Here is a 72089-nt window from a genome sequence, read left to right as displayed (position 1 = left end):
ATTCGCTGTGTGAAGTCTGTTCTCTTTGTAAAGACTGCCAAATGCTCTCACAAATATTTGCAGCCTTCAGCTTCAGCAGAGTGACTTCTAATCGCCAATTCAAAACCCGCTCCAGATGACATCCACAGTACAATCTTAACTCGCATACAAAAGCGATTATTTCAAATGTAGCACCTGTTCCTCTGTTTGCTGAGCCACCTGCATCGTGAGGGGCACTTGAACACCTAATGCATTACATGGATGGCATCACCATCTGCCGGGAAATAAACCTGATATAATTTGATTAGGCCTAGTTCAGGTGTGGCTCTGAGTAAATCAGCACAGGCGCTGACAGCTGGTGGAGACACTGTGGTCAAGCCTGCTTGTTTTCATTGTGTTCAGAGGCTAAGTGAGGCATCAATCTTTTTGATGAATATGAAACAGAGGGGATGTGAGGGGATTACTAAGAAATCACTGGAAACGCAGTTTTGTTCCTCAAAAAGCCCGAGCCGAGTTCTACACCGACGCAAACCTTTAACTCCGTGTAGAATCTGTCGACCCACTGGCTGTATGTCTTTCTCTGTCTGTAGCCGAATAAAGGGAGTGACAGTTTGGTTTGAGAATGAAATCAGTTATTGTAGCCGTCGACAGTTGAGCTTATTCTGCATAATGGTCTCGAAATAGTTCACCCTGAGTAATTTCAGCGGAGACAGAGAGCCTGGCAGGTCTACTCAATAAGCACTCAGTCTACAGTGTGGTGACACATCTTCCACAGTGAAAATAGGCCATTAATGAAACCACTCGCACACAGACAGAGAGTCGAGTGATTCACACATTGCTGATAAATGTAATTGTAGGGAAGAATTCAATGGGGGCCTCTAAAATATGGGATTTCGACAAAGGCCTTTAACACCAGGAGGCGTATTACACTTGGCATGTTAACACCCACCCGCTTCTCTTTGACTGTGTCTTTCTTTTCACTGCAGCGCTGTGTGTTCTCGGTGCCAATAAGCCATTAGATCAAATCTGATTCCCAGAAAAAAAACAAAACAAAACTATGCTTGAAATGCGCAGAATGTTAAGTGCTAGTCTCATGCCATTCTGTAATTTTTGATCAGTGAGAGATTAATTATTAATTAGTGTGAACATATCTCACTGTTCCAGCTTTCGCTGAAAGAATAAACCACAGAGAAGGAAGCATCTATATCAGTCAAAACAACAAAGATCGCAAAGAGGAAACTTCGTTTTGTCTTTCTGTCTTCATCCTACCATGTTCCCCTCTGTCTCCCCAAATCTCAAGTGATTGTTAAAGAAATTGAGTCCACAGTGGTCCACATGTTTACACTGGGAAAAAGGCAAAATGTCTCACAGCGATGGTCAAACCCGTATGCACCAAATCACAAAAATCCCTCACAAACCCCACCTAAATAGGCATTCAACAGGAATTCAGCACTGGTTTCTAGTTGTGAGGATTGCCAACAAGTTGATTGATTGTCATGAAAGTGTGATAAATCTCCAATGCTTTGCTGCTCTTCATCTGTCTTTCTTTCTCTCTGTGGCTTAGTTGGCCACTAAATGGGATTGGCAGTACTTGCAGTATTTCCATTAAATAAATATACCTGATTATAGAGGATACCTGTACATACACACAGGGGTGTACCAAAAAGAAAACTCTGGGTAGCACTTTACAGTGTCACTCCACAGAATGAATCTTTTCCGTGATCACATCACTTTGAAGGTGGTTTAAGGTGAGGGTCGCCTCGGGGTGACCCATCTTTCTTCTTTACACCTCTTTTCTCTCTCCCAAACGTTTTCACACACACACGCACACATACACACGCACAAATCTGTCAAATCCCTAAGGTGGCTGCTGGCGTGGGGTGTAAAGACACTGACACATTGCTGACAGCAACAGGATGATACATTTGTCAGTGCAGATGTAAACTAATGTCCCGCACTGCCACACCATCAGTCTCGTCTTTGAGAAAAGGCACTGCGGTTTGTGTTTTTGATCCTGTACAGATGGCTCCATAAGTCACTTTTAATGTTAGCCAGAAGTGTGACAACATAAAGACGCGGCCCGTCCTTGAACTGTTCTCAGAATGAAAGCAAATGTAAATTTATTTTCAAAGAGGTTGTACATTTATGTTGTCTCATTTGTTACTACTGTCTGACAATATGTTTTCTTTTTAACAAAGGTTGCTAAACGTACCCGCGGTGTGTTTTTTTGACTTGTTTTATGGAGACTGTGATGAAATACTGACTCATATTTTGTCAGTTGATTTTGAGCTCCTGCTGGTAAAAAGGTGATTTTCAAGGCAAAGTGACAAAACACATCACTGTTTATGTGAATATATAATAAATTTCCAGTTGAAGCGCAATGCTTTGTCATTATTACTCCAAATTGTAAATGCCCGACAAAAGCAACACTGAATTCAATGTATCGCACAACTTTGTGTTCCTGTCCTCACTCTGCCATTTACTCATTTGGAATAATCAAGAGGAAATTGATAACATACTAAATGTTGTCTTTTGCCCTATAGAAAGTCAATGATGTGTAAATATAAGCCTGTTGATTGATTAATGGAACTGAAGACAAATCAAATGCCAGGTATGTTACTTCTTGGTCTGTGCATCACTTTCAATGCAGTTTACTTCTGTGTGATATTTTTAATATCAGATATTTGCCTGTTCTTTAACTGACATCTTCTAATACAGTTTTAGTTCTTGTGAAACACTGTCAAGGACCTTTTGGGAATTCTTGGGGTAAGCGTTATCGCCGTGTCTATTTCAATATGTGTGTTATTGCGGTGACTTTTGATTTCTGCCTAGCAGGCAGTATTCGGAGTCATCATTCAAAACCCCAGTATCATTAATTTCTATGACTGACCTTCAAGGATTGCAGATAATACCGTTTCTATTGCAATAAAAAAAGAACACATCACCTAAATCATCTAACTTGCAATGTGACAGGTTTGACCCAATAAAATGACAATAGATGAGGGATGGTAATGTAATTGTGTCCTTTGAAGTATGCTCAGTCCGTTATCTACACTCAACCTGGAATATTCGTAGTAGTATTTACCGCAATTTACGACAAACCCGCAGAGGGGAGACGGCACATGATGGCATATCTCTTTAACCTCTGAGAGGTTTTGTGTTGTCTATCACTTCCCAAGGCTTTAATAAATGATTGATGATCCCACCATCAATATTTATTGATCATCAAGGGGAGGTGATGAGGCTCCCATGTGAAGGCTGATAAAAATTTAATCCTCCAATCAAAAACTGTTCTGAGTCCTATCCTCCCTTTGATCGAAAAAGAGAAGTGTCCCATTATCTTCTACTGAAGCATGCGACGCTTCACAGTACACAGATATTCTCTTGCACAAATTCTCAACGGAAAATGCCGAATTTTGCTCAGACACCACTGTGTCCAGAATATAAACCGTTCAAATCTCTTTTTGGTTGATGTTCTGGTAAAATTCTGGGAAATGATGAGAAAACGCGAAGCTTAACACTGGCAAATTTCTGGATGTTGGAGTGGAAGGTATTATTTGAATTATTGCCTTGATGTTTTTCGTGACACCAGGGATCTTAATCATTTTCTAGACATGAATCTAAATGAGAAATTTAGCCTCTTGTTCTGGGAACGCAGCCATGAAAACATTTTGTAGATTAGGAAATTAGGAAGGGAAGTTTGTGCAGAATAGAGCTGTGGGGAACAGTTTCAATCTCTATTTCCCTATCTGACGTCTTATCTAGCAGATAGGGAAATCAACTTTGAATGCCTCCAACATGTAGCCGTATTAACTAAATTACAGCTAACCAAATTATTCAGTTGTTAATTTATGTGATATGGTGTAGCTTCTCTGCAATTTGCACAATTTGCACAGCACATTTTGACTCTGCCGTCACGAAGCGCAGCAGTGTTTCAGCGCACTTGAAATTTAAATTGACTTATTAAAAGTATGTAAATGAAAGTATCCTACAAAATCTTTAGTAGGCGATTCAACAACTACTCACCAATGCAAAGTAATGCGGAGCATTCTTCACTCATTTTCCGATGGACCTTGACTTTGCATGTGAAAAATACGGCAGTAACACACACACACAGAAAAAGTGCACGAAACCCATCCCGCCACCTACAGATGCATTTTGGATTGAATTTGCATATGCCCTTGAGAATGCCTCCGTGCCCTCTTAATATTCTTCTCACCATTAACGGTGTTATTGCATGCACAAACTCTCTCCCTTCCCTCCGTGTTCTCATCCCGCCGTTCCCCTCCTCCTTGTGTTTCTGGCAATAACTCGGTTCTGCATGAACTAGCTGTTTTTTTCCCTGGGAGAGTAATCAGCTGTGTTCAGATGTGTGCGTGTTTGCGCCGCGCGCGCTCGCGCGTGTGTGTGTGTGTGTTTGTCTCATTGTATGTATTATGTCTACATGTGAACACTTGTTATTCCCATCTCTAATTACTTGTTTCTGCTGTAGTGGTGGCCTTGTTGGTGATACTTTCTAATCTGATTAGCTGGAGCACAGCCCGCTATACTTTAGCAATGAGCTGACATCAACTCCCACACTTACTTATTAGTCCAGCCGGGTTAAAAGTGTCTGACAAATGCAGACAGTAAGCAGACTGAGAGACAGTAAGTAATATCGGGGCGAGGCGGGGGAGGCAGTCATAAATGAGCCACCCCTGCTTCTCTGAGCATTGGGTGAAGTTGCGCTCCGTCCTCCTGCTTCTGCGGGTCTTCGCTCTTCCCTTCACCCAGAACAGCCAAGCCAGCACTTCCAGACCGGGACTCCAAAAGCAGGACACAAGTTTACCCCACAAACAAGCTCTCTCTCTCGCCATCCATCCGTCTTTTTCTTTCCCCACTAAGTCTGACCTCTGGGAACATGCAGAATAAGAATCGAGTCCTCACTTAGAGGAAAGTGCACCTCTGCACATTTCTATAATTGCTTAAACCAAGGTGCAAACAGAAATTGACGGCCTGTGATGGTTCTTTTTAAACTTTATACCCGTTGATTCTATTGGAAACTTTTTTGAACTGGGCTGCTCAGTGGTATAGCAGTTCACTCTCTTTCCTCATAACGAGAATGTTCATTTTTGGCCATTTTACGTGGAGTTTGCATGTTCTTTTTGTATGTGGTGGGTTTTCTTTAAATACTCTGATTTCCTGGAACAGTTAGAAATAGTGTGTCTGAGATTTACCTGTAGTTTTGAGTGTTGATCGGGTGGTTGCCTTCAATCCTTTGGCATTGAGTCTTTCAGGGGGTTGTTTGGAATTCCAAGGGGCGCCAGATGCAATCATTTGGCATCTTGTTTTGGTGTGGAAAGAGCAATTTGACCTTCCTCTGCTTGGTTCTCAGCTTCTCCGACAGCAGCTGCGTTAACCCTCTCGGTGATGACATCCAACTTGCGTCTCAAACTGGCCACAACCCCAATCCAAATGTCCATCTTTCGATTGACTTCGCCAGAACGGTCAGTGTCGGCTTTTGCCTGTTCATTTGTAAAGACCGTCATCCGTTGGACGTCTTTTATGGTGGTGGTCTTCTTACTTCTCCAGAAGCCCAGGCCGCAGCACAGGCCGATCAGCAGCAGGCCTGTCATCATAAATCCAAAAATTTACACTTCTTCAATGTCCTCCATGGACAGGGGCACCAGGCACATGACCCCCCTCCACTTGCCCTGGGCGTCGATCGCATACCCAGCATGCCGGCTGCCGTCCGAGCAGGAAGGATCCCCGCTCCTTTGCTCTTTGCTGAAATGATCGTATCAATTGTGTTGAGAGACCAGCTGATCAATTCAGTTTAGCAGCAAGCAGAGACAATAGGGAAGGAGAAGCAAAGTAGAGAGCAATAGGAAAAACGTCCGCCTCCTCCGAGAGCCAAGCAAGAAAATTTTTTAAAAATGGACCAAAAATATGTTGTCATTTGACCTTATCTTGCTTTAAGGATCAGATAACGATATGCAATGAAACATTGAAACTTACGCTGTCCTGCTCTGGAGAGGCATATACAGATCCTGAAGTATGGAAACCCCTACTCTTCACCTGCAGGGACTTAATTGAAACTCATTATTTCTGACAAAATGTGTGTGTATAACAGCTAAAGGGTGTACATGGTTCAAGCATCTGTTCAATCAACTGCACAATCAAGTCTTCACCCTTGGATCATCAACTCCAAAGCTATTTTTAACTCATCAGTAACACAGCTGCTTCAAGACTGCAGTATGCCACAGTTGTCCAAATCTAGATCAACATGGCCATTGTGCCTCATTTGTGACGCTGTGTATCAGATGTTATATAAAAGTGCCCAAGTTGTTTGTTCCTCTTCCCTACTTTCCACAAAATGTATGTAAAATCTTTGAAATGATGTGGTTAAATCTTCTGAGACCACTCACTGGTCTGCTGTGGGCTTTGCTCTTTACACACACTCAAGAGAAACACACCAAAAAAAAGCAGATTAATTTTATCAACTTTTGCCATTTGAATCTCCTCCCTGTCCTCTTTTACCTCCTCTTCCTCCTCCTCCTCCTCCTCCTCCTCGTCTCCCTCCTCTTCCAAATTGGCCTACTTGTCACTCTCTGTTTGTCTCAGTCTGCGGCTCCCTCGTCTCTTCCTCTTGACACACAGTTGACACCGGATGGGTTGAGACAGACAGACGAGTGATGAGATGAAAGTCAGATGTGATGAAAGCTGATTGAGCCAACAGCAAACTCATTTACGGACTGGTCCCTGGACTCCTGGGAGCATGCCTTTTTCATCAATACCTGCTGATCTAAAACAAGTTATGAAATTCTTAACCAGATATACTGATCTGTAGAAGATAACTTACTAATTGGTGGTAGAATTTGCATGGTGAAAACACAGGCGTCGCGCATAGTCTGATGAATTCATGGAGCTTTTTAGAGAATTATGAGAGGCAGTGTTTACTTTGGATGCTTTGGTTGCAATTTTCTGAGGCTTTTAGAGGAAAATAAAGAATGATATTACAGTCAAACCCTTCATATGGTTGTCACAGCGCTGACGGGCTACTGTCACTTCAGATAAGACTCAGACACCTTTGTAGGGTTGTAAAATGAATGAGCTGTGTCATATCTTTGAACTCCTGACATTATATCGATGCACTGATTTTCTTGGAGAACAAAATGACAAGAACAATTGAACCGCCAGGTAGTGTAAAATCTCCTCCATCCTGGCTTATATCCTCACAGTAGTGTGACAGGATGTGCTGAGTTGTGCGTTTTTTTTTTCCCATTTAATTGGGAAGGTGAATATTTCCATCAACTAAAAGTTTCTCTACAGTCTGGCAAATTAGCATTGCTTATCTGAGATGTATGATTTGGACTGACAGAGTTCTCATTTCAGCAGAACGAGATTGAAAGGCATTTACTGATAACTTCTGACTGCCACAACCCAAATGTCATTTCTGTTTATTACAAGTTAGCTGAAACTTTTTGGTCTGATTCCAAATATTTGGTCTGAGCTCTGTGATAATGGATTGGAAATCGGATTTGCGAACAGGTGTAAGCACCGTCCAAACGTGTAAAATGTGGCTGTTGGGAAAGCTTTAGGCTCTGTTTGAGCCCTTTTTTATCATCCCATTTGGAAAACATTGCTCTCTGCTTATCTGCTATTAGTAAAATACAGTGTTGCTTCTTGATATGCTCATATCACAATTACCACGGTCCTTGTCACTCTATATTGGGGTCTGCATTAAAGAGCAAGAAACCCTGTTTGAACTTTAAAATGAAGGAGCACAGTTCAAAAAGTATTTTGAAAGAAAGACTAAGATGGACAGAAATTTTTGAGAAGACAAGTTATGGGAATGAGTCTGGTGTGCAAATAAAATGAACATGTTTATTTAAATAATGTATTGAAAGCTTCAGAGAGCCGCTGTGGAGTTACTAATGGAGCAAATTGCACTTGAGAGCCGCATCCTGCAGGTTTTTATTCCATTCTGGGGCACAGCTGTGGAGATTTCCAGAACAACATGTCATTTGAGGTGTTTGAACATCTGATTTTGATTATTGGCTTTCAAAAGGGACTACAGAGATGATTATGTTTTGGATTTACCTGCAGTTTTCAGTTTCAGATGGGGAACTCCTCATGTTATACACCCAAGCTTTCAGCATAGTGCCACCACTACCTGATGGCCCAGGTGGGTGAAAGGATGGATGGATTAGTTGCTTTTTCCTGCTGTGTGGATCACATTTCATCATGTTTTTGGTAGTTGTAGAATCGTGTTGAAGTATTTTGTGCTTGTTGTGTTCAAACATAAAGCTGACCAAAGAAAGTTTTGTCAAATAATATTACCTTTACTGTATCTCAACACTGATTTTAACTATTTCGAATGGAACGATGAGCGATCTCGCGATATTGATCAATAGATATACACATTCCTGGCATCAGAGTCAGTGTAAGAAATATAGATAAAAACTGCTTGACCATATTTGCAATGAAGTTGATCAAGTGTTTCACATTATCATCCTTTGGGCCGTTATCGCTCCTTATTTTCTTATGTGCTTCCTCAGCCTTTTTAGAGTGTGCTGGAGTGTTTCACTGCGGTAGAGAGAGGGAGGGAGAGAGAGACAGAGAGAGAGAGCTTCTGCCAGATGGAAAGACACACAGAGGCAGACAAAGTAGTGAGAGTGGGAGTTTCTGCACCACTGAGTGGTTTCAGTGAGCAAAGAGATGATGTGTGTGTAACATGTTTGTTCTTTAGAGCAGAAAGAAATTTGGGACAGTGTGCGATTGTGTGTTACGTGTGTGTTTATCTCAAAGAGCGAGAGCGAGTCAGAAATGAACAAAAGAGAGAGCACGAGTTCTTTTCATGTCATGCTGAAAATTTAACACCTGTTTCTTTTTCTGTTCTCTGGTGTCCCGGCCTTTATATAGTCTCTTTGCCTCGCTGTTTGCCTGTTTACCGGCGTCTTTGCCTTGATGTCACATCCCAGCTCAGGCAAATCCAGAGGTAGAGCAGCCAGTCAGTCCTCCTCATCGCTTCCAGCCTCACTGAAGTCCAGACGGATATGCTGAGGCGATCGGGGTTTTGCTGCCTGTTCCTAAAGGCTCTATAGTTCTCTTTCTGCTGAGGAGGAATGCTATGTAAAAAAGACATTTTCTCAAGGCATAACAGACATTCTTAGTGGCTCAGTATTTCTACATTACTTACTGTTGGCTGTTTTTTTTTTTTTTTTTTTTTTTTTTTTACTTTACGTTTCTGTTTTGGCCTGTTTGGAGATTTTTTTTCCCCACTGTCTTCTTAGAAGCAACTTGGACATTTGGTGTGCACAGTCAAAGACTTTTAGCGTCCTTCTTCCTTCCAACGTACAACTCAAAACTTAAATTTTGCCCAGAGATGAAAGCCTCATTTTATAAGAGCTTCCTCATACCACCTGAAATATGAATGGAGGATAAAATGCAATAAAAATGAGTACTTGAAGCGCTCGAACAAGGGGAAACTCAAGCTATTCCATTTGACTGCCCAAATTGGACTCATTGGGATGTTTTACCCTGCTGCATAAGTGTAGCATTACATCACTAAGTGGAGCGCTGTGTGTTTTATCACATCGCTTTTTGAATATGATGGAAAAAGTGGATGTAGATTTGCAGATGGTTTTCAGCAGGTGTACTAATTGTGAACAACAAAATCTTTTCGCAGTGTTAATGAGCTACATTATATTTGCCCCAAATCTGGATTGTACTGTATGTGGTCGCTCTGTACTGGAACCCAAAGTGGGTAAGTTTAAATCCTGATGTGATTCTCTGTGGAGCATATCAAATCTATTTGACAGGAGGATGAGAATTAATCCTCTACCTAATCTCAGTGCTTCATGCTGTAATTTGTGCATGTTGTTGTGTGACATAGGGGTTATCCTTCCATCACGGTTGTTTCATTTAATTGGGCCCACAACACCTCCACAGAGCACAGCAGTAATTTATCCTGTCTCTTTCGTCCTGCGGTGGGTCTGGCCCCCTCTGCACCCACTCTGAAGGAATGTGGTAGTTACACAAAGCTATCAAACGGTAAAATGCTGCCGCTGTTGTTGTGCCATAAAAGTGTTACTATTGCAGTGTGCTTTACCTCCATGAGCCAAACAAGATGCCATAAAGACCTTCCTGCAGTTGTCACTCACACACACAAAAGTTTAAGATTTTTTTCCATAGCAAAAATAAATAAATCATTAAAGAATCAGTAAATTCTGTTCTTCAGAATTACCTGATTCCCTCTTGAAAATGTTATCCTTCTTCTACAAGGCTAATGACTACATTTTGAATTGCACTAATCCACCAGCGGGCTTATGAATTAGAGAAAAGGACGGACATGTCTGAAAGAAGACTAAATTTGGCACAATGTTGCACTCTTGAACCTTTGAAGCAGGCTGAATCTCAATCTGAACAGCTGTATCTCTCCTCCCTTACTGGAGGCAGCAATCCACTCCTCTTCATCGGGCAGCAGGGTGGAATGTTTTCACCCGATGAGTTTTTGGTTCAAGTCAGTCCCATGAGAGCAAACATCTGCTCTCTGCGGAAGTGTCCTTGAGCAAGACGCCGATCTCCAAGCGGCCGTGTGAGTGGATACTGTTGTGTGGCTGCGGCACCTGTCTGTGCAGACGATCAATATTCATCAATGCTCGAGAGGGTTCATTAAGGTTCACACATCCCTGCTGTGGCCTTTGTCACAAGAGGTTGAATGTTTTCTTGCAGGCGTCCTGCTGCTCTTTTAAGTGTCTCATATGTCTGCCCCCAGTGCTCGACTCTGCAATCACCAATTCGCCTTTCCTATCTTTTTCAGGTTCTTCACAACACTTGAAAAATATTTAGCAGCTGGAAAACACTACAGAGATTTATGGAGCCAGGTGTGATTTGAATTCTGATGTTGTTTGTTGCTGCAAAGTGTCCATGGTAAAACAGAGAACTTCTTAAAATGAGTGCTGACCTCTCGATGTCATCCATCCATCCGTTTTCTAAGCCGCTTCATCCTATTCAGGGTCGCGGGGGGCTGGAGCCAATCCCAGCGACTTGGGGCGAGGGCGGGGTCCACCCTGGACAGGTCGCCAGTCTGTCGCAGGCCCCTCGATGTCATTTCCCACAAAATTACGTGCAAACTATACATGTTTGATTTCAGTGTTTGAAATGTTTAGATTTTGGTTTTTGTGCTTGCATCGATGACTACCTGCCGTGGGATCCTGGCTGGATGAAACACCCTCATTCGGCATGTCTGAACGGTTAAGGACAGCAGCATGGTAGTACTGAGTGCTGGCAGTAGATGGCACACTGTGTCAGTTTGTCTGAAGAGCGGGCGGGAAGCACTGCAGTAAGTGAGGCAGAAGTGACTACAGTGCATCATCAGTGGGGGGGGGGGGGATGAAAAAACCCCTCCGAGTCTGAGTCCCCAGTGTAGCAGAAATACTCGTGTAGTCAAATTCAAAGAGCTTCCTCAAGGTCGGTTGTCTAAGCAGAGTGAGTGAGATTAAATGAAAGAAGAAGAAGAAAGAAACAGGTGTGTGTGCGTGTGTCTGTGTGTGCGCGTGCCTTTTTTGTTGTTGGTTGTTGTTGCTGCTGTAGGAGAGAAACCATGTAAGGTGAAGATAGCGATCTCGACATCTAAACTGGCAGCCTGAAAGCCAAATGGCTCACCAGCCAAATGCGCAGCTAGACAGACAAATCAACAGCAGGCCGTCCAGGAGGACAAGAGACCAAGTCAGCCTGACAGCCAGGTAAACAGAGATAAAGACTTCGGAACAGAAAGGAGCGTTTAGCTTTTTCAATTTTCATATTTGTGCAACCAATAATAATGATCTCTTCCAAGAACATTGCTTTTTCATGACACATTTTTTATAAATTCAGCTTCCCTCCCTGCTCATAGGGGCTATTTACAGTCACAAATCAACATATTGTATGAAGGAAAAACCTTTGCAAGCATGGGAAAAACATGCAAACCTCCCAAAGGAAGGAAGCAAACCCAGGAGAGTGCTCCCTTTTACATCCCTACAGCACCAAAAATGATGTTGTACATCGATACTTTTACACCAGCGATGTTGTAAGCTGACTGTGTGATGCAGAAGCAGGATCATCAGCTGAAACCTTCCAGCCTCTCTGTGTGCGCCGAAGCATTTTGTAAGCATCAGATATTTTAACAAGTGTTGATGAACAAAACGGAACAAAAACAGAGCTGAAAGAACAGTTAAATGGATCTACCCCTGCCAGACGGCTTGCACATAAATGGGAATATTGATTCTTAAAAGAAAAACAACAAGAAATGGATTTTAATAGAGTCAAAGCAGCAGTGGCTGAGATTGCTAAATTAACCAATATTTTGGATACTGTGTGCTTTCAAACAGGCACTTTCACTTTGTGACCAGTTCATTTTGGTGGCATTCTCAGCCTCATTAATCAATCCGTTTATCTTCTAAACCTGATTGTTTGGGGGGCTGGAGCTGATCCATGCTGAGGACAGAAGGCAGACTCTGGGTAGTTGTAGACCAAACATACAGAGAACTACACACAGAGAAGCATCATCCAGCCATCCATTTTCAATAAAGCTTAATCCAACCTATGACTTGGACATGGCAGGAGCTGATCCCAGCTGATTAGGAGAGAAAGAGGGTTAGACCAGGGACCGGTCACAGGGCAAACACAGAGAGACAAACACATCAGAGAGAAATAGAGCCATGGCTGTTTGGGAAGTTTGGTAGGCGAGCACCCGCTTTACTTTGTTTTTTTAAATAAATCTGAAGAGCTTTCAGAAATTCTGTCATAAGATGCCCTTGTGATGCTCAGAAATACCAAAACTCTTAGAAACAGGCTGTTGACTGGCCGACTTATCCTGTGTATTTTCTCACTTGGTTCTTTATAGTCCAGTTTTGCCCTATTCCTGACAGTATGTTCACAGCCTCACACATAAGTTCCACCTACTGCAATGTATCTGCGAATATGCAGTATGGCCAAACTTACCTTCACATTGACCATCTACATTTACACTGTCTTCTATTTCCCTAAAAAAACAAAATGTCAAGAAGATGATGATGCAAAACGCTCCCATTTTCTATTTCAGTCCTGTAAATCACCAGTTTTCTCTGTCTGTCCTTCATTGCATCACTATTTTTGTGAGTAGCTGTCTTTTTGTTTTGTTTTTATAGTGAGAAAAACCACGCACGGAAGACACAATAGAATTAAATGTGATTCTTCCAGTTATGAATGTTTTCTCTGCAGGTAGCTGTTCATCTTTTTGTTTGCCTCAGAATCCATTAGTCTCTTCTCGCTGTGTTTCGTATTGTTCCAGCAGCTCATCTCTCCATTTCTCTTTTTACCTGTGGAAAAGACCAAGATAGTTGATCCACTTCTCTTATCATATATTGCCCTGATCACACTATTGATAAAATTCTTTAAGCTCTCCTTCAATTCCAAGAGCTTTTTTTAATTATTTGGACCTTAATACACAGATCAATGTCACTGCTGGGCCTTAGGGCCGTGAGCCATGAAGCCATGGAAATAAACCAGGTTGATCCATGACTGTTATAATCCAAATTGCTTATTGAATATGACATTACTTTTGGGTAAGGCTCCTTGTAAGCCTGACAAATATTCTAAAATTTTGTGTCGCCATGCTTATTCACTCTTGCAAACTCGTCTTTGTCAAACGCAGCAAGTGAAGCAATAAACTGTTTCATTTAAAGATGAGCGCTCATAGCCCACAAAATTGTGCTTAATTGAGTAAAATAACATTTCAGACAAATGGCTGTTTATGCCAGAGTAGCAGCACACAATCCCCAGATGGCTGCATCTTAGAAGAAAGCAGCATGAAATGTGTCTCTTGGGACGGTCTACACAGGCTCTCTGTGGATTATTGTATGTTCTTATTTTTGTGTTATTTTTTAGATTATTTTTCCTGATGTATTTTCCTACTATACAAAATAGAAGACATAGCAGTGTCCATTTAAATTCACAGTTTGCAATTGGTTGATTCTGCCTCATAATCTAAGGTCACGTTGACAACAGTTGTGATTGTCATGCAGCCGCAGACGGAATGAGATTATTTTCCGACAGTGTCGGAAATATTAAAGCTGCCGTCTCACTACAGTGCACCATATGACTGCTGCTGCCAGCTACATCTACAACCAACCAATAGGAATGCAACATAGAATGTAGTGATTATTAAAGCAACACCAGTGGTGCACAAAAACAATAGTATCTGAAGTAGATAAAGTGCAGGCCATATCCACTTTTTCCTACTGTAGATAACTCAACGCTGAGGTGTTTCCCTGCACATCAAATCCTAAAGTCCCAGCCTGTGGAGCCCCAAAAGCCACTTATTTTAAGGAAATTAACAATTTTGATTCTTTTAATTGTGGGATCTTGTGCAGATATTACAGCTTTGAGCACATCTTGTTTTTTTGCTTTCTAGCCTCAGAAGAAAGGACATCTCTCTTTCTTGATTTCTTCCTTAAAGCTGCTTAAGTTGAAGTTACCAAAAACACAGATAACATGAGAATCTCTCCAGATACTTTATCATTTCTTGCAAAGATCTTTGTATGAAGAGCGATACCACTCTGAATGTAACACTTCTGCCTTCAGGCTCCTATCTTAAAATGAATGAAAAGCTGGAGATAGGGAAGGTGGAAACCAGGCTGCATCTGTTCCTAATATGCCTGTCAGCACCTAAATGTCACTAATTAACACTTTATATCTGTTTTTCTATGAAAATTACAGCTTCCTAAGTGATTGGCATAATGTGTTACGTTGGTTTTTTTTTGGGCTAAAAGCGTCTGTCCTACACTAAACACGTCCTCCGTGACGTTGCTGCAGCCCAAAATGATCCCACTTTAATGAATGCAACAAATGAGACATAATTTATCGGTTCATCACTTCCACAGCACACGTCAGTGCCCGAAAAAGAGGAAGCGCTGTTCTCCACAAGTCAGTTTTTATTAAACAAGAAGAAAAACCAGACACTGAAAGTGGTGCTTGATGCTGACGTAAATTCCCATTTGTCTGAAAATGACTTTGACGCAACTTTTTTTTAGCACACAGGAGGTGGAGTGCGGTGCACTTTACGTTCAACCTCGCTTGCCCTGGGGATAAACTGTCACTGCCCATACTGCGCTTATTTTTCTCCCTTGCCGTCGATACGATCTACCACATCGCAGAATAACTCATCGAAAAGTCTGACCTTGGGTTCCCTGGCAAACGCCTGAATGGGGCCGTTTTTTTATGGGCAAGCGGATGACTTTTATACAAAAGACCTGGAAATAACTATTGTACGATCATCCACAGTGCAAATCATAAATCACTTTTCTGTTTGCCCTCTTCCATAATTTTTTTTTTTTGATCCAGGAGTGTGAGTGTCTGTGTGCGTGTGTTAGCATTCATAGATAGATTTACTGTGAGAAGTAAGGTTTTGTTTCAGGGCCTTTAGTTATAAGTGTAAATTTGGATTTCTCTCTTTATGGCTCCTGAAAAATAGGGGCACCTCTAACTTGTGGACTCCACAGCAATTCTCACATATCTGAAGCTCCAGATGTTTTTTTAGGGTGAAGTTTAGGATTGGGTTAAGGTTAGGGTTGTGGTTATGCTTATCCAACCAGTTGTGATGCTTGAAGATAGGACAACAGGTTTGGAAATGCATGATGGGAAGGCCCCACAAAGATAGTGTCCTCTCTCTGTGTGTGTGTGTGTGTGTGTGTGTGTGTGTGTGTGTGTGTGTGTGTGTGTGTGTGTGTGGGTGCGTGGGTGCGTTCTCGTATTTCTATCCTTGTTGGGGCCAAATGTCCCCACAAGGATAGCAAAACGTGGAACGACGTGCCTTGTGGGGACCTTTTTCTGGTCCTAAGTAGGAGAAACAGTGTTTTCTTGACCATGTTGTTGTTACTGAAAAAAGTAAAAGTGCAAAAACATTTCTTTAGGGTTAGGCTTTATTGTGGTGTGGGTTAGGGTTAGGGTAAGGGTCAGGGTTAGGGGCTAGACATGAATGGGAGTCAATGGAAGGTCCCCACAAGGATAGAAATACGAGACTGAGCGTGCGTGCGTGCGTGCGTGCGTGCGTGTGTGCGCTTTCCAAGGTGAAGTGAGCTGACGTCTGATGGCAGGCGCAGTGCTGACCAGACAAATGCTTCACCTTTCCTTTCTTTACTTAGCTCACTGTTGCTCTTGCTCCTGTTGCATCACTGCCCTTTCTTCATACCCTGCCAGGATATGCAAATACACACTTTGCATGTCTGCTTTAAGACCATGAGACCCAGTCTGTGCTGATTTATTTTACAAGTGGGCACAGGCTCACAGACCACCAAAAAAAAAAACAAAAACAAGAAAAACAATCAGGTAACACTTTGTAATAACTATCTGTTATAGCTAGCTAATATATATTAGTAAACTGTTAATTCATGAGTTTTAATGACTTGTTAAGTATTGTTAACAGTCTGCTAGGATTCATAACTATGCCTTATAGACAGTAGATCATCAAACTTTTAAAGGTAATGAGTTACAAATGACTTGGTAAATAACAGTTAACAGGTTAATGATTTATAACTGATCATTAGCATCTCTACTGTGAAGCATGGTGGTGGCATCATTAAGCTGTTAGCCCAGGCTTGGATCTGATTGAACATCTCTTGTGAGATGTGAAAATGACTGTGCACCGACGTTTCTCTTCCAACTTGATGGTGTTTGAGAGGTTCTGCTAAAGGGAATAGGCAGGACTGCCGAGTGCCAGGCGTGCCAAGCTTGTGGTATCATATTATAAAAGACCTGCTGTAAATTCAGCATGAATTGTGATAATTATTACCTCTGCCAGGAGGTTATGTAATCACGTCGGTTTGTTGGTTGGTTGGTTGGTTGGTTGGTTAGTTGGTTTGTTGGTTTGTTGGTTGGTTGGTTTGTTAGCAAGATTCCGGAAAAAGTAATGGATTGATTGATTCAGTTTGGGGTGCGTGCGCCCGCTCGAGGGTCCGGGTAATGCGTGCGCATGTGCGTGCGCGTGTGCGCGCATGTTGGAATCCTCTCGTGGGCCGGATTGGACGGTTTGGCGGGCCGGATCCGGCGGCGACGGAGGCATGCACCCGCAGACTGGGGGGGAGAACTGTCAGTTCGTGGTGCGTGCGTGCGTGCGTGCGTGCGCTCGAGGGCCCGGGTAATGCGTGTGTGCGTGCGCGCGTTCGTGTAACGTTCGTTCGTTCCTATAACGGGCCGGAGTGGACGGTTTGGCGGGCTGGATCCGGCCTGCGGGACGCCATTTGGCGATCCCTTTTAGGCTATATGGTGTTCTTATTGTTGTTGGTGAGTGATTTGAGCTGTGGTGGAGGTCTGCGCTCTCTGAGTGCCAAATTCTAGTATTACAATATTCCATTAAATTTTACAAGTCTTGGTTGTTTTTCAGTGTCTCTATCCGTTCTAGTCTTTGTTCTTCCTTTTTGCTTCTCGACTTGGGCGTTTCTCTTGGCAACTTTTGCTCACTTATCTTGTGCCTCCCTCTCCCTCATCCACTCATTTCCTCAGCCACTCCATTAACCAGCGGGTCACTTTTCCAGCTGGTTAGGCCAGGCCAGATTTCCATCAGGTTGCTGACGTACGAGACTGACTGTCCCACTGTCTGTGTGTGTGTGTTTGTGTGTGTGTGGATGCACAGATGGACAAGACAGGTTCATTTGTCAGTTTTACTCCAGTCTTGTCCTCTGGGGTGATGTTGTAATGACCTGACATCGCCCAGATAGGCGGACGGATGATATTTAACATTCTCCCCTCACAATACCCTCAGTGTATCTTCTTTTTTTTAATACAAACAGCAGGTATGTATAAATGAATGTAAATCTTTTTATGAGCTAACAAATCAATACGTTATCACCTTTCAGGAAATGCTGGAAATGTGAATCTGCATGTTGCACCAGCTACTCTAGACTTTTATGAGTTATGGTGCTGGAAATTTGATGAAACATTTAAACACTTCTAGATTTACAAGACGTACGTAATGAAAACAAAGAGTTTGCAGCATATCCTGGATTAGCTTAGGCCTGAAATTGAGTCCAATGCTATTTAGTCAATGAATTTTATTTGCACCCGGCTAGAGGTGGAAAACTCCAAACACAAGCGATAATATCAGCCCTCTTTTGTCTTTCTCTCCCTTCATCTGTCTTTTTCGCATGCTTTTCAACTTTCCTTCCCCCCCGGCATCCATTCTGTTTTAGATGGAAATGAGTTTACCTGCAAGCAGAATAAGAATGATTATTATTAATGACTCTGCCTCTGTGTGTGTGTGTGTATAGGCATGAGCTTGCATGTGGTAGGAGGCAGTTCATTAAAGCAGAACAAACAGAAACTTACTGGAAACAGAAGGTCAGTTACAGAAGTGAAACTCTAAAATGAGAGATCATTGGAATTCATCAGGAAGACTTGACCTAAACCGATTGTTTAGATGTATTGATTCTGTTTTCAATGGCAAACTCACATGTTTTGAGACAGGTAAAATCTGGTAGTCATAGAGCCATTTAGACAATTTTGAGTCACCAATTATCTGTCCTGGAGGTTTCAATCACTGAGGCCCAATCACGCACAGCCAAATGGCCACATACACTCCCAGGACCTTATAACACCCAGGTCTGCTTTGGACGCCAGCTTGGAGGCTGTAGCATTACAGTTCGTCCAAAAAGAAGTTTCTTCAATTTTTTCTTAATTAATGTTGCAGTCTTGTCTCAGAATGGATGAAAATGTTTTGTTGTCATTATTCTGAACCCAATGCCTTTAAATGACAATGTGAAAAATATATATTTTTTAACTGTTTGCAATTTTTTTACAAAGCAAAACTCTTCAGAATTTTCCCTAAAGCTGAAAAATGGAGCTCAGTTGCACGCTGTTTTCACTTATCTTTGAAATGTTTCTAAAGCTTCATATAGAATATGAAGCTATAGAAACAAGAAACAAGAATCTCCTTAATTAAAAAGCACATGGCAGCCGTCCTCAGGTTAAACCAAATGCGCCTGAAGGACTCTCTGACCAAGAGAAACAAAATTCTCTGGTCTGATGAGAGAAAGATTGAACCATTTGGCATCAATGCCAAGCACCATGTTTGGAGAAAACAAGGCATCGCTCATCACTAGGTCAATAGCGTCTCTACTGTGAAGCATGGTGGTGGCAGCATCAGGCTGTTAGCCCAGGATTGGATCTGATTGAACATCTCTTGTGAGATTTGAAAACAACTGTGCACCGATTTTTTTTTTTAAACATATTTGCATACATTTAGAGAGAAAAAGCTGAATGTAAAACGCTACCAGTGCACAAGTACCGCTTCAGTTTGACATTCACTAAAGGATATGTGAAGTCTTAGAGTAGAGAAGACGCTCTAAAAGAACTTCGCTGAATATCTATAACATCATCTCGCAGCAGCTAAACCTCAGGGACTGAGTGCAATAGGTGAATTGAAGAGGGCCCTTTAGAAGGTCACCAGCACCTCCCAGGCGTAATTGTGTGTCACTGTGATGAAGGCCACCAGTGTAAAGTAAAACGTTTGGGGGAAATCAGCCTGAGAGTACCATAAACAGAAGCAGAAAGTGAAGTCTTTTATTATTGGATTCACTTCCCTCAGACACAATCATTCCGTTCATATACAAGGAATCCTCGAGCTCTTAATGGACAAAGCAGTTCAGATTCCTTCAGCAATCCACCAGAAAAAGAGAGCGAGAGAAATTGGGCTCAATAAATATTGTTCCAGGAGTGAAGTCATCTGACATTTAAGAACCAGCCAGCCATGGCTAGCCAGAACAGTGTGAGGGTGTGTGAGAGTTTGTGCGTATTTGTGGGCAGACAGGAGAGCCCAGAGGGCACGCAGCTCAGACAGAGTCATTATTTAGTGACACACAGACGACGGCGTGGCCTTAACAGGGACTGTATACACTCACTCAAACACTCCTATACAAACAATACGTCTATAAGGCCTGGGGCGTCGGGATTTTTAACGAGACACATCAGGAATTTTACCTGCTCCTGCTTTCTTTCTTTCCTGCCTTCTGCTCCTGAAGGAGTGATTTTACAGATTTTAGGATCATCGTCAGGAGCAAAAGGTTCTTGAATGAGCGTTTTGAAGAGACAACTTCATTGGGCTATATCTTTGTTCAAAAGTAACCATCTTAACAATTGTGTTATCAATTTGCTGTCTTTCTCTTCAGGTATCATTTAAAACAAAGGAAACACCAACAAAGATAGAAGAAAACCTTTCCTCTTTTAAATGCAGAACTTACATGAGGTGTAGATTAACAAAGCAGGGTTTTTGTTATACTGTTGGAATAAGAACCAATTCTTTGACAGTGACTGAACTTTTTGACAAATTATTGAAGCTCTTCAAGAAGTCATTTACTTTTGAGGACTCTACACCCATCTTTAATGAAAATTGATGTAGTTGGCTTTTTAATATATCTGCTATACAATTCATCACAGCCAGTCATTTCTCCTGGTAGCTGGCTGGACTTGAAACCGCCTTGAGTAATGACCGTACAAAGCATGAATAGGAACTTTTTTCTTTTTAGTCCAAGTCAGAATAAATTCATTATGACTTATTTGACATAAAACAGTGGTAAAATGGTGTGGAGTGAACGCTTTGTGTGTATGCATGAAAAGCATTGATGGGACTCTCGAAAACAGAAGCTGAAGATACACTTTTGTAGAATGAACCTACCACGAGTTGAATAAAAAGCTTTAAGTTGTGCTTTGAAACTGAGGTTTTATCTTTGACGTTTTACAATCATTAATAATAAAGGGGACAGTTTATGTAACTATTACACAACTGTTCCTTCAGACCACAAATACGAGGATGAATGAATTTCAGTGGGAGGAGATTACTGCTAAAATACTCGTAATTATACCTCGAGAAAAAGCAGTCACTTTTCAGATGTTGAGATTCATTCTGCAGAAGCTGTTTTTCAGAAATGTATTGTTCTCCTTTCAAAGTTAAGAAACAAAAGACGTATGTCTTCGAAGATATTTCGTGACGTCAATAGTTCACGATCTTCCCTCGACTCGGCTTGATGGTCAAATCAAGGTCCGTTTACAGGACATTTCCAAGCGAAACTGGTGAACGTTTGTTCTGCTTTGGGTGATTGTTATGACAACAGATTCGCTATAAGTGGAACTTTTCTGAAACGTTGGTGCTGCACATGTGCACAACGATCACAGTAAATAGTTCTGCACATGTATGAGTAGTTCAACAATAATAATTAATCCAGGTGCTGTTTGTGCTGTTCAGTCTTTAGAATTCAACAGCACACATCTGACAATGAGTGGATCAAAACAATGAAGAAACACAGTTTACAAAGACAGTCTGCAGCAGGATGTTCTCTGTCAGCAGTCGTGAGTGGTTATAATAAATAAACAAAGCGCCCACTAATATGTTCCTGCTGTTATGTGTACAGAAATCTTCTCACAAACATTGCTGTCTAAATGTAAAGCTAAAACTAGCCATTTTGAAATTGTTGTGCTCATTGTACGTAAATGTGGGAAACTCCCATGCTTCAAACTGTTTTGGTTGTCTCACCCAAGGTTTCCTTTGTTAGTGGCCTGCAGGGCTCTGGCTGTGGCTCACTGATACTCTATTGTGTTTTAACATTTGCCATTTTGGTTTTTAGAGTCAAATAAGCTTGCATCGAGGTCAAATCGTGATTGACCAGGACCCTTTTTAAGCTGAGTTACAGTTTCTGTTTTGCAGAAAACAACAGTTTTGCAAATTAGAGATGGTAGCAAAATTTCCCTCCCCTGTTAAGACAAATGTTTTTCCACCGTATCGTAAATGGCTTGTTTTACTCGGCTCTCGAACCATCTGTCTTCTCTGTCCAAAAATGCGTACATTGCTGTCTTCATAGAAGTGCTGACCTGAGGAGTTAGCCCTTCTGAGTGTGAAGCCATGTGTTTCTTTAGTGTGTGTGTGTGTGTGTGTGTGTGTGTGTGTGTGTGTGTGTGTGTGTGTGTGTGTGTGTGTGTGTGTGTGTGTGTGTGTGTGTGTGTGTGTGTGTGTGTGTGTGTGTGTGTGTGTGTGGTGTTCCTCATTGACTTTCACCAGATCCTGTTGAAGTCTCGTACTGGGTGTAACAGACAGTGGGAATTGATGTTTCTAGCTCGTCATGCACTCATTCTAGAGCGTATTGTTTGGACAACCGCAAGTTTTGAGTGCGTTCTGCTGGTGGATATGTTATCGACTGTGTTATTATGTTGCTGATAACACTGTTTTGTTCAAGTGGTCGATGCGAATTAGAATCAGAGCCTGCTTTCTTTTTCAACATGTAATCTACTTTCTGCACTGCAAGTCACTTTTTTAATTGAGTGCTCATGCAATTTATATTAGCAAGTAACTGAAATAGCAAGCTATATATGGCCTCAATATAATGCCATAAATATTTTGCACTTGTAAATTTAAAACTGTGTGCAAGTCTCTGTAGTTGCGGTCGTGAGTTTTGGCATTGTCTTGACTCCTATACCTGATTGGATAGTCACAAATCTCGTAGTTTCTGCTTCGTCAGCAACCATGTGACCGTGGTTACAATCACGTGTGTCAACACATTGTTACTGGCTGTGTAAAGTGTGGCACTGTTTAAAGTCACCTGCAGTCACCTGATCTGTTGGGTTTTCTCTGTAAAAGTGTCTAGAAACGACCATGTTGTAATTGGCACTTCATAAATAAAGCTGAATTGAATTGAATTGAATTGAATTGAATTGCAGGGTCGGAAAAGACCACTAATTTTTAAAGGTGTGCTTCCACAGTGGTAGCACGCCTTCCTGTTAGACACCACAAGCTTTGTAACTAGATATGCAATAGCAGAGCATCTAAAAAAGGTTTCTATTTAGACAGCAAATGTTTCCTTGTGCCATATAACCTCTGAAAGTTGAATAAAAAAAAATGCAGCTTTATAGAAATTCGTCAAACGTGCACCCTAGAACATATCCAGTGAGTGCAGCTGTCGGAAGGAGGATTTGGATGAGTTGTTAACACAACATTCTCGTTCAGGCTTTGGGTCTGCTTGTGTTGTGAAGAGATTTTGGAATGTATTAGTGAAGGAGACTTATCCTTAGTATGACTCCGTGACCTAACCCTGGGAAAAAAAAAAAAAAAAAAAAAGATACTGCTTGGTAAAACGGCAAACACACACATCCGTGCACACAGAAACAAACAGACAGACACTGCTGGGGCCGGCAGTTGATGTACACCACTCTGTGATCGTAAGCCAAGGGGGTAGGAGGGAGAATGAGGGGTGGGGGGAGAGAAAAGCCCAGAGAGTCAGCACAGCTAAAATTACAGTCCTGTCACACCACATCAGTGCCAATGACCGTGTGTGTGCATGTGCCCGTGTGCAAGTGAGGAGGAAAGTGTTGCGTTTGGCTCTGCCTAAAGATAACGGAAGAAACTAAACAAAACAAATATGAATTTATGCACATGCATGACAACTCTATCCAAACTAGAATGAATAAGTATGAATAATTATACCATCGAGTCAGTAGAGATCATTAGGAAAGACGATCAAAGCAGGAGCTGTATTACATATGATATGTATTTTAGGTCTCTTTCATATATTCTGTAACTGTTTTGTGGGCAGAGGTAGAGTGATGAAGGGATGCATGGTCAGACCTCTGCAACTATCCGTGCGCCCGGTGTGAAAGAGGACTCTTAGTCTCGTGTATTCCAGGGAGGTTCTAAGGTGGATTTTAAACGACGTAATGACAACCTAGTGATCAAGTGTGTTTGTGGGATTATATCAATGGTTTTTTTTTTTAATTTAGGAGGATAAAATATACATTACTCTCTGCCTGGAGCATAGCCGGCCCTACCCACTGTGGCACCCGAGGTAAGATTTCATATGGCGCTCTCCTCCATCAGCGATTTGCATCCACTTACCTAAGAGTAGCATTGTTTTTACCATCGGCTTGAATTTATAAGGTAACACCCTATGTTTAACAGATTTCAAATCAATACAAAACAAATGTGAAATACAATACTTACCACAAAATAAAAATCCTGGAAATAAGCGAATACATGTTAATAATCATAACAATGAAAAATCAGACAAGATATATGTAAATAACTACATAGTTTACACACAGTAAGCAACATATAAACCAGGTAGCAATACTATATGAAAAATAATCAAAATAACTAGTCAGAGATATTTAAAGTACTTGTATAGAACTGTTTTTCTGATGTTATTGTTGATGGCCAAACATTTTCACAAGCCGAACATAAAATATCTCAAAAGTGCATCTGAAGAAGGGAGTCTCACAGCTGTTAGTAAGAATGATGTTTCCTGGGGGGGAATAAAAAAGAAAAAACCTAAGAGATGTGTGTTGTTTACTTGGCATGCATTGTAGTTTTTTTCTGATATAAATATTCGATGAGGTAAAATTTTATTGTCATGACAGTGAAACGTTTATTAGCAAATGGAAAGAAGCAGAACCTACAGTTTAATACTGCATGTGATTATGCTAAGTTATGGATTATCAATAATAATGATAATAATAATGTGAGGGCAGCAGGCATTGCTTTACATTTGAATCAATCGTTTCCATCTAAAGAGTTAATGATATCGCGCGCGCACACACACACACACACACACACACACACACACACACACACACACACACAGATATATAATATAACTATAGTCCCACCATATGCAAAAACAGGTGGTTGCTCTCATGGAACTGAATTATCCACTTAACATTCAAAGAATGATGCTCGACTCACAGTTTGAAGTCACGCTAACAAGAAACCATTACTCTGTTTTGTATTAGACTCAAACCATCGGATTCATTAGCTGCAAACTGAATGCTGATTCTGAATAAAAAAAAAAAAAAAAAAAATCAATGCATTCATATAATGCTGTTTCAGTTATTTGCTAAGAATAAATCTTGAGGTATTTGAGCAATAATTGTGCAAAATATCACTAACTGTCATTAGTGTAATATCAACTGCACGTTGCAGTGGACAGATGGAGGCTTGCTGCCCTGAAGGTCCACCCACTGCATGTGAGAGGCTCAACTCTGAAAGTGTGTGAAGAAATTATAGCGAGTGTTGTAATGGAAGAAACAGACAAGCAAGGCAAGTTGGTGTTTTATAGTATGGTAGCCTGTGAATGATGACATTTTTTTTTTAGATTATTATAAGGTTAGTGCAAAATGTATGAATTTATTCTGAAACAAAACTTATCCAACATTAAGAGAATTAAACACAACCTGAAATCTGACTTTTGTTTTAGTGTGCTTCATAATATCGCAAAAGTACAAAGCCCCCGCTTCTCCCCCTTTGTTCCTTCTCCATATGCTAACAGAAATCAGACAATTGTCACCCTCAACCCTCATATATTACCTCTGCATTGTGATATGTCTGTGGCCCCAGTTGACAAATTAGGAATAACATTTTTACCTTTACTGTAACGTTGTAGTCAGTCATCCCTTGGGCTGAATTGGCCTCTCTGGTGAGTTGACTTTGGCCCATGAGCCTTACATGTTTGACATCCCTGGTCTGTATCAAGAGCCTCATATTAACATGAGTGAACTCCCCTCTCCGTGTTTCTACTCACACACAGCGCATCCACTGAAGAGCACCTTTCTGCTTTGTTGCATTTTGCTGTTTTGCAGTCAGTGTAGGTTCAGACACATACTTCAAGGGGGAAGATGACGGGCGTCTTTTCATGCTGCTTTTTGATGGCAGTAAATTCAACACGCTGGTCCTTTAAGGATTGAGCAGGGCGGTAACCTCCCTGTGGGAAAAGAGCACAAAGTCAAAAAGCTACAAAGAAATGTCAATACACTGTTGTATGTATGTGTGTTTATGAGCGTATGTGTTGATTTTTTATTTTGTGTGTGTGTGTGTGTGTGTGTGTGTGTGTGTGTGTGTGTGTGTGTGTGTGTGTTTTCAGTTTATGCGTGTGTGTTGACAGTGATAAATGAGCTCTACATCAGAGCAATCTGCTACCACGGCTCTATAAAACAACCACAAATCACTTCAGGAAACATGCTTTTGAAGAGGGCCCCAATGTCAGGCGTTGCCTTGTGTGAATATGAGTGCATCTGTGCATAAATCAGCCCAGATAGGTGCGTGTATGTGTGCGATTTTTGTATTTCTCTCTTTGTGGGGCCTAAAAATAAGGAGTCCATTGCATTTGTGGGGTCCAAAATGCAGCGGCCCCCACCAGTGGTCATATTTTTCAAGAGCAAAGATGTAGCTTTACAGCTAAGCTAATTGAGTGATGGCTCTTGTCATGAATCAGCTGTGAAGCTTCATGCTTGTGAAAGTCACGACATTAAATTATTGGGAATGCCCTACACAGACGTGTGCGTTTGCTTGCAGAGCAACTGTGCGCACCCTGATTTTCAGTATTTAACGTATCTTGAGCTCACAGAAGCCAAGTTACTTTACAAAGGTGACTATTTAGTCTCTTCCTACAAATAAACTGCAGTCACATCTGTCTTTGTAGAGCTGACGGGCTCCTGATGGGACATAGATTTGACTCATTACTTCATCCATTCATCTTCTGTAACGCTTGGTCCTGTTTAAGGTTGCAGGGGACTGGCGCCAATCCCAGATCGCTATGGGCCGAAGGAAGGGTTCACCCTGGACAGGCGGCCAGTCCATCACAGAGCAGAGAGACACACAACCACGCACACTCACACTCACACTCACACTCACACCCAGGGAAAAATAAAACCAGAAGATTTCTTGTTTTATTATTGTGTATATGTTTTCACTGTGTAAAATCAGACAGAAAAATCTGTCCTTTTGGAATATAATTTTTTTCATATACTTTTATGAAACACTTTTAAGCATCAATGAAATCACTCTGTCCATTTGTTGTATCATATTGAGGTTTTTGTGTCAAAATCATCAGACTGATGTTTTGCAGTGGAGTAGTTCGAATAGTTTGACCGTTCAATTTATAGTGTTCTTTCGAAATATATTGCTGTAATTAACTCTGCTTAACCACATCTGGACTTCACAGCTGTTTTTTGAATTGAACTAATTACATGCAGTGGGGTATTGTGTATCCTGTGTGTTGAAGGGGAAAAGCCCAGCATTGCTTGAACCTCTGGGGGAATGTTTCTGTTCTAAGGCAGAGTTTGTTCTTCTCATCACCCCCTTTCCTCACTGTTTTAACTCTCCTCTCCCTCTTATTTCTGTCTCTCCCCTAACTTGTCTTTGCTCTCTGACTCGCTCATCGCACCTGTAATTCCTGCTTCTCCCTCCTAATCACATCCTAATAGGAAAAACCTTGCAGTTGTCAGCTCATGTTAATTAACACTGTTGTCCTTCTTGCTCTCTCACTCTCTCTTTGTCTCAGGCTTATTTTTTGCAAACTAAAAGTGAGATAAAAGAAGCCACACATATATCAGGTAATTATTGTGAACCCAGTTAACTTTGGTCAGTGATTTTGAATTAACATTTTCATTTAAGTGTGTCTCACAATTTCGGGGTTGTGTGAGGCAAGAAACATCCGGATACACCAACGTGAGTTTTATGTGAAAGGACAATCAAAAATCAACTCGCCAATAGAAAATAATAACTACTTTTGCATCGGACAGAAAAATATATGTATTTCAACTTCACTTCAGGGCCAAACTGGCAGCTGGAACGTATTTTCGCTTTCCATGCGTTTGCCATTGATATGCAATAGTTGACTTCAGTTAAAAGACTCATCACTGACATTAAAGTTCACTTTGACAGCACTGAACTCTGACGCAAACAAATAAATGTTCCAAATGTGTCTGCTGATCATGTCAAAACATCCAATCTCATTAGCACATCACAAACTGCTGCTTCCTTTGTTGTTGGAGCTTTTTTTTTCATCTGCCATGATTCAGTGACAATACCAGTTGCAGTCTTGATCACAACATGTTCGAACCAGACAGAGTATGGTGTTTATCATTGCCCTCCACAAGCAGGTTTTTTTCATTTCTGGTGCCTTCTGCAGCACGATAGCTTAGCCTATCATTTGACTTTCTTGCTAACATGTGAATAAATGGCATTTTGGCTGAAGCAATATTGTGATTCAGGAAAACATTCATTATGATGAGTACTCATGAAATCAGTTGAATCTTTTTTTTTCCTGCATCAGTGAGATACAATTAGTATACTAAGCACATTTTTATAGAAGGATAAATAGAATAGCCAAAGATCAGCAGCGTTGATGTAGTACAAGAGAAGCGCATTCTCGCCATACAACCCGCCGTGCTCAAAAACACTTGATGTAATTACAAGCAAATTATTAATTTGTGCTGAGGCAGAGTTCACATTGTTATTGTATTTCAGGAATACAAATAAACCCATCAGTACTCCTGGACCGCTTGCTTTTAAAGCGAGTTCATAATTCATCTTGAAATCCTGCATTAACGTGTTATCGTTATGCAGCCAGACACTTCCTCGCTGTCATCCATCCAAAAAGGCGAAGCTCAGTACAGGATGAAATGTTAATGAGTGATTGTGATATTATTCGCTGTGACCCTTCCACAGCCCCGTGCTATAATTGCCCACAGTCTCACCCCTGACGGAAGTGTGTGCGCTTGGAAAAACTCGGACAAATACACTTGCCCCAGAACCTGCAGTCCAGCACGTCTCATTCATATAAGACAGACAGACACATACATGGTGTGTCGCCTCAGGTTTCCAAACACATAAACACATATTGCCCTGGGAAGCTTGCCACTTATATATGTGAACGAATTATGGCTCAGAGGTCAGTCCACTCCTGACATCTGTATCAGTGATCTCTCAGAGAAGATCAAAGGGTGCTGAGAAACAGTGTTCCTTTTGGAATGGAAACAGCAGAAACGCTGAAAACAATGTAGTTGGACCACAAGTGGGTGCTGTTAGTTGTTGTGTTAAAAGTACACATACATCACAGCATTTTCAAAAAGTTCATTTTTTCACCCATTTCCAGTGACACAGTCGGGGCATTTTTGAAAGGTTCCACCTTGGGAGCCGTTTTCTGTGACTCAGTGCTTGACTCTGCTGTAAATAGCTACTCAACACAACCAAAGTTTTCCTTTTTCACTTGGTAACATTATCATGTAAATGGAATCTGAATCTGGTGTTATGTAAGAGAAATTAAAATAAAACTAATGAAGAGAATGCAAACACTTGCTAATATTTTGTGGCGCTGTACGCTTTTAGCGACGACAACATAGTACTAACTCGAGTGACTAATAAAAATTACATGTCATCGCCACAAAACTGGAAAACATTTATCACAACTGTAAACTTTGAATGGAGCAATATAGTATGTGATGCAGTATTTTCTAATCTAAACCATTTTGATTCATTCTTTTTTCATTTTTCCCTATTAGTTAGGCATTTTGCAATGAATGAATAAATGCAGTGTGTTTGTCCGAAAGGCCAGTTTGAGGTTTCATATCCAGTAAATGAAGCACTCTTTATTTTGCATCGTGTGATTTTGTGGCTGCCGTCACCTCTAGTGTTTCCAATTCTTCTGGAATCTGTAGTTTGTGTTTGTTTACAACTGTGTCTGAGATTAAAGACCAGAAATACAACAGCGAACAACTGACACAGGAGAAAAAGAAGATCCATGAAGGTCTTGGAATTGACATTTTCTCCTAATTACTCCACAAATCACCCACTCTTTGTTTGCATACGCTGTTCACAAAAGATTAATTTCTGAAGTGGCGTATAATCATAGCCTATAGAAAATTATCTGCAATTCATCATCCTTGTAGCCATTTTGAATGGCACACACAAAGACTGGAAATCTGTGTTTCGCACATAAACACAGGCAGTCCTATTCAAGAACGTCCTCATCACTGGCTTTCAAAATTCGAAGTCCCCGAACTCCAGCAGCTCAACAAATCGCTGTCGTTCTCTTTTTGTCTGTCGTTCTCTCATTCTTGTCCCATATACACCTCACACTCAACATTTCTTCTCAGTAAAATGCCAGGGGAAAAAACTGAAATTCTGTTAATTCAACCCGTCTTGATTCAGAATGAGTTGCCTGAAAGTCCTTTTCCTGAGTGCATCGTCTCGAAGCTCATCGGATCGTCACACTGGCTGAAAACTGACCTTTAATTCAACACATAAAGCAAAAACAAACTTCTCTCACCTTTCTGTAAACTCATTAAACGAGCACAGTGCTTTTGATCTCTGTGATTGTGTGTCTACATTATGACGTGAGCGGGTCCACAGATGTGTGTGTGTGTGTGTGTGCGCGCGTGTGCGCGTGTGCGTGTGTGCGTGTGTGTCTTTTGCAAAACAGGCCAGAACTGCTTCTAAGTCTAAGTGACAACTGTGTCCAGAATGTCAAGCAAACTGACGCAGGGACAAAACCTCAGGGTCACTCAGCCATCTGTTGTTGTTTCTCATGTATATTTATCTGTGTGTGTGTGTGTGTGTGTGTGTGTGTGTGTGTGTGTGTGTGTGTGTGTATCACACAATATCTTGCAAGTGTACAGTATTTGTGCAAAATGAGAAAACCATATATGCATCAGCGTGACTGCAGTGCTTTCACCTGTGTTTGCAGGAGGAAGACTCTATAAAAAGTGACAGTGGAAACTCTGCGTGTGTTTGTTCATGATAGGCATTTGTAAATAAGTGATGCTGACAGTTTTATATCTTTACCAATACCGTGTAATCTGCTATTACAGCATAATAGCCAATCATTCTGAATGGAATCTCAAGTAAGTGTGTGTGTGTGTGTGTATGTGTGTGTGTATGTGTGTGTGTGTGTGTGTGTGTGTGTGTGTGTGTGTGTGTGTGTGTGTGTGTGTGTGTGTGTGTGTGTGTGTGAGAGAGAGAGGGAGAGAATGAAGAGTCTAAATTGCCTCTGCAGTTTGAGCTCAGCCATTTACAGCGGTTATGATTATTAGAGTGGTGTTTCTCATAAAGTGATCTCCGACATGGCGCGGCGAATCGGCCGTGTTTATCTGTTTCTTTAAGATGCGCCTGATAAAGACGTGCGCTGAGTGATTGCTTTGCAGAAAATGTTATTGCGGATCCCTCTCTCCTTTTTTTTTTAAAATCCTTTGGCTGAGATCACAGCACAATAAATCATCTGTGTTTATGCGTTTGTCAAGTTAAGAGAGCTGCTATTCAAAAAATATATTTGAACAGATTAATTTCCCACTGCAATCACTATGATAAATGAAACACTTCTGCAATCACGAACTGTGGATTAATACATTTATTAGCTGATATTTCATTTTCATTACTGTCGACTGAATGCAAGTCTCTGTTTAAGTGGAGCATTAAGGCATGAGTGCTACATTGTTTTTGCTGTTGGCTTGATCACCTAAAACAAAGCATCAACTTGTGGAAAACGCTTGTTTTCCTATGGCACCGGTAGTGATATAATCACTGTGTGAGCATCAGACAGAAGACAATATCATGTGCTGCAGCAAAAGGTCAATAAAGAACCACTCCTGGTGTGAGGATTAGATGAAATAACAATCAGGACAAGACCACATGTTCTGAAAATGAAAGTGAATGTTGAATCTCACACCGCTGCGTAAGTACTTAATACTCAGAAATAAATATGAATCCCTTATAATAAGAAGCAATATTTAAGAAATCAGTGCAGAGCAATTGTTAGACCAAGCTAGCCTCCAGCAAGTTCCTTTCTAAAGTTAAAACCTTGTGTGCTGAAGCACGTATAGGATTATTTGGTATCAGCTCTTTAATCCACTAAAAATAAGACATTAGTTTTATTGCAGAGCTAAAATTCAACTTTTGATTTTGGCGAAACGATTCATCCAAATCTAACATCTTTGTGTGAAACTACATGTTGTCACCTCCGAATTCCTCATGGAAACAACAGTAAAGTTACTCTTCAGTCGTCGCTCTCCAGGTGTCAATAATTGAGGAGGTAAAAGCTGAAACGCAGTAAAAGTAAATTTGTCGCTTGTCACACTTAATTACCCGACGCGGCCGTCGTTTTCAGCTGTCAGTTCTGATCTGCTGGCAGCTTTTTCAAGGGGGAAATGTTTACATTTCAAAGTGGCACCGAGAGTCAAGCAGATCAAACTCTTCAATCCAAAATACACTTTTGATTATAGACGGCACCTTCATCCGAAGGGAGATAATGATTTCATGCACCACAGAGTACAAAGTAAAATTGGTTGCTTTAGTTAGACATTATAACTACCATGCATCACCTGCAATTTCACTATTCACAGCTCTCAAGATGTTGTTTTTACTCCGTTTCTGAAAGATTTTAAATTATTCTTAACCAGAGTTGGGGTCCGTTACTCAAAAAAGTAAAGAGTTACCCGTTACTAGTTACTTTTGAAAAAAGTAGTGCCTTACACTACTTGATTACTCCATGGAAATAGTAACGAAGTTACACTACTCGTTACTGCATAGAGCTCCGCGGAGCTGTGCTCTCTTATATCCATCCGCGGAGCACTGCGCATACGCAGATCTGTGTGTATCAAACTTTTTTTTTTTTTTTTTTTTAACAGATTGAAAAGAAAACACGTCTTTTAAAATGTTTTCTAGCCATTCGGATTTACTTCACGTGCTAATACGCCGTCCCCTGGACCACTGGAAGGAGTATTTTGTCCATTTGCGTAGTCCGGCTCTGATTGACTTCCAGCTAAGCTTCGAGCTAAGCTACTACGATGCTAACAGCTGGGAACCAGAGACACAGGTATTTATGAGCTTGTCTAACTTTGTCAATGACAGGGAAAGGGCGTGGGTCCCTAATCTTCGGAGTATTCATTTAAAAGGGGCATTTACAGTAGGAGGGAGTGCAGTGTTGTCAGTGGGGCACAAATTTATATAAGGTAACCAATTTCACTTTGACGGTTCCATCAGCCCTGACCCGGAAGAGATAGCGAGTAGCTGCTCGTATGGCCACCGTTCCATCTACTGATGGTAATAAAAAAAACTCTGCTTAAATAATAATATTTTGGTTGCTCTTTTTGCAGTCATTGTAAAAGTAACGATCGTAGCGTTTCATTTGTAATGCTAGTTTAACTACCAATCTAGAAGGAGCAGTGCCGTTACACTACTCGTTCCCATCAAAAGTAATTTAACTACTTGTAACGCTCGTTACTTGTCGTTACATACCCAACTCTGTTCTTAACACAAAAGATGCCTGAGGTGATTTTTTGTTCCTTTTCTAGATATAGAAGACTATGTATTTCTTGCTGAGACTCTTTCGTCTGTCCTTACGAATGTCCATTGTGCTCACAATTAATAATGTATATAACGCATTGTTCTCTGAGCATGTATCACAACAACTGCACCCCCCCCACCCCACCCCCCCACCCACCCCCCCCCCCCCCCCCCCCAAACCCAACACAACATTGTCAGTGTTTCAACACACTGCATTGTAAACATGAGAGCTTTCGAAAAGGAAAATGCAAAACAATCTTTTCACGTTAAACACTCATGTAAACGGGGCCTAAGTTGTAGTAATTAATGATCTCAAGCCAAAGTGTTCATTTCAAAGAAAACAGGATAAAATTTTTTCTTTCGGCACAGTCATTTGTCTAGATAAGTTTATGTCATTATTATTGTGGTATTTCTGTAATTTAGAGTTTACTTTGTGCCTTAAGTTGGGCAAGACATTGACATGAATTTTAATGGTTGTGACTTTAAAAATACATTCAACAATTTTTCTTCAAATATATTGCAATTTTGCATTTTGCAATCATTTCATTGTGTTTTTATGCACTGTAGATCTGTAAATGTTTTTTCTTCCAAATATGTTAGTCATAAATTAGTAGTATTAGTAAAAAAAAAAAAAAATTAAACATTGTGTGGTCAATGAAGGGTTAAACACATTCCTTACATCTCCATTTATCTTCACTCCATCTCTTTAAGCACAGATAATTTTTTCTGCTGACTTCTTGCCAGACCAAGTCAACCTCTTCTTTTTTCCCCTCTTCTCTGTCCTCGTCTCCCCAAGTGGAAGTTAATGACACTGCGGTAGAAAGAGAACAGACGCCACAAGTGAAATGAAGAGAGGGAGGAAGAAAAGAGGGCAGAGGGGGAATGTCAGTAATGCAGACACCTGATTTCTCTTTATACTTTAAAGAAATCTCCTCCAGCCCTTCTGTCTTTCTCTCCCCTCTGCTGCTTCATCCTTCCGTGACCACGGCTTCCCTGATTCACCTCTTCAAACAGTTTACTACCTGACGAAGATCACCTTCTTCAAAATCCTGGATTTGTAAACTTGTCATGCCCGCTCACTTTGTCTTATGCATGTAAATGCTGTATAGTTCCATGTAGCATTTAATTTACAGAAATTCAGTATTGCACGCATGCAGAGTGAGTTTTGTTTTGAATAAAAATACAGAATAAGAGGAATCGACTGTTAAGACAAGAGAAGACATGTTTCCTTCTTTTTCTCCCCCCCCCCTCCTTCTCCTTGAGATGCTCCAGAAGATAACAGGGTCAGGGATGAAGAGATGCACAGTCGGGAGACAATAAAGGAGAAGAGAAGGACGGAGACGTGGAGACAAACAAACGTTGACACAACAGTGAGAGTGTTGCGTTCCGCTGCGCGAGAATGTTTAATGGCGTGCGTCTGCGCGTGCACGTGCACGCCCGTGTCCTTGTGTGGATGTATATGTCCGATCCGTGTGATTGCCCGGGCCGTACATGTGTGCCCTTGCGACTGCGCCTGCGTGTGCGCGACGTGGCCACATGTGTCTCCGCACGCATGAGTCCGAGGTGGCGTCGCGGCTGCTGAGCGTGTGTCTGCGAACACGGCGCTTTTTGCATCTCGACTCAATTGTGCACATTTCGTCTGTGTGCGCACGTGTGTGCAGTCTTGCTGTTGCAGTGCGTGTTTTCCTCCCGAGTTATTTTTAACTGCGCATCACAGCAGGAGCCAAAGTTTCACTCCAAGTAGGTCACAAGTGATGATCTCAAATAAAGGATAAATAAACGGTAGAAAACAATGAGATGTCATTGCGTGTGTGTGTTTGGGGCTATTGTGTGCACCGTGGCATGAACACAAACACTAATCAGACATGTTAACATAAAAATCTGATCTAATCAGCAGTCTTATTTTAGAAAAACATGCCCTTTTCCCCTTGTTGGTGTTTTTCCTTATTTTTCCTCTTTGTCTTTTTAAATTGACTTGTGAAGCTTGACAAACACTACTTCCAATTCTTAAAAAAAATGAAAAAAAAAAACCAAATTGAGTATCTTATCTTAGATAGATAATATCAGAGATACATGTGGGGTGAATTATAAGTAGCCACAGGCTATTAGCACATTAGCCTTGTTATGTTCAGGTCGAGTGGACTTCCCAATGTGACACTTTGGTTCTGTTTCTCCCCTCACAGGTCTAATTGCTTTTGTAGATTAAACAAGTGTTGCCAAGAAGTGTATCTTTGCAGTGGCTCTTATGTAACTGTACCTGTTCTTTGGAGACTTGCAATTGAGAGCCTTGTTATTTCGTGTTACAGGTGTATAGGTGAGTATTTGCCCCCCCCCCCCCCCCGCTCATGTGGTCTTTGTCACCAGATGAAAGCCGCCTTGTTTGCATCCTGCACAGTTCATCAGACGTGCCTCTTCTGCGTGTTGTTGCTGTTTTTGTTGTTGTTGTTGTTGTGCATTTCATGGCCAGAAACCAAGGCCCAGTAGAGTAGAAAACAGTCGGGTGACCTGCTTTTATGCTGATGATATGGTTTTTGCCAGCTCCGTGAGGCTGTGACCTCGAGTTTGGTTTCAGCACCTCCAGCTCTGACTCCACACACACACACACACACACACACACACACACACACACACACACACACACACACACACACACACACACACACACACACACTCAATTCTATTTGTGAATGGAACTCTGTGTAAAAGCCCACTGCTGTATTTAAAGGTTGCTCAACAACTGGATTTTAGTCAAATATAACCAGACTTGATGCTAGTGAAAAAAATACTCTTGTAAAACTCTCATTTGGTCCCAGAGAGACAGAAGTTGTTTTTGTTTTATGCTTTTCTGTTATAAATAAATATGCCTTTTGTAACATTGTGTTTTATTATGAAAGGACTGATGTTAAGGCCAACCGGTTCTTATGGACAGATCAACCGAAATAGTGGATGGCACACAATGTGAGCTGCGTATTCTTGTGTTGCTCTTTACACAGCGTTATTAAGCTGCTATACATTCATACAACATCATTCCAGCACACTGATTGCTTCTGGACAGCATTTTCTTCATCTCACCAATTATTCCCGTTATTCCCTCGAGTTGGCCCAGTGGTTAATGTGCTGGCGATAGACGATGGGCTTCGCTCCCTCGCATGGTTTGCCCTCACAGTGGGATCTCGGATGTCTTGTGCGTCGTTCCTCCTCAACCACCACTAGCCAACAGCTTGTGCAGCACACTTCAGTGAGTCCGCCGGAGATCCGATCTATATTTCAGAGCGGAAACGTATAAACAACAGTGAGGCGTGAGATAAGACCAGACAGGCCGCATCGAAGAAGCATGTAGGCTATGTTCTAATGTGTACAGAAAGCCTTCACTTCACGGCCGCGCGTCGGGGCGAGGGCATGTTTCCGAGACATCTCTGTGCAGCGGGGAATATTTCAGACAGCATCTTGCGTCCTGCCTGCCTCGCTAAGATCTTGGACCCGTCTTTATCAAACATCTCATCATCATTTACACTCAAAGTTGCCCAGGAATTGAAATACTCCTAGAGCAAAGAGTTATCATTTATTTATGAACTGTCCTCCATCTATTTTTCAGAAGTTCTCATTTGAAAGTCAAAACTGAAATTTGAAATTAATGATGACATCTCAGGCAAGAAAAACAAATAAATAATAATAAAAAAAAAAAGGATAGATTTTCTGACAAGCATATTGCTTCGAGGGCAATAATTTAATGCATTTTCACCCAGATTGTCAGAGAAACTGCTTCATCGTCCTAAAGCAGTATAGTATCATAGAAGGGATTAGGAGTCTTTTACGTTATTGGTGATAATACAAATTATTCATGAAGCAATTTTGCAGTATTAATAATAAAGTTACAAAATAAAAGCAAGCAGAATAAACAGTAACAGTGAAAAGCAGTAATCATACCGACCCTGCTGGGAGCCCACGCTCACAATGCCTCCACGTGTGGTCGCAGGTTTGCAGCATTTAAGCCTCACAAACGGTTTACAGGTGGGAAATTAAACGGTTGCTCGAGCGTCCCAGCACTAATCTACTGTGCATATTAAAAGAAACAAGCAGGACCAACACCAGTATGCGCTGTAAACAGTGTCAATATGCATTCAAACTGGGGAGAGAGCTTTCAGGGCCATTAAGACAAAAAGAAAGTCCCATTGCTGACTTGATGGGGCTGGTAATTGAAAGTGGGGCAGAAAATGGGATTTTTTTTTTTCCCCTTTTCCTTTTCTGAATAGCACAATATCAGCATGCTATAAACAAGCCTGTCTAGTTGTAAACTTGTGAAAAATAAGATCCCAGCTGAACTGCCACCTTAACGTGGTGGGGGAGTTTGAGTGCCCGCATGATCCCAGGAGCTATGTTGTCGGGGGCTTTATGCCCTGGCCTGGCTGGGCTCAGCCTGAAGGGGCGACATGGGCCTGACCTCCAGTGGGCTCACCACCCACCGAGGGAACCGTATAGGCTGGGTGCAATGTGGACTGAGTGGTAACCCGATCCCCGTACACAGAGACTAGCTCTAGGGACATGGAATGCCACCTCGTTGGGCCTGAGCTTGTCAGGGAGGTTGAGAGGTACTGGCTTGATATATTCGGGCTCACCTCCACACATAGCCTGGACTCTGGAACCCAACCTCTCGAGAAGGGCTGGATTCTCCACATGGCCAAAAGGACAAGATCCCGGATGCAAGCGGCTGAAATGAGCTTCCTCCATAGGGTGGCTGGGCGCTCCCTTAGAGATAGAGTGTGGAGCTCAGTCACCAGGGAGGAGCTCGGAGTACATCCGATACTCCTCCACATCGAGAGGAGCCGGCTGAGGTGGCTCGGGCATCTGTTAAGGATGCCTCTTGGACGCCTCCCTGGGGTGGTGTTCCAGGCGTGTTCCACTGGAAGGCGGCCCCGGAGAAGACCCAGGGCACGCTGGAGAGACTCTGTGTCTCGGTTGATCTGGGAACGCCTTGGGATCCTCCCAGAAGAGCTGGAGGAAGTGTCGGGGGACGGGCAAGTCTGGGCATCCTTGCCTAGACTGCTGCACCTGCGACCCCGCCCAGGATAAGCGGTAGAAAATGGATGGATGGAAGATTCTAGCTGAGTTTGGATGAAGGCAGGGTGCGTTCTGTACAGCTCAGCAGTCCATCACGGGGTACAAGAGTGCTAACATGGACACCGGTGTGCTGCCCTGTATTTCAAAAGCCTGCCTCTGAATGTTCAGGTAACCCTAATATTCTGTTGCTGCCATTCCCCGCCCACCTGGAGAACCATTTATCACATTTAAGCGCATTTGTGAGGGAGGGGTGAAAGCCGAGGTAAATAAAACATGAATGTGGCATGGCCTGAATTAATCTTGCATAGCCAAGTTTACCGAGGTCTGAAGAATTGAAGCACAATAGTTTGCAAGAGGTAGAGACGGCTAGCCGTGATTATACTTTAAAACTTTTAAATGTACACTTGAAGGAACTTATTTGTACTCAGGCAGAAAAGCAGCCTGAGGTACCCCCTTAAAGTGCTGAGAAGTTGAACACTCATTCCTCAGGATTTAGAAACTGTTCTCCTCCGATCTCATTTCTCCAGCATCCATACCGAATTATGATAGTTTCAGACAGCTGAACAACCAAATAGCTTTTCTCTTTTTATAATAACATTATCAGTCTCTAGTTCTGTTTCTGGAGTCATGCTGCCTGTAGTCGGCTTTTTAATTATGTTTGGGTCATTTTACAGATGAAAATAGAAGAGAGATAAAATAACTGCAATAAACGGAGGGGGGGAAAACATGATAAACGTTATCAACACATCGTGTTTTTATTGCAGATTGTCTGCTTTTGCTATTTGTTTTGCCTGCAACTGTGAATGTTTTTTTTTTTATTATTTTTTATGAGGAGCAGTCGACTCAGCGTATAGTGGCGTGTTGTTGCAATCACAGTGAGCTACCAAGAGGCCAGAAGCAGAGCAGTTTGGGATTCGTATAACTGTCTGGTGTGAGTGTGAACTAATCACCGGAATAACAATCTTACGTGCTCAAAGTGAGCTGGGATGAATTACCTAACCTTATTTGCCTATTACAGTTGATGAACACCTTCAATAATTTTTGCAACTGAATAAGAAAGACAAATCGTGAACATTAGTGCATGAATGGTTTGTACTAATACACTGAAACTGTGACAGCTAATTAAAAAAATAAAACAGGACATCTTCTTCTTGGAGATCATGTTGCAAATACATTGGAATGACTTAACAGTTTTTTTGCATTGAATAACAAATCAATATCAGGCTTCGCCCACTTCTGCATGTAAGCATTTTTTTTTTACACTTAACGCATAAAAAATTTGTTTAAAGGTCTCAATCATGTATGCTCAAGAGTGGGTGCTAAATGTCCTCTTTTACTCAGACGTGTCTTTGGCTTCTTGTTCTGTACAGTGTGACTTTTTTGGTTTTTCTTCTCCATTATTGCAGGGAACAATGTATTAAGAGGTTTTTGGTGTTGTTTTTCTTACAGCTAAATCTGAAACAGGAGTTGCTCTCATATCTTATGTATTTGTCCAGCAAGACATAATACCTTTTTGTATCATTATTACTCAGGAGAGACTATTTTAAACTTACTTGGAATATATTGGAATCATAAAATTGTTGAGCAAATCTTTCGTTTAACAATAGTTAGCACTCAGTTTTCCTCACATTGAATTAATACACTGAGCTCTTGGAGCTCACATCATTTAACATTTAATTTAAGATCAAGCCGTGGTTTCAGGGCTACAGGCCGGTGAAGTTTAGGATAAAGGACTTGAGAATAAGAAACCAAAGCAAAACAAACTACCGGTATTTGAAAATGGAATAAAACCAGAAAGAGAGAGACCAACGAATGACACTGACATTTTATCACTTTTGACACAGCACTTTTGTGTATGTGTTTATAAGTGCGCGCGTGTGCATGTGTGCACGTGCACATGCGCAGAGCGTGCATTCACACAGGTGGATTCGTCTGCTTATGTGAATTACAGTTCGCCTGATCATGGCTTTTCACATTTCTCCTTTGGTAGAAGGGCATGGATTCCCTCAGGGTCTGAATTCAAAATGTGACTCTTTCAAATGCAGTCTATTTTGATGGCTACACGCACACACACACACACACACACACACACACACACACACACACACACACACACACACACACACACACACACACACACACACACACACGTAGTGTAGCTCAGAGAGTTCACCACACTGACAGCACGACTGACAGAGGAAGAAAACAAAAATGACAATGAGGAAGAGAAACACAGAGAAAACAAAGGAACTAGGAGGAGGAGAAAGACAAGAAGTGATAAAGATGAATTAAATACCAAGAACACACTCTCTTTCTAATAAATATAGATTAAACCCATGTTTACCAAGTTCTTTAGGGGCGTTTGAGTCGTGAAATTCCAGCCTTCATCCTTAAACCCATAAACATGCAAATTGGGCAGCAAGTGACGAATAAATTTATTTATTTTAAGAATTTTAATAATAATTCAAAGTCAAATTCAAAATCAGATTTGTCAGGCCTTAGTGACAACTGCTGCATGAGGCCTAGAACCCAACTGACAGTCAAATAATAACACTGCTGAAGAGATCCGAATGTCTGAGAAAGAGATTGAAATTTATTCGGGGCTCAAATGAAGGTTTTTGTACTCCTGAAATTGTACAGAACTAAAAGTAATTCATGAATGGCGAATGACATTCAGGTATAAAGCAAGAATGGTTCAGGCAAATTCTAAATATCCATTAAACTAATGGATTAATTTGTAAGCCTCTTCCAAGGCTGAATGCTTCCTGCAGGAAACTGCAGTTTAGCATTTTTTCGGAGATGCTTTATATCTATGTGTCTGATTATTACATTAGCTGTCAGCAATCGTGGTGGAAACCTTCACGTATCTGCACATATTTTAGTGTGATTTAGTCTCGAATGCCTTCCAATAAAATATCTGAGTGAAGACATATTCATTAACAAATGAAACATTGCATTTGAGCTTGATTTTCAACTTTTTGGGAATAAATAGTCTTCAGTCCATCACAGGACAAACACAAAGAGACAGGCAGTTTCACACACTCACACTGAAAGCTAAGGACAATTTTAGAGTTACCAATTAACTTCAAATCCTTTTTCTTTCTTTTTTTTTTGCTGTGGGAGGAGTAATGAATAATGCACCACCATGTCAGAGCGCGTCAGACTCTGCATGAACTCCTCCAGTCTTCACTGAAGTGTCACCTATGAGAAGAGTCAGGTCCTAAAGACCACACAGCAGTGTCCACCATGGAAACCATGCTGCCGAGACTCCGAGGAGAGAATACCCTGATGTATCGTTTTTATTGCAAACTCGTGGTGCAGTGGCAGAGGAGTGCTTCACCATGGCAACACCATGGCTGCAAGGCTTTGGTCCCAAACAAGTTTTTGTTTCAGTATGGCTATGATCCAACATGTCTTTCTGCTTAGAAGCAGGGCTGCAGTGATTAGTCGACGTAGTCGATGACGATGTTATTACTTTTGGAAATTGCTGTATGATAAAATCACAGCGGCTGCTCATTTGCAGCTTGGTTTGTGTTTGTGTGTAAATCAGGGATTAAATATAAACAATATATTGAAGTTCTGACAAAATAAAAACAACACAAACTCCGCTTGAAGATAAACTTTGCCGTCCCTTCCTTATGGTGCCTTCAAGGTGCTGCAGAGTGCATCTTCAGGAAATTCATTCCTCTAACCTTGAAACCTGTCTTCCAGCAGCGAAGTGGTATAGACAAGGTGATCTGTAAAGGAGAAGCGCTCCCTGTTATGTCCAATAATGGTATCATAGACCTGCAGAAAGACGATGAAATAAATAAATATACTATATGGAGATATGACAAGTTGACCCCCATCACCTGAAGTTACCAACAAACAGTGCTACCAACTATAAATAAAGAACTTCTGATGTTTTTTATTGCCAGTGTCACATAATAGAGCTGTGAGATTACAAAAAATACATGATTCTGGTGTTTTTTTATGGTTGAGCTTTAATAAAGACGTTTTCTTAAGCCTGTAGAATATGACAGATGAAAACCTTCAGGAAGCTTTCACAACATAAATTGGCCCAGATCAATCATACATCAGATGTCAGCAGCATCAGCAAATGCAATAGAATTTACTTGGACTGGAGCTGAGTTCTTATAACATATCTCTTCTGCAGTCCTCTCACGGTCCTCTGCTCTGAGTGTCTTGGCCTCTTTGCAGGCTGAGGACCACTGCTTTGATCAACAAAGGTATGGAGGGAGTTTCTGTGAAGAGCAGGGAATTGATTTAGTAAATATTTAAAGAAAAAGAAAGCAAATAATCATATTATAAGCAAATACAATTATGACCGGAACTTTAGCGTGTCCTGCTCCAGCTGCTGGAGCTTCATGTGGCCAGAATCTGATCTTCTTGTGGAGCTTGTTATAAAGAAGGTTCACATGTGACATGATGTGATGGAAAAAGTTCCAGGAAGAATTTAAAATGCTGATTTGAGAGTGATAGGAGCCCTGCTGCAGGATCAGGATGAGCTGGTGTGTGTAGCTGTGGACTTATTGGACATTTAGACCCTCATCTTGTATCTTCCTCTGAACACCTGCGGCATCGCCCTCATCACACTGGATCCATCACATGTTCAGCAGATGAGTTTAATTTCTTCTCCTCAGGAATGACGGCAGCAAGACGCTCTTGCAGTCCAGCAGTAATAGATTCAGCTGTACCTGACTGGAGAGGGATGAACTTAAACATCTTTCCTCTACATTGTTTTGCCTAAATATATCTATGCACAAGTACAAGTTGGGACTGAATGGTAATAACCATGGTCTCATCTGTCTGGATTGATTACAGAAAAATCACTTGACTTCAGTAGTACTTTTTTCGTGAAACACCATACAGTCCGGTAGCTCATTCTGCACAGTTTTTTAATTTCTCTTTCATACAGTGGCATTGTCTTTATCATTACTAACCTCACACTAAGCTGGCCAGCTTCGTTTTTCATATATTGAATGGAGAAACCTCGGTTGTTGCTGGATTTTGAAGTATGATTGATTGATTGATTGATTGATTGATGATCGTCAGCACCTCTTATGGCAGGAGGATGGTGGTACTTAAATAATTCTTCTTCTTTCAACTGTGGCCACAGGACAGGTCCGCCCGAGCATCGCTCTATCGCTTCTATTGAAGAGGCGTTATTGCGTATGTCCAACTTTCAGAGTCTACGGCACGTCACTAAACAGACAACGCAGACGAACGAAGCCACTTTTCTCATCATCTTTACCTCTATAATATTTCTTCTGCTCATCTAAAAGTAGATATACATTTATTTTAGGATATTTGTACTTTTTTTATTTCATTTTTATTAAAATTTTGTATGTCTTATTCAAGCTAATGTGGTGATTGGTGGGGCGAATATCAGCACAACTTTTGATTGACAAAGCATTTTGAACAGTGGAGTTGCACTTATCTGCATTGCTAACCAAACATCCACCATAGGATAAGCCACAGACATCACACCCCACAATAAACAAGCTGGAGAACCGCGTGAGTTATAATGACGTCTGCACAGCCAGTCCAGTTAATTTCAAAGAAACACTCCAGAGAAATAACTTGGGACTGTTTTGGATTCACAGCAACAGACCGTCAACAAAACAAAGTGCTGTGCTAGACCACTTATGTAGTCGCTGCTACAACAAGAAGGAACAGATTTCCAGCAGCATTTTAAAAACACCATCAGTGACCTGACACGCCGACTGTACTGAGGTTAACCTCGTTCAGTTGTTAGTAGAACAAGGTACCTGTAGTTCAGGAATCAATGCAGATGACTAAATAAGCAACTGTCTACAGCACACACGTTTTCTAAACATTATTTGTGAAATGCAACTTTTTTCAAAATCATTATCGTCTGCTTGAAGGAAAACGCCTTATATCAATTTGTGTGTTTGTTGTATTGTACAGGTTGTATATTTTCAGGTCTCCCGTTAGGAAACGGCTTCAAGCATCACTGTGAGCTGAATGGGCACTCTGTAATATGACTGAGCTTTTGTACCTCAGTTCAAAAGAAATATCTAATTTTAAGTGAGTTTGCAGCGTCTCTCAAAGAAAATGCTTTTGAATATTTTTCCCAAACTGCCAGTCCCTTAGTTCTTCTTTATAGTCGACCCAGTGGTGGAGTATCTGACGTCTTCTCCTCGTTTAGATAAGCTTCCTGTGTAGCGGTCGCATATCTAACTTCAGCGTCCTCTAACTTGGTTTGCAAACATATATGCTTGTTAGGTGAAATGCTGAGCCTAAATTAGCCATGGGCGTGAAGGTGTGAGTGTGAGAGAGTGATTGTCCGCATGAGTTCACTGTACGATGGACCTTGTGACCTGTTCATGGTGCATTTTTCAGTTGCTCAGTCAGTTTGGATGAGCGCCACCTCAGATCAGCTCTAATTTGGATGTGCTGATGTAGAAGAAGACTGTTTTTAGAGTTTTCTGAGTTTCAGTAAGAATTCACTCAACATTAATGTATAAAGCTGGTGATGGTGAATGATATGTATGCCAGCAGTCTCAGAGCTTTTTATCTTTAAGTTATGAGGCCCTGATATCATGAACCATGTCAACAAACCACTGATTTCAAAGGAAAGATTGTGGACTTATTTCATATTCTTTGCATTATTTAGATCCACTTTAAATCTCGCCTGAAAACGTTTTTGTTTTTGAAAGCTTTTGAATGATTTTACTGTTCTCTGTTGCATTTTATGAGTGTAAGTATGAGTGTTTTTACTGATTTAGCCTGTATCTGTTACTTTTAATCGTCACTGTTGTTTTAAATTCCATTGTAGCACTTTGAGATTTGTTTTACAAATGTAAAGTGCATGATAAATAAAATTCATTATTATTATGGTTATTATTAAAGAAATAAAATTATATTTGTATAGGTTTTAAAGACTGCCTGTGAGAGTGTGATTCATGTTAATGGTTGAATAATTCACCATCATGTTTATCCTTTGATCCAATGTTGTATTGAATGATGCATCCAATACAGATGATGGTGTATTTCTTCATTTTCAATGAAATTGAACATCACGAAGGTATACCTTTTCCATAGTAAATCAAAGTACAGGACAAAACATGAAAATAGGATTAATGCACAGTTAAACGCCCACACCCAACAAATTATGCGTATCAGTATAATTACAACAATTTAATCATTTTTGTGGAAAATGTAACATAAATAGCATAGAAACCTGCTAAATTCTACAGACTTGTGATATAGGAGGTGCTGAAGATGAGAGCCGGGTTTTCTCTGTTGCTGAAAAGTACCTGGAACAAAGGAAAGGGGTAGATAAGAGACAAAAGTGGACAAACAAGGATATAACAGGCAGACAGCAAACAGCGACAGAGAGACAAGCAATGAATGAATAATGAACTGTTGCTTGTCTCTTTTTCCTGCTCTGTTTGCTTTTTCCCCTCCACACCACCTTGGACTCTTATCTCCTCCTTCGGCCTGCATTATTCTCAGATTCCTCCCATCCCCTAACCTCACGTTCTCCTTTTCTTGCTCTCCGTCTGCCTCTGCCTCCACTCCTTTCCCTTTTCTCTACCTCCAAGCGCTGTTTTCACTGTTCGTCTCTCCTGCCTCTTTCCCCAGTTTTTCTGTCTCATCCTTTCATCTCTGTTGTTCTTCCAACTTGGTTCCCCATCCTCCTGCTTCCCCCTCCCCATGGTCAACGGCTGCTCAGACAAAGTTTTGTTGAAAGTTTCAAAAGTTGAGCTGATTGGCCCGGCCATCACTGAGCTGAATGTGCACACTAAGCGCCAATGCACACACCCACACACTCCTATCTGCACACAAATACACAAACCGGAGGAGAGCTCTTTTGTGTTCTGCTTCGGTTCCCCAAAAACAAAAATCGTAGCTGGGGGCTACAACCTGAGCCTAATGCAACTATATTCTGATGAAGAACAAACAAACAAAAAGCATTTACTGTTTTATAGAACGTCTTGACTCTGTCAAAGCAAGTGACTTCTCTAAGGTAGTTGCGTTTATGTGACATAATCACAATTTCATTTTTCACTTTTATTTCAAAGTGTATTGAAGATAAATGGTTGAAAAGGTAAGAAGTTCCAAAACATAGTTTTCTTTATCTTCATCTTTCTTGTTTTTTTTTTCTTGCAGAAAATAGTATAAGTAAGGTCATGAAGGATGTAAATATTTTATTAGAAAAAAAACCCAAAAACATGGAAACGTGGGAAGCAGATGAGAAGGACGCGCTATGCTGCATCCTGCAACGTCTCATTCATCTCCACTTGACTGTTTTCTTCTTCCTTTTCTTCCTCTCCTTCTCCTCCCATCCTTGATGAGATGCTTTCTGACACCGCCACTGGCTGCCGCTTCCTCTGGCCATCTGCAACACACCACACACACACACACACACACACATACACACACACACACACACTCAGCAGAATCAGAAACAAAACAATCTATCGCTGCGCCTCCTGAACAAAGGCCAAAAACAATGTGACAATTAAATAAAAAATAATCAAATGAAAGTAAATGTGACTATTTAGCATGCTTTCCCACAAAGCCACAATACAAAAAGTTCTTAAGAAAACATAAAAAATGTAGTTTTTGTGAACATCCAGACAAGTTTTAGAATGCAAAAAGAAGTTTGTCTCAGCCTCAGCGATCTTGGTTACCTATGGAATTCACTTATTTATATTATTATAATGACAACATTTCATCTAAAATGAATGGAAAAAAAAATGAATAGAAATAATTTATTAACCCCAGATTTAAATTCTTACATTTGTATCATTGCTCCACACAGAAGAGAACATAGAATAAATACAAGTTAAAATATCAGTAACACAGAATAAAACAACAACAACAATAAAGAAATTTCAAATATAAATACATACAGAGATAGTCAGTGACTAATAGGACTTGTGGAGACAAGAATGAAAGTTCCCCGATGACCCTGTGTTGCACTTGGGTGTAATGAGTCTGATATTGGGCCAGTGGCTGGAATCAACAGACACTAGGAACTTTATTAATGCATATTTATAATTTATTAAAACAGTTTAATGTACTAGCTAGCATTTTCTGAACTTCACCTTGTAGAATTTTATCAGATTGTTGGACCTCCATGTTTATGTGTTGTCATATGTCTTGTGTTATGCACTGAGCTGTTTATCATTGACTCGATGTTTGTGTTCGGAGTCACACGCAGGCAGTGCTGCTGGTGTTGAGCTTTTTATAGACTAGTGCTGTTAGCCTCTGTTTTATTTACTGTACTCCTGTTTTTTTATTAGATGAGAGTTGCCTCTTGTGACAGATGATATGTTATTTGTTGCGGCAGCAGTCGGTGACATGGCAAAGCTGTTTCAGTCTTCGCACGTTTACAACACTCGAGTGGTCGTGAGGGAACCAACTCTAACTCTTCTGATGGCGAAGATTTCGTCTCTTTCCACACTTTGCCTTGACCAGAGAGATTCCTCCTCATTTACCAAAACCACCAATTAAAATATGCCTCCAACATGCACTTTAAAAATGTTCTGAATGCGTGATGCATCTTCAAGCATGTTCAAATCAAGATATTTAAAGCAGTTTTAATAGGATTAATAGATATCATCTGCATACCTGAATTAGAATAGGGAAGCCTGTAGTCAAGGTTGTGAATCTGAGCGCCGCCAGCACGTTTCACACTTATTCCTAAGCAACGCAGTACTTTATCTCTCCTTGTGGATCTAGCATAAATATACCCATTCCACTGCAATCTGATTTGAGTATGCCTATAGGACGGTCTGTCTCTTCTCAAAACCCAACATGTCTTTTGGCTGTTTTGAGTGCTGTTCTTCTGGGGTTCCTGTCAGGGCTGACTGTTCTGTGATGGATGATTGTTGCTTCTCCATGGTTGAATTGGGAATATTTTGACATCAAATCCTCATGGTTACTCCTATAAGAAGTCCATATAGCTTTACACAAAGTATTAGTTGCTCTGACAGATTAGACCACTGGTTGTGCGTGTTTCCATACGAGTCTGACTGCACTGAACTGCCAGCTCGTCTGTGGAGGAATCCATTATCTGTATAACGCAAACAGAAACCCCTTCTTCTGTCATTTAAATTACTCATCAATGCAGATAGAGAACAGTCAGAAACATCAATGGTATCAAATAATGACAGCCATTCTTTATAGTTTCACAGCTAGATTTATTAAACTAAGTGTGCCTTTTTCCTCTAAACACAAGCATCCTTGTACAATACCCACACATAGACACACACATTTGGTTGGTAGGTTGAGTTGATTATGCATGACCTCTTGAAATACCAGCAAAATGCCAGGACGAAACACATCGAGGTCGGTCTAATACACTGTGAATGCAGTGGGCAAAATTCAGGGTCCACTCTGCCGCACTGGTAGTATTGTTACTATTGCATTGTTTTCATTTTGTTATGTGGAGCTTTCTTTAAGCACTGTCATGATTCAAAGAAAGAAAATAGAAATAGTACAAAGAGAAAAGAGATCAGGTCGTTGTGATGTTTGGCACAATCACACAAAACAGTGACAAAAGGAATCATTATGGCTTTTCTCAGAAGAATCACACTCACTTTGTTGCAGTGCATTTTCTGCTGTTTCACCTCGGGGGCTCCTGCTTTTATGACTCAACTTACTTCTATATATTATATATAGTATTTGTGTGTGTGTGTGTGTGTGTGTGTGTGTGTGTGTGTGTGTGTGTGTGTGTGTGTGTGTGTGTGTGTGTGTGTGTGTGTGTGTGTGTGTGTGTGTGTGTGTGTGTGTGTGTGTGTGTTCTTGTATTTCTATCCTTGTTGGGGCCAAATGTCCCCACAAGGATAGCAAAACGTGGAACGACGTGCCTTGTGGGGACCTTTTTCCGGTCCTAAGTAGGAGAAACAGTGTTTTCTTGACCATGTTGTTGTTACTGAAAAAAGTAAAAGTGCAAAAACATTTCTTTAGGGTTAGGCTTTGTTGTGGTGTGGGTTAGGGTTAGGGTAAAGGTCAGGGTTAGGGGCTAGACATGAATGGGAGTCAATGGACGGTCCCCACAAGGATAGAAATACAAGACTGTGTGTGTGTGTGTGTGTGTGTGTGTGTGTGTGTGTGTGTGTGTGTGTGTGTGTGTGTGTGTGTGTGTGTGTGTGTGTGTGTGTGTGTGTGTGTGTGTGTGTGTGTGTGTGTGTGTGTGTGTGTGTGTGTGTGTGTGTGTGTGTGTGTGTGGGGCTTCCTGAGTCACCCTTCTTGTGTCCAGAGACTAATTCTGCTGACTCCAGTATTATGCCTCTAATCACAGTGTGTGTGCGCATGTGTGTGTACTTTATGTTTGTGCATCTTAGTACAGTGTATCCTTGTTTGTATATTTTTTTCAAGTGTGTATATCAGCCTGTGTAGATTGTGTGTGTGTGTGTTTGTGTGACTGTGTTCATGTGTTGGCTAATAGGTTTTGTCAGTGTGACTGAACTGAACCGAGGTCAACACACACAGTTGATTAAAGAAGCGAGCTCTGCTGCGCCGCCGACACATTTACCACCATGCAGTGTACCTCTCCATTCTAAGCCTCCGCTTTACTGGAGCTCAGATTAAAAATTTACTGCTAGCAGTGACGGACACTAAATCCACTGCTTCGCATTATTAAAAGTTTAAATGTCTGTGGGCAAAATGAGCATCTGAACTCGTATTAGTGGATAGAGATGGATGGGAAAAGAACAAATTCTCATACTGAGGGAGGGATCATCTTGCAGTTTAACTCTACAACTCACTTAAAACTGAGCAGTTCTCTTTCAGCTCTATTTAGAAATTGGATTATATTGTAGCTGCAGATAAAGTGATGTTGTTTTTTTTTCTTTCCCCTTGAAGGGAAATTCTAAATATAGACTAGCCAGATAGTTACTCTGTCCGTTTGAAATGCACCGAAAACTTCAACAAACTAAAGGACAATAATGGTCACAGAAGGTCAGAAAGTTTTTGGATATTAAAATAAATTCTTCATGTATTTCAGCACAACTTAAGCCAAGCTTCGTGGTGAGACGTAAAAAAAAAGCCTCAAAAAAAAAAAAAAAAAAAAAAAAGAACTGGCTGGTTTTCGTGTCTCCATTGAATCGTTGATGTGCTTGAATACTCAAACTCTAAAAGTGTTTGAGATCATGCAAATCATCTCATTCTAGAAGATGACATTTAATCAGCTTCTTTCAGCGAAACACTGCTTTTCACATGAAAACCGATGGTGAGTCATCTGAAACAATTCATCCAAACTATCTTTGTCTTGAATCATCCCTTCCAAGGTTTGCAACATTGTTGAAGTTTGTGGGCCTTTGAATATCGACTCCAGTGTTCCAGTTAGTCATTAAACTGATTGTACAAAGTGTCCTACTTGGATGAAAAAAAAAAAGTTCTAGGCTTGTATGCTGAATTAAGTGCTGTGAAATGATTCTCATACCTCCAAATGTGCTTCAGCTCTCTGGATACTGCAGTTTCTCTCAGTCCTAAATACTTGCTGATAAACAGCTTCCTTTGATGTCTTGAACCATGTTTTACATTGGATTCATTAAAGAATTCTTTACTCTTTGGCCTGCTGCTTTTACATCAGAAACTGCAGCGTAATTCTGGCTCAAACTTTAAATTTGCAGGAACAAGTATTACTTGTGTCAAAAATACTGTGATGAGGTGAAAAGTTACGCTGTGAAGAAACAGAGGTGGTTATTTGCTTTGAAAAGACGGAAAAGGTTCCAGAAGAACATGATACAGCGTCCTGCCACTGCAGAGACACCGTGCATCACTTTAAGCTGCTGTACTTCTGGTCAGTTCGGTCACGTCCGCAAAGAAAGGCTGCTCTTTTTCTTTTTCTTTTTTTTTTTATCTCAATGGATATGAGTGCACCACTCTCACCAGCAACTCTTAAATTTCTCTTTGTTTCGCCAACATCGATGTTGTGAATGGCTGTTTGCAGAACAGTGATAAAGTTGACTTAAAGTATCTTAAAATATCTGTAATACATGCACTGCATGAGTCTACAGGCTGAGAAATGCACTCTCTTATAACCAAATAACAAATGTAAGCATGAAAATAATGAATCTGCTGTGAAGTTGTTTACAGGCTTGTTGAAAATGGAAACAGCTCACATGTGTTAATAATAAAATCTTCAATTGACTAAGGCTCAATGAGCCTTTCACACGAATGCAGTGATTCGCTTTCATACTTGAGTAAAAGGCAGCAGAGCCCCGGTGGAACCAGAAGCGCCCCGCCTCACGTCACTGCTTCAGCAAATGTCCCAGGATGCACAGAGCCTTGTGGGCAAGTCGGGATATCACACAGCTCACAAAGCCGACATCAACACAGCTGTACAGTCATCGGTGAGTCTGTGACTGTGCCGTATCATTATTACTACTTTTTTTTTAGGTCCTTCTGTGCTTCCGCTTTCATTTCTGGTTATATTTTTGTTTCTTTTTGCTCCATTTTAGGTGTAGCAGATTTGTTTTTCAGCCCCTCGGATCATTAAAATATTTCGGTCCATTACTTTGTCAGCCTCTTTGGGCTTTTTTAATGAAGACACTCAAAGCAGCAGCCGCAAGAAACCGCAACTGCACAAAATGTAGATAAAGTTGACAAATGTGAGGGAAAATTAAAGGTTGTCACACAGCTTGAGAGACCATGAGGAATGGATGTGGAAACTCCAACCACATTAAAAGTCACACATGTATAAATAGTCTGAGGAGTTAACATAAATGTGAAATGTAACAATAAGGACATTTCAAACTAAATGAACTGCTCGGTCATGCCTACTTCGAGAATCACACACATATCTTTCGCAGTATGCACACCTCCTCAGAGTACTTTGTTTTAGCTGCTGTTTTCATTTTTTATATTACACCCTTTTCAAGCTCTCACTAATGGGTGAACTTTTTTCTTTCCACACACAAGATCTCAGACACACACACACACACACACACACACACAAACTCCCCCACACGCACACTTACAAACAATGGAGTCGTCATGCATACAATAGAAGATCTGATTCAGTGTGATTTGTTGGAGGTGGACTAGAGGAAAGCTTATTTTGTCCCTCTGTGCTGCCAGCATAAATTTACGAGTTTGAAAAGGCTGTGTTAATTGCATAAGTGTTCATCCAGGTGGATGTGAAGAATTTCCACCATAATTTCCTAGTGCTAACCCTAACTCAGCTTATATGTATCTGCAGTCAACGTCAACGAAAAGAAGCAGAAGCATCTTCCATCAATGCAATCGGTTTGATACAAATAACTTTATGGACAGCTTTAGACAACACAAATGAGTAGTGATGGTCAGTGAACGCCTCACGGAGAAAAACAACTGCAGACATCTGAATATCTGATGTTTGCTGCATCTCGCTGCTCGCTGATTGATTCAGACAGTTTTCAGTTAAATCCAGTAGTGTTGCACACAGTTTCTCAGGTTCTAATAATGCAGAGCGTGTCAAAGAGGAGTGGATGAATAGTTTGGAAAAAAAAGACAAGTTCATGTCATTTTGTAAGCTTGGCTTGGTCATATTTGTCATGCTTATTGTAAAATGCTATTTTGAACTCAATCAATCAACACCACTAATTAAAAGAAGTATTTCCACTCGAGTTTCATTTACAGGTGTAGGATGTCATTTTCTAGGTTTCAGTTGAAGAGATGCCCTCTCTCTAAACCAGCTGGGTGTGTCAGAGGACAGGAATAAGAAAGTCCTTTTTGATGTGAAGCTGCAGGCAAAAGTCTGGAGACCTCCAGGTCCACAGCAACGCAGGCAGCCAACTTTCACTCCCCTCCGCAGTGCTGTTGAGAACTTCTGGCACCGTGCTCAGCATGAAATCTTATTCCGGATGCTCATAACATAACAGAGAAAAGGCTGACAATCGCTTGCCCCCTTTATTAAAATTCAAATGGTACCCTTTAAACTACCGGCAAAGCATCTGTTTAACGGATGCTCGCAGCTGTAAAATGATGGCCTTACTGTCACCTTCGTATATGCAACTGAAATCTCAGATAAAGAAATCTTTTGAAGTGAAAACGGTAGTGTATTATCAATTCAGGTCAGTCGCTGCTTGAAATGCTCTTTACTAGAAACCAGGTTATTAATGGTGTCTCAAACAAATGCTTTATTTTGGAGAAACGTCTTCTCATTGAAATAAAAAAATGAACAAAATGTGTCTGTTGTTAATAAATATCCAGAAATAAAATTTTATTGTAGATGAGAGTTGGCGTGACGATTAAAACTGCAGCATTGTCTCCTCTCTTAATAGATCTGCGGCGCAAATTAGCTTGGACAAGTCGATATAACCAGTGGACAATAAAAAGACTGCAGCATCATTCTGCACTGCTGTGCCAAATGTGCAGCGCTCAACTGTCAATTTTTCATACTCTGGTTGCATTAAGAGACCGGCGACTGCAGCGGCTCTGCTCTGTACCCTACAGGACCACGCTATGACCACACAGGGCATCGAACATCACCCTTACTCTGTATGCAGCTCCACCTCAGGACACATCCATAAGTAATGAAGATTGTGCTCATTTCTTTTCTTTTTTCTTTTTTTTTTTTATCAAATGCCTGCCTCAGTGGTCTTGAGTGCTTTCTGTAACTCTACTTTATGAAGAACTATTAGCTACGTCGTCCACTTGATTTATGTTTCATGGACTTGCCTGGGCTTGTCAGAAGCCCACCATCTGCACGGCTGAGAAAAGGACCGCACTGCCGCAGAATGATATCAGATGCATGGCGGTGAGTGCGCACATGCTCCTGTGCACAACTATAAATATGTACTGAACACAACAGACGCACATCAATGCATGTGCAGAATCAGAGGCAGACCCAGACACGTAGATGGTAATTTACAGTAGAATGTGGCCTTGATATGAGACTCGAGGAGCTATTTTAAGTGTCCCACTTAGCCAGTGAGGCAGTTAAAATCTATACATCCTTCTGTGGCACTGAGACACCAATACACATGCACAATTCTCACAGCTACACACTGCATGTGCATATATATATATATATATACAGACAGTTAAGTTATCCATGCAGTGATTGATATATCCACCTCTCATAAAACATGAGATAAGCGATGCACGCTTTGCACGCAGATGCACGCAATCTGTGGATTGTCTGTCACTGAGAAGAAATGTTTGGAAAAATTTGTTTTAATTAAAGAACAGTAATCGACGGCTTTAAATGGATATCGGAGCGAGGGCCAGGGACATCAGGGATATCTTTTACATTAAAAAAAACCACCTTGTTGAATTGTAAGAAAGAAAGGATTTGCATCAAACCCAAAAACTTCCATACGTCGCACATACACTTCTTCCTGCAGGCGCTGAACTTGATTTGAACTTAGCACACTATGGTGACCTTTACATAAGAGAGATGAAAAAGAGATAGGCGGAAGCGGGGGCAAACGGGGAAAAAAACTGAACAAAAAAAAAGAAAAAAAGAAAAACACCCTGACCCAAATAGAAACTGGCAGAAATTTCATTTGTACTTCATTCTTCAAAGTAATACAGAAAGGCAGCCGGTTAGGTAAACTGACTTGGATATCCACTGGGCAGCGAAGGCGAGGGGACGATCGGGGACTGGGTGACGGCTGTTTTGGAAAGGGGAGGGGAAGACGGTGCTGATAGAAAGAGGAAGGGTGAAGAGGATAAATGTTGCTCCCAGGTGAAAACGAAAGAATGACACAAGATTGGAGGAGACAGCATATGCAGGGAAACGTTGAGAACAAAAATGGAGCAGGTGGGCGGGAGGTTGAGCGATGAAAATGGTCAGATAAGAGAACGAGACGCTCTTTTCATGAACTCGCATGTGATTGACAGAACACCTGCATCTCTTTGAGCGCACGCATGCCGTTGTTGCATCTGTTCCTTGTGTGCCTCTTTCTTTACATGTATGTTTTTATGAGTGTATCTAAGTGTGTGTGTGTGTATCCGTGTGTGATGCCCTAGAACAGTAATGTATGCCTTCTCCTCAGCTGGGTTGATCTCATTGTGTCAAACTCAGGGCTTTGACTAATCACTCTCAAATAAGAGGACTCAGCGAACAGTTGCAGACACACACACACACACACACGCAGCCACACAGTAACACAAGCTATCTCTGCTGTCCACCCCCGTCTTGAACTATTGCTGTCCCTGATTAACAGTGTCTGTTCTTTGCCCGTATATTTACCTTTCCGTCTCTCAAAAACACATCGTCTTCACCTCAGTTTCACTTGACGCCATGATGCCCTTTTGCAACTGTCTGTCCTTAGTCAAAATATGGTGTAGAAGCCTATAATTTTTGTGGTTTTATATGTTCTTCTGAATAGATTTTGTGTTATTTTTAACAACCATGGCCCCCATTGATTCCTCTGAACTGGTGTTGCATATCTGCATATTTAGCGGCATAATATTTGCATCCTTTTTCACAGGCACTGTCATCACGAAGAGACCTGCTTGCCATTCTTGCACATTACATTTAGTTATGTATCTTATACAATTTAGCTTCATCTTAGAGACAGTGAACAAAGGCAAGTTGGACAGGTCACCAGTTGATTGGGTAAACGTTTATTTGCAAATCTTACTTTTTACATTTATTTACTTGGTCCTGAGAGCCGACACACACTTTGTAACTTTACATAGAAGTGCTGTGGAGCAGGTGCATCTGTGTTTGTGTGTGTGTGTGTGAGAGAGAGTGTGTGCATGTGTGTGCTTTATGAGTGATTGCCGTTCGACCTTTCCGCCTGGCAACCACTCCTGGACTGCGCCCCGATCAAGATGGCAACTCCTCTAAATCTGTGAGCGTGGCTCCGTGTGTCTGCGTGCACGCACGCGTATGCATGTGTGTGTGTGTGCGCGCACTTTGATGGATGCTGCAGATCATGGCTGTTGGATTGCATCGTGGTGATCTAGCTCTGCCAACACCTATCACATTAACACACACACATGCACACACACACCTGCACACTATCCACCATGTGGATGAATGAATGAAGGCTGAGATGATATAGAATGATTGGAAAGTGGTCTGGAGAGGGTAATTCCATCCCTCTCCCACATTTTGTGTGTGCATGCATGTGTCACTATTTCTATCTATATGTTGACAAATTGCGGCTTAAAATCATTGTAGTGAGAGGGATCTTCTGCGCTTTAAGGACACTTGATTTTCTTCAAAATATATACGCTGCAGGATGCTCTCAGTGACTTAACCCTGGATTTACAAGTGTTTAACTGTGCTAGATAGGATGATAATAAGGGTTAGATGATGCGCCAGAGAATGTTCTCATAAGAATAGGAGGGCATGTGTGCATTTGTGCACATTATATGCATTGTGACTGGATATAGGCACACATGCAATATCTACTGGAGCAAAGGGCTCATTTTCTATTATTCATTTGAGCATAGAGAAATGTATCATGCTCTATATGTGCCTGTGTAAAACAGCCCAGCTGAGTTTTTCAGTGCAGTAAAGTAGAGCTATATAATGTAGAATAAATGTATCTATTGATCTATATAATGTATCAGATGTTATTTTTTTAAAATCTAGAGATGAATATCAAATATTTTGTACACCTCCTTATTATTTTGACCTAAATATCTTAATAAGATTATATCTATGACTCAGGAGTGACTTCAGAAAATTCACAAACGGAAGCTTTTCCATATCTTGCTCATTTTTCTGTCACATCCGTTTTCCCCGCTGTGTTGTATCATATGCATATCTATTGTCTAGCCTCACATTGCGTCATCTCGCAGCAGGGAAGTCACGAGCTGCTGCTGCTGCTGCAGCTGGCTCAGTCAGGCTGAAGTGTACTACTCGCTGCGGCCTAACAGAGGCACTGCCAGCTATAACTTTCACGCTGCTGCTGAAGTGGAGCATTGGAAACCTCAGCAGTGTCACAGCTGGGTGTTTGCAGGATTGTGTGCGCGCCCGTGCGTGTCTCTGATTTTGTGTTTTTTTACCAGGAACAAGAAGACAGGAAGGGAAACATCAACGTGTGAGGAATAGTCTGTCACAATCAGCCGGTGCGCGGAGAAAAACAACAAGCCCCGAGGCTAAATTTACCAGCGATTAGTTATTTGTGAAGTCATTATTTGTTTAAGTCAATCAGTTATGTTGTCCCTGGTGGCATGCACGTGAAACGTGCCGTGGTCGATTTGAGGTCAAAGAAATGGCTTCGTGACTGTGACCATTATTAATTAAAAACTCAGTCAGTCAAGAAAAAATAACTGGTAAATTGGTCAGAGATCTATGTTCATTTTAGAGGTAAAGGAATATCTTTTTTTTAAAAGGACACAAGTTCACCCAACATTCAACTACTGCTTCATCCACCACATAATCGAATCTTCTTTTATTGTACGGTGGGTCTCGGCTCTCTTGCAAGTGAACTGTGGTCTGGCCGTCACAGAGCAGAGAGAGAGAGAAACAGAGCACACACACTCACATTCACAACATTTTATTTCACAGATTAACCCCAATTGCATGTTATTGGATGTAACCAGAGAAACTGAGAAACAAATAAGAAGATGCCGAGGGTAAAGACATTTACACCACACAGAAAGGGCCTGTCAGAATTTTAACTCCTGGTTATGAGGTGAGACGGTGAAACACTCCACCCTCCGGGTTAAGCTCTGCTTTTGTAATTTCACACCTTGTGTCACCATTGACCTGTTCATTGCATTAGAGAGTTTAGATACAGTACCTGCAGCTCTAGGATTATAGCAAACATGGATTTGTATTTTGAAGGATTACGTCCATGAATCACAAAGTGGAAGTTGAATGAATATGGAAATCGGAGAGAAGAATCCAGCTTAATAAGACACAATGAAACCTGATGAACCGCTGAGACAAAACAGGCGCTGGCACTTCAATAGACAAAATATGGAGAAAGGTGCCAATTCCTGTGTGTTTGTATAAATATGGGTTAACACGTGTGGCTTAATGTGCATCTTTTTACTCTCCATTTACATGAGGGTCCATGTGTGTTTGAGTGTGTTGTCAGTTATTTGAACACAGAGCTTGGATTTAGCATCAAAGGCCCATTCACAGTGAAGTGGCAGAGGCAGTCTCTCTGCCTGCCACCAGCTCTAATTAGTCATTCACACTGGTTATCGCCAATCAGCATCTTCTTTTAGCTCTCAAGAGCTAACTGCACACCACCACGCACGCACACACACACACGCACACACAAACAAACATGCACAAACTCTCAGAAGCCAGCTTGCATCCTCCCTGCAGATAAAGCCAAGACGGCTGCAGGCACAGAGGGCACATCGCAACAAAACAGCCTGGGAAAAAAAGGCCTGAAGCATGTCCAAACATAAAGGCATTCAATAATAGAGTATAATACGGAGCGTATGAGTGTAAATGAAATCGACAGGAGAACAGGAAGCAGCTGAAGTTGCTTACAGCACGTGATGTGCTTACACAGGTCTGAAATAGCGAGATGAACAGTTTTAACTTCAAAGTTTTTTTTTCCGTTTTATCTTGTTCTATATTTGGAAAAAAAATGAATTAAATAAAATGTTTGCTGGGTTTTCTTTTTTTGCTCCAAATCCAGAAAAGCCAAAACTGTTCTGGGATTCATATCAAATTTAAGAAGAAACAAGGTGGCATATCAACAAATTGATTTTCCCCCTCAATGTTAGTGATGAAGTCTGTAGGGTCTCTTCAATCCTGACTGATGATTTCATTTGAAATGCCTCCTTGGGTGCTGTTTACTTTCTGTATTCTCATGTCATTTGAGTCTCCCTCTACTCATAAATTCTAACTCATTTGTTTTCAGCTACTCTTCTTTACTCTCACATGCAAAATGCGGTGATACAGACCTCCAAGATAGACATCTCCTTGCAAATGGGGAAGCAAATTTTGTGAAACATTACTGCTGTGCAAAGCGTATCATTGCTGTAGCAAATACTTCTGCACATGCACGAGCAATCTCAATCCAGCTTGGCCATCTGTCCATATAAATGCCCGCATACTTGAATTGTTCACGTTTGTAGCGCATTGTTCTGTGTGTGTGTGTGTGTGTGTGTGTGTGTGTGTGTGTCTGGTTTCATTGCAAACAACAGCACCCACTAGTGGCATTCCAGGAAGTCTCTTGTTTTCAGCCTTCCTGCTGTTTTCGTGTGAACGGACATTGTTGTGAAAATGTTGCAGTGTAAGTGCAAAACTTTTCCAAAACACAACTGTAAAAACGATGTGTGAAGGAAAAAAAACTTGAGGGGGAAAAAAAACTCTCCTACATTGTATTTGCATTGGATATTAATTTAGAGTGGTGCACTGTGGCAAAAATAGACCTGGTCCGAAGTTGTGTGGAGGACGTCGCAGAACGACGGCGGGCGTACGCTCGAGTCAGGCCTTGCGCGGGCTGTGGGTGCGCTCTGCCTGCGACTTCATTGACTTCAGTTGGTGCGTAAATACTGCGTGAGGGCTGCGGCCTGCGCAGCGTAGCCATTTCGCAGTATGTGGGCGCCGGCCCTTAGTTCTCTTCAGCACTGCCTCTAATCCAGATTCTGGAGTCCAGCCCTTCATCTGAGCAGCAATCATCCTGCAGATATTCACGGGAGCACTGATGGCAGTTTGGCAGTAACACAGTTCTGCTGAAGGAAAGAAAAGACACACACATACGCACACTCACAAAGCACAAATGTGAATAATAGCCTTTACATTCATTGAGTTTTTTTTTTCTTCAATGTAATCTGCAAAAGATTAATGTTGAATGATTTTGACTTTTTTTTTTTTTATGTTTGAGTTTCTGACATCAAGTATTGATGGTGCAACATAAAATGACCAGCTGTGGCAGCCCTTGTAGAAAGAGAGCAGCTGATTAGACACTTGTGACAATGCACATTATTTTCATTCCTGGACCGACTCCTTTTATCTGCTTGTCATTTTTCCTCAGCTCCGAGACTCCGTCTACGTGTTGTCTGGTGTAGAATCTCATGGACAGAGATAAAATGAAGACGAACGTGTGCTTTTTCTTGACTGATAACTAGATGATCAGACAAAGACTGGGTTCATGATGGATCTATAAAGAGTCACATTTATGCTTCATAAACATTCAACATTTTAATGTGGAAAATCAACTAAAAAAAGAGACAACCCTAACGGGAGCGCTGTCTAGCAAAGAGTCGCACATACACATGCACAAACGCACACACACACACATCAATCAGGGTACTCACTTGGGAGGTAGTGCCTGGTCAGATCATCTTTTCCAGGTCAGTGTCCACTGCAGCCACTGAAAAGACTTCATCGGTGAGCATGTGCGCCTGCATTCATGATGCGAAACACTCGTGTGGATCCGATGAAAATTGTTCACTGAACTCTGAACTGTAAGTTTGAATATATTTCTCTGTATTTTGTACCTTAATGGTTCACAATTAGGTTTTATGTCTCTGTCTCTCTCTCTCTCTGTATTTCTATATCCATTTATGTGCTTACTTGTTTCCTTTTTCTCTCACCTTCCTCCATCCCCTCCTTCCCATCCATTCCTGACACCCACGCCAGCATTTTGCGTCACCAAGCATCAAGAACAGTTTGTCACATTAGTTAGCTGTTCCGCAGCGTGGGGGGGAGGTAGAGAGTGTTGACCTTCCTCAAGACAAAGGCTTTCTGCATCTTAAACAGTGCGTGTTCAGGAAAAAAAAAAAAAGGAGAAAAAAAACCCCTCAAACTTGCAGATGGTTGCTTCCCTGCTTATACTGAGAGCTATTATCATGTTAGGACCCACTGTCACTGCTGTCACTGCTCAACACACTCATACACACACACTGAAATTCAAATTGGCAATGATGGCAGAGGTATATAGAGATTATGCATTGGAATGAACACTCTTACTGCACGGTATTTAGATTTGATACAGGAGAGGACCAATCGCAAAGGTAAGCAAAGGGGATAGTTCCATAGAGAATCTGAATACACAAGATATTTTATTATTCAGTCAGTAATGGCCACAGTTAGTTCAGCTTCACGTCTCCAAACATAACCACCCACTCATTGTCCTCCTCGCTTTGCTTTATCTGCTCCTGCGTGCCTTGTGGAGCCACCTCGCTGCCCCGTGGTGACTACCCTGTGAGTAATACCCCCAGCGATGCCACGTCTCAGCAGCATCTCTGTTGGTGCAGGTCAATGGGAGGCCACTGGGCCTCATCTGGCTCACATATTTTAAGTTAACTTACTACTCAGTTCTCATTTTAGAGTTTAAGCTGGATGTGGCAGCTTTGAGCACATGATGCAATAAGATGTATGGCTATTAGCAGGGAAGGCACGACAATGTTAAACTAAAATCCATTGGTTTGTTTCTGAAAGGCTTCTGCATACAGATTAATGAAAGTTCACAATCCTCAGTAATTCCTTGTGCAAACTTCATATTTCCTCAGTTTTGGTTGAGCCTGTGTCGTTCTTGTTTCCTAACACAGTAGCACTCACCCAAACCAAACAAGTCAGCCTGGTAACATGAGGGTAAAGTTGTAGGTTTGATCCCTTTGTCATGTCTTTATGTTGACGTGTCCTTCAATACGCCACTGAATCCCATTTGCTACCATTGGTGGTCAAGCCCCTTGCAGGTCAGCGTTTGCCACTGGCGTCTGAATGTGGATGTGGTGCACAGCGTAAACTGTACTGTAGCGGTGAAAATGTACTGTATATTTACAGTTACGTGTTCACTTTTGTAGCTGAACACAGATGGACCCTTTGTGGCCTCATGTGAGATTTTTGGAGATGAGGGGTTTATGAACAAGCTAAAGACTGAGTGTAGTTTTTACAAGTTATGGCACATTTGTACAGTGTGAATCTATGGGATTGTTCAGCTTCTCAGAATTATAAATCTGACCTGGAAAACTACTAACTGCTGAGACAAGTTTGTGAAATATTGTCACTAACTTCCCCTGGGGCTGTTAGTTATTTCTTTGTATTTGGACTTTTGTGCCACTCAGAGCACATGTCGTCTGATATGTTTCGTCTTTTATTGTATTTTCTGCAACTGCTTTTAAATAACCATTCAGAAACTGAACAAAACACTTAAACAAACAAAAAGGTCCTTTTCACCTCAGGTACATTTACATCAATTGATGTCTTGTATCAAAGTATTACACCCTTAAAAAATCCACTTCCCACCTGTATTCATGAACACGAAAAAAACTGGGAAGCAAATTAAGAACATAATTGAAGCTTGAGAATAAAGAAATGGAAGCATTGAAAGTTACCACATGGGTCGATAAATTAAAATAAATTTCCAAAGTCTGCAGACTGCTGAGAACCAGAATGGTTTTTCCCAGCTAACATAAAGCCAGTGCGTTAACCAGCTCTGACTCCATTGCATATCTGTAGCATCTGAACAAACGATGATTCCTGGAGCTGCCAAGCTGCACTGCGGCATGTGTGGGTGGTGGCAGTTAGTATGTACTGGATCGACTATCAGCATTCGTAGAATGCAGGACAGTGTAAGAAGTACTCCAGTCGGCACATATTGTTTCTATTAGCGCGCTCAGAGCTGGGACTTCTGACGCTTCGGAGAAGTTTGCTGCTAATAAAACCTCTGACCCTCACTGCTGAGACAGAGAGCAGAGAAAAGTTCCTGCTAAGCATCTCAAAGTGACTGCAGCTCCTGTCAGTTGTTTCACCGCAAATACACGCTTATAAAATGCCACCTGGTTGTAATTGGTATTCTGTTTTCGGTAATGTGTGTGTGCGCCTGAACAACAGTCGGACGATGAATGCCAGTCTTAACATTCCCAATCTGTTGTGCATGGCTTTTATCCTTTCCCGTCCCAGTGTGACCGGACTCTGAGGAGCAGCAGCCCTGTCTGTCAGTGTTATCGGTGACACGGAGGCTCTAGATACCCTTTAGGGGTCCTTCAGGAGGATCCATGGGGTGTCGAGAAAAATTCCACTTCACTGGACGGTATCCTGTCTCTGACTCTGCTAGTGATCCCACCCTGTGAGCTCAGTGTTTTCATACATTATGCATTATACTGTATGATCTCTGAGGGAAAAAAAAAAAAAAAACTATCTGAAGAGATTAAGATCTGATATGATGTCTGCAGAGGTGATCATTTTAACTTTAATTCATGTTTGAGAAAGCACATTGACGATGATTCAATCATCCTTTCAATTAGGCCAAGATAGTGAAGCGCTGTATCACAAGCTTTTCATTTTAGGACATTAGATTTTTGCTCTACATCTCTAAAATCATAACCAATATATAGTGGCACATTACACTTACAGTACATTTTATTCTACAAATGTATGTTTTAACTGAATAATGAACAGTTTTAATCTCCATCCATTTGTTTTTTATTGTGATCTGTTCTCAAAAATTGCAAGATGAAAAAAAAAATACACAGAGCAAATAAATCATTACTCTGACTTGCAGATGTTTCAAGCTGCTGCACCCACCACAGGACGCCTGCCCCACGCTATGAAAAACACACATGTGACTGCAGTATCTGGAATTTCATCACCTTGATTGTGCTTTCACACACACCGTTTACACTGATTAACTATGATTCTGGTTCTGGTCACATCTTGGGGATTAACCATTTATATTCAGTTCATGTCTTTCTCGTGAATAAATTCAAATATCCAATTAAATAATCAAAATGGAAGCATGACTAAAAGATAAGTGGTGTAATATCAGTAAAAATGAAACAACCTGCATCAACACTGTCATTGTTGTTATTTCACCAACAGTTTTTCACTACATGGTTTGCACTGATGCTTACAGACCACAGGTCAACACTACCGCCATAAACTACATTTCTTTTGTATCATTTTGAAAATTAAAGAACAAAGAGCTGTAAGACTTCACTCTTTTTAGCCTGTCAGGTCTTTGTCTTCAAGCTTTTTCTTGATATACGTCTTTCGCTCCACATGTTCCTGCTGTCTGTCCATCCCACCTCACTATTTCACACATGTCTGAACATTTTAGACGGAGTCTGAACATTTGTGTTACTGTTGCTGTCGGAACCAATCTGGAAATAAAAGATGACACAGACGAAAAATGTAGGATTGAAAAAATGAAGAAGGGAGGGGAAACAAGACAGAAGGAGGTATGAGGGAAGCAGTCGGGGTTGTGGAGGATTCAGCTGAGGGTCAGTCTGCCTTCAGCAAAGTTCACTCTTATTATTTTTCCTCCTTTGATTGGCCTTCCTATGATTCCCCCTCTTTATGATTTCAGTGCACAGTGTTGTTGTTGTTGTTGTTGTTGGTTTTTTTTGATGCAGTTTAGAGAGACAGACTCGTCGTTTGTCCCTGCAGGGGAGGAATACAGATGGCAAGATGCTCCACTCCTCTCACATTCCTCACTCCCATAATCATCTTTCCTTTTCTTCTCCACTGTCCTCAATGAATCAAGAGGATTAATTAGAAATTATATAAAATTAGATGGCTGGAGGAGGAAAGGGGAAAAGACAGACGATGAGTTTCATTCTGTTCTTTTTCTGTGAATGTCATTATTTATTTTGACATCTGTTAACTGACTTGTCGAGTTTGACTATTTTCTGTTTGTGTGGAGAGAATTTGGTTGAAGGTGTGGGAGCTGGAGCTATTCCCAGCCGATGAGCCAAAATCCATCATGAACGGGTTTGTCAGTCCATCACAGATTTAACACGGAGAAACAGACAATCACACACAGCTTCACCTGAGAAGAAAACACAAAATCACCACAGATACTGTAGACACAAAATCAAACAAAAATCCTCTGGCTGTGAGGCAAGAGTGAACTGTGAACTGTGTGGCCCTGTAGAACAAATGAGCTTCATATGCTGTAGCTCTCACTATTAAATTGAGGACTGCTTGGTGAAACCATTTCAGTTTAGCGAGCTGAATCGTTTCATGTAGGAAAATTAGGTTTGCTCGAATTCATAAAGTCTAAACGAATTGTTTGCTAAAGTTCTAAATTTTTTATCTTAATCCAATGAGAACAGCGCTCGGTTCACTGTGTTTGTCTGTTCTGTTATTACCAATATTGCTTCAGTACAGCTTATCACATAGCTTACACATACTTATGGATCTTTCTCCCCTGCTTTTGCTTCCACCATGCCTCCTAAGCGACGAGGCTGCACGTCTTTGACTGCTGTGAAATTAGCTCTCTATGAAAGCCAACTGAAAGACGGCTAACAAAGTAAGAATTCAACCCCAGCCGTCTCGCCTCCACACACCTCGCCCATTGCTGTGTCAAGTGTTTGGCTTAAATTGCCAGTTTACAGAAATTGTTTCCGCCACCGGGGTCCCCCCCATCACCAGCACCACCAATCAAAAAGCACTTCAGCTGAAGTATAGGGTGCTTTTGAAGGCAACAGACAACAGAACCATAACCTTTTCCCTGGCAGAGACTGTAGTTTCTCTCAGACACACCAAAAAATCCGTGCTGATATTTTCAGACTCTTCAATTTTAAAACGGTAAAAACTGGGTCTTCTTGGTGTCAGACACACCAGCTCAGTGTGACTCCAGCTGGAAGGGAGAGGAAACGATGTGCATTTAAATTTTGCTGACCGAATGTGGACATAATCCAAGAGGAGAATACAGGCTGTGGACTCTCTCTCTCGCACGCACACACACACACACACACACACACACACACGCAGGCAGTCAATTTGACCTATGCTGAATGTGAGGTGAAGACAGGGACCGGCTCAGTGGGAATGTTGTACAACACCAACACGACTAAGTCCAACCCTTTTCCTCTAAGACTTTTGGATCCTCTGCTTTTTTCATCCAACCTTTCCCCTCCTCTCCCTGCTATTATCTCTTCCTTTTTCTATTCCACAATGCACTGCAGCCTCCATTTTTTTTCTTCACGACCACACCTGTCCTCCTCCTCCTACATGTAAAGAGTGCCTCTCGTCAGTCTCCCCGCTGCATCCTCCAAACTCCATTCACAAGCTCCTCCCTGTGTTTTTGTGTTCTCACCTTTGCATTAGTTATTCCTCTTCCTTTCAGCTTTGCACGTTCTTTTTTTCCCCTCTCTCTCTGTCTCTGCTGCTGCCAGTCTGCCGCTGTCTGTTGAGCTCCCCGAGGGAATACAGTACAAGTGTTTTTGATTTGGAGCCAGGGTAACGATGCATCTGACAGTGACTGTTGTGTGCCACACCAGCACACACACACACACGCGCGCATACAGACACACACATGCACACGTTCATGTAAACACAGCTCACATATCTATTCTTGCAACATGCAAACGCATTTGCAAGCACGCAAGCATTATGCAGATTCATTCAGGTGCAGCTGAAGTTTCAAGAAGTCTTTTTTTCCTTTGTTCACAGAGGGCAGAAGAGCAGATTGAACAGGCTGAAAGTGAAGGTACCGGTTGGTTATAGTCACATTATTATCAGCTCCACAAGTACACTGCATAATTTTCTGCAAACACCCAATTTCACCAGTGAATGGAATGTCAAAGTTCTCTCAGAACGAACTGAATGTCCTCAAGAACTAACTACATGGGGTTGTTTAGGGTAAATGTATTCAGTAAATGTTTTCCTGGAATGTAGAATATTCAGATGTAACCTCTAAATGGTTGAGACAAGTGTGTTTGCAAGACTTCTTTTTTTTTTTTTTTTAGGATGAAGGCATTTTCTTTTCTTGTGACATTGAAATTCTTACTGTGAAAAGTCCAAAGTCTCCTGATTAAAGCGTCTTTTTTAAAAGGTTCTATTGAATGTGGAGCTGTGCGAAAACCAATAAAACATGGCCTTGAGGAGAGAGAGAGAGAATGGAGAGGATTTGCTTCAGTAAAGCCTATTGCAGCACACCCTGTTCCCGAGAAACCATTATGACTTACAAGGGTTTAGGTGTTGTTATGCACACTTGCCGTCAAAGCTCAAATGTCAGATGCTTTTTACAGCGCCTACCTCCACAACTGTTAACTGTAGCTTCGCACTTCACTGTAACCTCGGTCCGCCGCTGAATTGAAGAAAAACGTTACCCATGAAGCCAAGGCTTTCTGAAGAAGTGCACACTTGCTCATGATGTGCATGTGCATGCTTGAGAAAACTCATCCATACACAGGATGAACATGCAAACTGAAGCAACGGTGTTGTTTGAAAATGATTTACTTTGGGTTCAAGTAAGTGGACTTTACTTGTAAACGGCACAATTTTACCACTTGTGTGATTTCAGTACACTTCATCTGATCTCTCAGGTTAATATTTATGAATATGTGCACCTTTGAGTATATCATGTAATGCGCTTTGAGCCAGCTGAGGCAGTACAGAGGCAGTTCACTGAGGCAGTTCACTGAGCTGAACTTTTCTCCATTTATTAAAATTGTTTGACTGGACCTTTAACATCCATGACAGAAACAGTGAAGGCAGAGTGAGGTGCACCATGTCCAAGGGAACTCCTCAGGCCAGTGGAAGGAAAAGACGGATAATGAGAGTCACAGTTCCACATGCTGACAGCGCGAACTCAACTCTTACCAGCAGGAACATCTAAACAAGACTCCCTGATATGACCGAAGCTATCAGAACATTCAGTCAAGCTTCTCCCTGCAGCACAAACCGTTTAGCACTTGCAGATGCCTCCTCGGACGTTGTCACATCAGGATCTCTCCCCAGAGAAAAAGCGAGAGGTGTGCGACATTATTCGCAGGCAGCTAAGGTCAACCAAACGGCAGCGACCCTGAATATTTTTACAGGAATAACCCAGAAACAGGTCATTGCAACAAGGAACAAAAAGAATCCATGCCACTGATTTAACTTTCACATATGTCCACTAAATTGAGACGCAAGGACAGGCATACATTAACCTTGAATATGGCGCATATTTTAAAAACCATCACAGTCCCTTGACTTGTAATAGTTGTGCATGAGTGGTTAAAAAAATACTTTTAAGGTCACAAAATAATTTTTTGTAGCAATTTACGTATGTTAATGATATATTTTTGATGCTCTCGCAGTGTTTCCGTATGGATGCATCAGCGACAGCTCCTCACATCATTCCAATGTTTTATTTACTGTCTCAAAATGCCGCGACTGACTGGAGCAAGAGTGGGAGGAACGGGTGAATCACGGGAAAATGCGGGGGGGCGAAGGGGTGAGTGAAAATGAGTTTAAAGAAGTAATAACATTAACACAGATTAACATACTTTGATTCAAAATTTAAGAGGGCTATTACAGGCTAATTTCACTAAACACATTTAAATTCAGGCAGAATAGCAGAATTGATAGCTTAATTAAATACTGGAGGGCGGGGGTGAGCAAGCGGGAACAAATTGAGTCAATGAAAAGAGGACGGAAGGAAGGAAAGCACAAGGACATGTGTGGGTGCATGTGTTAGCGATACAGGGAATTAAGTACATGCTGTTTCAAAATAACACGAAGCTACAAATCTTCTGAGATTACATAGATATTTTCTCCTGCTGATTTCTAAAGATGTTTTTCAATGCCGGTAATGTTGTTGCACAAAATCGGCATATTTCTATCAAAATATGAAGAAAAGTACTTGCAGTGTGCTGACCAGCATTAATTTTAGCATGAACCTGTGTTTGCATTTCTACCTGGAGAAACCACTATTTGAAAGCTCAGCAGCAGCTTCATTAATTGTTTAGATCTCCCCACGTGGCAGAAAGACCTGACGGGGTTGAAAGGTACACAATGTTCTGTTTCAAATCTCACGTGGAATATGAAGCCTATTTGTCATTCAGAATACTTAACTCATCGATCACAAACACGTGTTGGTAATTGATCAAATCCTCAGTTAGCACCATGATTCTATATTCATCTCACCTTTTCATCCAAAACCCATCCCACACATCTGGTTTGTTTCCTGTGGTATCCAACATTATATTGCTCACATCTATTTGTGTGCCTATATCTGTTTTTTATGCCCTGTTTAAAAAAAAAAAAAAAAAAAAAAGATGTCAAGGTGACAAATAAATATAACTCATAAAAATCCTGATCAAAAAGAAATTACTGAGTCACAGCTGCAGTCTCATTGCATTCATTAAACACCTAAGTGCAGTTAATATGAATATATTATTCACATAATGAGGTAACTGGAAAGGTTTATTCAGGTATTTCTTTTCAGTAACTTTTACACCATTGATTTAAATGGAATTATCCAAAGGGACCAGTCGACATTGAAAGAAAGGAAAGAAAAGGCAAACATCAGTATCCACAAATGTACACACGCTTCTTCACCATTCCTGAAATAGTGTGGAAAACAACAAAGACCAGTCATTCTACAGATTGTTGCTTTGAATGCAGATGAAGAACATTATGCTGTAAAATTCTCTTCCAAATGGTTTTTTCACTGGCTCCAATAGAGGGAAATAGGAAAACAAGAATCCTTAAAACAGCTATGAATTGTTTCCAGCATTTCTTCTACCGTAGTTTATGTATGAGCTGCATAAATGTGACAAAAGGAGACATCAACTGCATGATGGTGACCAGGCACAGCTGTTTATATATAGGTTTATTTTTGGTCAATGCAACACTATCACATAAAGCCTGAAATACAAACGGTGAGGAAATGCATGATCCTTCTCATCTGTCTGTCACAAAACGAGACTGGGACACAAGAGCAGACTCGCACACAGTGGGTCAGGGTTCAACAAAGAGTTTTATCAGGAGTTAATCAGGATCAGGTATCCAAGGAAAGATCCAAATCAAAATCTGAAAAAACAAAGCCAAGGGTGCAAAATCACAAGCATTGAAGCACAAGGGTAATAGAGGGAACGCTGGATGTCTCGACACAAGATACTGAGAGAATCTGGAACAGGTGTTCAGGGAGAGGGAGGTAATATCCACAGGGGAGGGAGCAGACACAGGTGAAACACATCACACACTCAGGAGAGCAAACAGGAAGGACAAGTGAGCCGGGGTAAGTACAAAATAAAACAGGAAGAACAATAAAACTGGTTAGGTTCTACAGACAAGACGAAGACACACGAGGAATACTCACACTGTCTTTCTTCTTAATCACCCATTAACACAGCTCCAGTATTTAACCCCGAACTCTCCATGTCCTCCCAACTATTCTCAGCGGCTTGTTCAACAGCCATCTATCTTCTCATGTCAGCTATCCTCCCATTTTTTCTTCTTCTGCTTTTACCTGATCGCTCTTTGTGTTTTCAAAAGGCTATTTAGGGTAGATTTCATAGATGGACAGTGAGAGAGCGAGACAAAGAAAAAAAGAAGAAGAAGAAGTCGAGTCTACTCCTGGTGATTTAAGACTTCGTAAAGAGAATGAATTGCTACTACAGTCCGTGTTTTAAAGCTTCACCCTGACCGGGCGCTGTGCTGCCCATGAAGACACGCACACGCGCACGCGCACGGTTGCACGAGCTAGATTTAGAGGGCAGTAAAATAGCCAGTGCTGCTCTGCAATCTGGTAAATGACCTGGCCATTAAAGTTTCACCACTCTCACTACCGCTGAGAGCAGAGACAGAAGGAAGCAGGGAGACACAGGGAGACTGCACCGGCAGAAGCAACCACTAAAACTTTAAAACGTTATCATCACAGATTCAGGTTGAACCAAGTTGAATTTGACTAAAAATGTCTGTGCTCTTTACTTCCAGTCACCGTCTCCGACATATCTAGATGTAACAATGCATCAGTTAATTAAAACACAGAGAGGCAGACAGTCACACACACTCATATTCACACCTGCAGGCAATATAGAAACTACGGCTGGGACTTTAACATGCGATTCTTGATTAATTAATTAATTACAGGCTAAATAATGCGTAAAATTATCATGTTTAATCAAGCATTATTGTGACAGAGGAATGCTGGAAGCTTCTCGGGGCACCTTGTACTTCCCAACAGGGCAATCATCACACAGCAAAACACACTGAATGAGTAAACACCTTGTTGACTGCTGGAGCCACGGAGACAAACCCTCAGGCCCCAGATTGGAGCCCTCAAGGACCAGTAAAACCCACAATAGCCCAAACCTCCCCAACGTGGAAAAATGAAACCACAATCTTTTTTTTTCTTTTTAATTTTGGTAGGCCTACTGTTTGCAAAATTGTTTGCAGAATTTCATTTTTTTTTCCATATTCTTTCTCTTGATTTTCCTTCAACCCGAGTCTGATGCAAGATACTTTTTTCACACAGCATGAGTCACTGACGCATTTTATGTAAAAGTTTGCTCTGTTTACACACTGAGCTGCAAAGTGGCTGCGTGTGTCGCTGTTCAGTGAAAAGAGGTGCTGAAAATGACTCATCCCTCCTGGAAGTACGAGAGGACTGAGGTTCAAGCGTGACTCCGCCACTCGCTCAGATTGTACCAGTGTGGAATACTGACCTTTAACATTGTAAGTTTTTTTTTTTTTAAATTAATTAATTATTTGCTCACTGTAAATAACAAAGTCATCCAGTATTAAGACAGATGTGTGTGTGTATGTCTCATGTCTCTTTTACGAGTTTTTCTTGTGCACGGATGTTTGTGTCTAAGTGTAATAAATGTTTGTGTGTGTGTGTGTGTGAGTGTGTGTGTTGAGTGTGCATGTGTGTGATGTAATTGCCAGTGACACATTAAGCTGTGGGGAACTGGCAGAGTCATGATGTGCAATCTCATATGGTATGGAGGTGATGTGACAGATCTCAGTGCTTACACACACACACACACACACGCACAGAACAATGTGACACAGGACTGTCATAATATCCTGCGTCGACGCGCATCTCCTGCGCTGCTGTGCCGCTGCTGAGTGAAGCTCTATATTTAGACCCTGTTGATTGTTTTCCAGAGACTCCTTGTACCGTGAGGAACACAACCGGCGCTGGCCAGAGGTTGGGTAAATTCACTAATCCTCTGAAGGTAGCCACATAACTGTAGTTAACAAGTTCATGATCACACAGTCCACTAAACAAACCACTGAAGGAAAAAAAAAAAAAAAAAGAACATGCGGCAATCAAATACAGAAATCGAACCAGCAACCACCGACCAGCTGACACCCGACCATTGCGCCACCTCAGTGCTGCATTGCCGCAGCATGATTACTCTCAAACCTCTATTTTCCTTTAATGCTTAG

Source organism: Salarias fasciatus, chromosome 4 (assembly GCF_902148845.1).
Source record: "Salarias fasciatus chromosome 4, fSalaFa1.1, whole genome shotgun sequence".
Classification (NCBI taxonomy): domain Eukaryota; kingdom Metazoa; phylum Chordata; class Actinopteri; order Blenniiformes; family Blenniidae; genus Salarias; species Salarias fasciatus.
The sequence above is the reverse complement of the archived record's forward strand: the minus strand, read 5'-3'. Positions refer to the sequence as shown.